The sequence below is a fragment of the Tamandua tetradactyla genome, chromosome 14 (genome assembly GCF_023851605.1).
Source record: "Tamandua tetradactyla isolate mTamTet1 chromosome 14, mTamTet1.pri, whole genome shotgun sequence".
Lineage (NCBI taxonomy): Eukaryota > Metazoa > Chordata > Mammalia > Pilosa > Myrmecophagidae > Tamandua > Tamandua tetradactyla.
In genome coordinates, this window is record NC_135340.1 from 4856837 (window position 1) to 4928925 (window position 72089).

At 37.8% G+C, this 72089-nt stretch overlaps 1 long non-coding RNA gene and 2 pseudogenes across 1 annotated transcript; 1 reads left to right on the forward strand and 2 right to left on the reverse strand.

Annotated features, from left to right (window-relative positions):
• Nucleotides 1-19680: 19680 nt before the first annotated feature.
• LOC143656576 (nucleolar and coiled-body phosphoprotein 1 pseudogene) lies at nt 19681-21699 on the reverse strand (annotated as a pseudogene).
• A 3971-nt stretch (nt 21700-25670) lies between these two features.
• On the reverse strand, nt 25671-38524 carry LOC143654785 (uncharacterized). Its single transcript, XR_013161946.1, has 4 exons — nt 38298-38524; nt 32299-32485; nt 27004-27184; nt 25671-25731 (listed from the first exon to the last, which is right to left on the reverse strand). It is a non-coding gene; the product is annotated as an uncharacterized LOC143654785 (long non-coding RNA).
• LOC143654784 (replication protein A 32 kDa subunit pseudogene) lies at nt 27615-28529 on the forward strand (annotated as a pseudogene).
• Nucleotides 38525-72089: the final 33565 nt, after the last annotated feature.

Genomic DNA, 72089 nt, shown 5'->3' on the forward strand with positions numbered 1-72089 from the left:
ATCAAACTACTCAAAAGTAGTACTTTTGTGAAAAATCATAGAGCAGCAAGAGAAAAAAAAGACACATTACGTACAAAAAATCAAAGATAAACTGACAACAGATTGCTTGCTGGAAACAATGCAAATGAGAAGACGGTGAAGCAACATTTTTAAAGTACTGAAACAAACAACCAAAAATCCCTGTAAACCCAGAATTCTAAATGTAGTGAAAACATCTTTCAAAACCAAAGGTAAAATAAAGACTTCTTCAGACATAAATGCTGAAAGAACTAAACACTAGCCGAAATCTGCTACAAGAAATATTAAATGAAGTGATTCATGTAGAAGGAAAATTATACCAGTAGGACATCTGGATGGACACAAAGAAATGAAGAGCACTCAAAACGGCAACTATATTGCTTAAATATTTTTTCTCATTATTTACAAATCTTTAGAAAGATTTAACAAAAAAATACCATTTTTGTTTGGCAAAAATAGTGATAATATATTGCGGTACATAAACATATAGGAAATTAAAAATGCATAACGAGCAAAAAAAGCTGGGAGAGAAGAAAATCAAATTATATATTTGTAAGGTTTTGTAGCATACATAAAACTGTATAAAATAATTTGAAGGCATACTGTGATAAGTTAAAGATAAAAGGGTAAACCTTAAAGAACTCATTAAAATAACAATAAAATTTATAGCTGAGAAGCCAAAAATAGAGACAGACAGGATTAAAAGTACTCACGTTCAAAAAATGGGGGCATATAATGGGGGAAATAAAGGGCAAATGGAACAACAATAGGAAACAGAAAGCAAGTTGGTAGATTTAAGCCTAATCATACTGATAGTCATATCATATGCACAAACCATCTGAACACACATTTAAAAGGCAGAATGTCAGACTGAATAAAAAGGTAATACCCAACTGCACGTTCTCAATACAAGGACACAGTTAGGGGAAGGGAAACTGCTTGGGGAAAGGCGGTGGGCTCAGCAGTCGGAACTGATGCTCACGGCTCAGCCTCCAAAGCAACTGTCCTGTTTCTAGCAGATGGTAAAATTCTCCTGGAAAATGACATGAAGTCGACCCAGCAGACTTGTGCCAGCTGTGTCCTGGCAGTGCTAGAGGAACTGGACACAAATAAAGTTTCGGTTAATTTGGGCCCCCGCTAATGGACTTGCTATTTGGTTTGGCAAGCGGGCCACAGATCAGACAGTAAAAGGGATCCTCGTTTGCATTATTGCCTTTTGAAACCTCTGTAGGAATCCTGAGGACAGATCAAACTAGACCGTGTTGGTGATCACCACAGAGCCCTGTGCCAACGTCTAAGCGTGATTGCAAACACGTTCTCGCTCAGTCTCTCAAAGCGACAACCAGGGTCTGTGAACCTGCACACAGGGAGCTCACGCCGTAAAGCAGTGTGCCAAATAGTGTCATATCCTGCCGCCTCCTGCTGAAGCTCAGATGTCTCACTAAGTCTGCCCTGCTTTCCAGCAGGAACGGTAGACTCTGCAGTCCACCCTGTAACATATCCCCGGTGAGGAATGTCAAGCACACAGCTGGCAAGCAGATCACAATGGCCCTATATCAATGGTCTTAAATGGACTTAGGTGGATTTGAACATATTCTGAGTTTGACTTAACCAAGCCAGTGCTGATAATACTATAAAGGACTGCGACCAGAAATAATGTACCAGTTTAACTTTCCCAGTTATTTTTTTTTTCCAATCAAGGCAACCACCTTACTGTTTATTCAGTGCAAAATTAGGCCAAGAAATACCACATTCAAAGTGTTTACCATTTTCCTTATCACCCTCAAAGCAAACAAGTTAACAGAAGGTTGGACTGCACAAGTGAAAATTTGTTTTAAAAGTTGGGGTAGGGGTAGCAAAGGATTATAGGGCTCATCTACAAACCTTCAGCATTGTGTTTCACAACCCAACATGACGGGAACTAAAAATGGCTCTCCACTACATAAACTGTTTGGCTTTTGTGGCGGACTTAAGGAAGAGGGACTAGCGTATGACATAGAAACTTGTATAAAAATCCTTCTGACTTCACTGCAACTTACTTTTTCAATGCCTAATGAGATAGTCCCAGGAACCAGTTAGAATAAAGGGTCCCAGAGGTTGGCAATTTACCAAAACATGATTTTTATCTATGAAATCGAGCTTCTAGTATTCTAGACTTACCACAATTGATAAAATAAGGCACGCATGCATTTTTCACTTTCGAACCTAATTATATTAAACACAGTGAAATGATTATTGTCAAGTGAAGAAATATTTATCTATAGAAAAACAGTGACAAAAATCATAACAATGCAATTATCTGCAAATTGCTTGGGTGTATAACACAAAATAGGCATTTAATAAAATGAAAAGAGCATGGACTTTGGAATGGAAAAGCACTGGCTTTGGCCCCTAGTCCATCACTTAGTAGCTCCTCCACCTCATTAGATCATAGTATTTTATTTAGCCAGTTTTATTTTCCATGTAACATCACAATGATGCCTCCCATCCCACATAGTCTCTTACAGTGGGACCTTGCCACATTCCCTTTCAAAAGACAAAGTATACCTCCGCTCCCTTTGACTCCTGCCTGGCCTTGGCGATTTGCTTGCATCATTTATAATGTGGTAGAATTGGTGGCTGCATGTCTCTCGAGTCTCAATCAGAACAAGGCTTACAGATTCCGCCTAAACCTTCTGGAGTACTTGTGCACCAGAAACCCCGCCATTATTCTGTGAGAAGCAGGACCCTCAGGCAGGCACCAGACTGCCGTCTCCAGTTGCATCCCCAAGTAACCCAGGTTCCCAACCGTTCAAGTCCAGGTGCCAGACATTTGAGCGCAGTCCTGACAACTTTGGTCCCCAGCCATTCAGATCACTCCTGCTATTTTTTGAGTCTTCCTGCCAAGTACCCAGACATCTTGGCATGGAAACAAGCCCCAGACTGTGCCCTGTCTGAACTCTTGACCAGAGAATTCGTGAACATAATATAATGCATTTTATTTTGCATCGAGTTTGGGATTGTTTTGAGAAATGAAGTATTAAGGAAGGTAAGGTATGGGAAGATACTTAGTTTATTAAAAAGCCTACTGTCAGCCCTTGCTAAGGGCTAATTTCCATCTTTTATTTCCCCTTACAGCAAGAGGTCAGACAGCTAAGAACTAAGGAAATAAAGTTGGTACTATTCCAAAACTGTGCAAATGCCTAAATAAGAATGATAGCAGCGACATGACAGAATGCATGCCTTTGAATGAAGCACTACACAATTGAAAAAAAAATAGCATCTTAGTAGCTAATAGGTCTGTTATTTAACGTTACATAGAGTGAAAAAACTAAAAATTCTGTTCTGGTTTGCTAGCTGCCAGAATACAATATACCAGAATCAGAGTGGCTTTTAAAAGGGGGAATTTAATAAGTTGTTAGTTTACAGTTTGAAGGCCAAGAAAATGTCCCAATTAAAACAAGTCTATAGAAATGGCCAATCTATGGCATCCAGGGAAAGATACCTTGGTTCAAGAAGGCCGAGGAAGTTCAGGGTTTCTCTCTCAAGTGAGAAGGCACATGGTGAACACAGTCAGGGTTCCTCTCTCATCTGGAAGGGTCATTGGTGAACACAGCATCATCTGCTAGCTTTCTCTCCTAGCTTCCGGTTGCATGAAGCTCCCCAGGAGGCATTTTCCTTCTTCATCTCCAAAGAGCCGGCTGATGGACTCTCTGCTTTGCAGTGCTGCAGCATCCTCTGTTCTCTCTGAATCTCTTTTCCTCCAAAATGTTTTCTTCTTTTATAGGACTTCAGAAACTAATCAAGCTCCACCCAAATGGGTGGAGACACATCTCCCCTAATCCAGTTTAACAACCATTCTTGATTGGGATACATCTCCAGAGAAATTATCTACTTACAGATTCAAGCATACAGTATTGAATAGGGATTATTCTGCCATTACAAAATGGTATTTTGATTAAAACATGGCTTTTCTAGGGTCCATACATCCTTTCAAACCAGCACAAATTCCATTTTATATTATACCCAATTTTGATATTTAGTTTGGTTCTGTTTTTTTTAAGGGAAATCTTTGCTTTCTTTTGAATATTAACACCAAGTCATATGGATGACTTTAGTTACATGGTTAGAAGAATAAGCCTTGATTCATTGAACAGTCACAAGCTAAGATGGGAGCCTGCAGTTTTCTCAGCATGATCCTTGTGTAGTGAACTCTTTGGGAAAACATGCTATTTCATTAAATCACTCCTCTTCTACCCAGTTTAACTAAAACTTCCCCATGCAGCTTTCTATAAAATTGCAATCATTCTGTTACTTCCTATTGTAATACACTTCTAAAAATATAATGTTTTGAGCTTTGCAAATTAGGTAGCCCTGATTTTGTTCCAGATGGAGCGTTAGTTCTAAGACAAGAATGGATTGTTCTTTCAGTAATGCAAGTCACGACAGCCTGCAACTTTACTTATATCCTGAGACCATTATTAAGTTTGCACTTATTGAAAGAATGTTACAAGATCTGATATTTATAGTGATTATCAAACATAAACATCAATACTAATGATGCATGTTGGAAATTTTTTTTAAATCCCAACATGGAGAAAAGAAATAGTAAAATTTAAAATATATACTTAGAAATATAATATATAATGATGATTAATAAACATTCACCTTGGTTCCCCTGACCTACATCATCCTACAGATAAAAACTGGAGCTGAAATTTAAAAAATAAAGTGTATTTCAATGAATTATAGGCATTCCAGCCACCATAAACTCTTCCCAAATGATTCAGAAAAATACCATAGATTCCTGACTACAATGTGCTTTTAAAACTTAATGATATGAGATTCAAGACAATATGATATTGGCATAAGATAGATACATAGATTAAAGGGACAGAGAATAGGGTCCCAAAATTAATCTACATATATAAATTAAATAGATTTTTGGCAAGCAGTCTGAAGCAAGTCAGTGAAGAAAGAAACTCTTCAACAGATATAAGTGCAGGAAAAAATTCAACTCGATCCTGACTTCACACAACAGGCCAAAAAAAAAGTGTATAAAAGCTTCCATTTTCTTATACTTTTGGACTTTTACAGTATACAAAGTTTTCTTAGAAATGACTGAAAGCACTAACCATAAATTGTATGTCATCAAAACAAACTTCTGTTATCAAAAGTCACCATTAATGAATTGGAAAAAAAAAAAAAGCCACATACTGAGAAGAAACCTTTGCAATACACACATCTGACAAAATATTTTTATCCAACATAAATGAGGAACTCCAAAAAATAAGTGAAAAAAAAAGCCAAACAAATTTTGGCTAACAAATTTGAAAAGTTACTACAGAAAAAATACTACAATTGAGAATAAATGCACAAAAATGTGCTGTACAATTTTAAGCAATGAAATGAAATTAAAAACAAATGAGATACCACATTACACCTACCGGAATAGTTAAAATTAAATGTCAGCCTCACCTACTGGCAAGGCGATGGACCAACTTAAACATCCACACATTGCTAGAATGAGAGTAAAACTGCACAGTCCTTTCGGAAAACTGATTATTTCTTATCAATTTAAACAAACATCTACCCTACGTTCCAAGTTCCACACAGACGTGTTTGTCCCTCCAAGATGAAAACACATATAAACTAAAATAATTACATCAAATATACTGGAAGCTTCATTAGTGGTTGCCAAATGCCAATTAACAGGAAAATGAACAAACAAATTCTGGAATATTTAGAGAAAGGAATATTACTTTAAAAAATGATCTGCTGATTCTTGCAACCACAGAGATGAATTGCATTAACATTATTAAGCAGATGACACAAGACATATAAGAAAAGCACAGGTTGAACGACTATATGATTTTTGAGATTTGGTAAAACTAATGTAGGTTAATAGAATCAGAACAGTTACTGTTTATAGAAGCTGAGACTGATTTGAAGAAATAAAAGGATATTTTCAGTGGAGATGGAAATGTCTATATTGCGATAGTTGTCAAATTACATTGAATTTTACTCATTAAGAAATTAGCTTAGCATTCTCTGGAAATTTTACCTACGAAACAAAAGACCAAAAATTCCAAATGTTGGTGAAGATGTAGAGTAGTCAGGTATACATTGCTGATGGAATTATGAAATGATACAGCCACTTTGGCCATCCTTTGTTGGTATCTTCTGAAACTGGACAGTCACCTCTCTATGACAATGTTTCCAATCCTGTTTTTATTCTACCCAAGAAGTATTAATGGATAGCCCCAAAAGAGATGTACAAATGTTCAAACCACTTCTTTCTTAGGTGCCCAAAATAGAAAATAATCCAAATGTCCACCAACAGAAGAGTAGATAAACGTTTCTCAAAAGCGGTAGTATTGATATTTTGGATCAATTAATTATTTGCTGTGGGAATTGCCCTGTGCATTATAGGATGCTTCTCAGTATCCCTGGCATCCACCCTCTCGAGGTCAGTAGCAGCCCCAGAGTCATGACAATTAAAAATATCTCTTGGCATTACAAAGGTACCCTGATGGGGGAATGCACTCCCAGATGAGAAACTCTGGACTAGATAAGTAAATATTCATGTCACGGACTATAACTCAGCGATAAAAAGGGATGGACTATTTCTACACACAAACAGCACGAGTCTACAAGAAAGTAGCCTATAGGTAGATGCTTAATAACACAGTCTCTGGGGAGTCGGAACAGGGCGAATGTGGTATATAAGGTTTGCTTATTTCCATGGTGTAATTACTCCCAAAATGACCAATGTCAAGCCACCCACGTGATGTCACTGAATGAAGGGTCAGTAAGAGATGTGCGTACATGGCCCTTCCATGATCCCTATTCTAAACCAGCTCTCTCTTCTCAACCGTGGAGTAAGGAGAAGCGTTATTCACAAGAGAAACCTATCAAGGGTTGGACACTTTACATGTCTTTATGGGGGTGAGGGACCACATGAATAGACATCCATGTAAAATAATCATTAAGCTGCTCACTTAACACCTGTGCATTTCACTGGATGCAAATTTATCTCAATATAAAGTTAAAAGAGTCCATCAGTTTTTCTCAAAATATAAAAACCAAAAATAATATAAAGAGATGAAAAACAGTGGTTATCTCTGTAGGGAAAGTATTACCATAAGATGGGTAAGGAGTGAAGAGGCTGAGGCAAAGTGTGGTTTATACTTCAGTTCTTTTGTTGGATAATAAGTTTCTGCATGTTCATTTTAGGTATTTTCAATGATGCTTTATGCATATAATAGGTATATTATTTTGCATATTTTGTTTATATTAAATGATTATTTTGAAAAGAAATTAATTGTGGCTTGAAGCACACCTAAAGCGATAGAGTTGGAAACAAATGTAATTGCTCAAAGTAAAGTTTAGAGATTGAAGGAACAGACTTACTGAGAGACTGAATATCATGACTGATGAGATGAGTCACGCTCCCCCAAAAGGCATGTTCAGATCCTGAGCCCAGGTCCTCTGGGCAAGAACCCTCTGTGAGGAGGCCCTCGAAGACATCATTACTGTGGCCCAAACCAATGAGGATGGGCCTTAATGCAATACAGCTGAAGCCTTATAAGCAGAGGGAGCTACAGGGAACAGCTAAAAACTGAAAGTCAAAAGAACCCCAAAGGGAAAAGAAAAGAAATCATCACAAATTACCATGTGTTAGAAAAGTCAAGGAGCCCCAAAGATTGCCTGCTAGACACAAGATACCAACCAATGAGGCAAACCTTGGAGCCTCTGAAACCATGAGCCAACACATTTCTACTGTTAAACCATTGTACGGTATTTGTTTCCGTAGCAGGGAAAATGACACAACAGCCAATGAAAAAGGAAGAAATAAGTTTACTAGAGCAACTTGGTAGATGGTATTACAGTTTATGAAGTTTAGGGAGTGGAATCAAGTGTTTGCATGTACATGCCAAATCTGAGAAACCTGTAAGATAGCCATAGAGAGCTGTCAAGAAGGCAATTAGAAGCAGGCACCTGTAGTTCAGAGGAGAGTTCTGACCTAAAAATACAGACTTGGGACCACCTACTAGAAAGAGTATAGAAATAGAAGAGATGAGGTTCTAGAATCAAGTATGAGGAAAATCAACATTTGGTGGTTTTGTTGAGGAGCCCTGAGTTAGGCTGAGAAGTGCCAAGCCCAGTAAGGAGAAAGTATCCTGTAAGCAAAAAGAAGACAGGGTTTCAAGAAGGAAGTGATCTAGTGGGGAAAATGTTGTCATGGGACCTGATAAAGAAGTCTAATCAAACAAAAGAAAAACAGGCATTCTCAAGCATAAAAATCAAGAAAGATTACGAGAATGCAATCCATAGAAGAAATACAAAAGCAAAGATATGAAAAGATGTTCACTATTGTGACATTTTGAAGTATCTATCAACATTTTAAAATTATAGAAGCCATTTCACAACCAGGAATTAACATTACTCAAATATTTACACAGTTTTGCAAAAATAAACATTTAGATATGTTCATAACAATATTGTTTGTTGTGGTTTAAAAAAAGGAAATTTCCTAAATACCTATCAGATGATTTGTTAAATATGTTATGCTATGGGCAAATAACATATTCTGCATTAAAATGATGAGGCAGATTTATACAAACTGATGAGGAAAAATATAGCCATGATATATTGTTGAGTAAAATAGCAAGTTTTAGATGGTATATACCATATGAATTCTTTAAAAAAAAAGCACATAACCAAATATCTAAATTAATCATTGGAGAAAAATATCTAGAAAGAATATACCCTCAATTACTATTTGTGTGTACTCTGAAAGAGTCTTAACTAAAAGGGAATTTTCACTTTTTACCTTCTATACTACTTCAAATTAAAAATAAAATTTTAGCAGGAAATAATATCATGAGAACGAAATGAATTACATGGTTGAATTTAAACTGAACTCTCTCTAAAAACAAGAGTATCTCCCGTTGAGAAATTTGGGGTCTGAAAAAGGGATAGGAATCATCGAAACATCCTTTTGAAGGATATGTCTTAAAGCCAAAATTTGCCAGTGATACACATATTTATGACAGCCTTTGAAACAGACTCCTTCCACCTTAAGAACACCAGTTAAAGGTTCCTTGTTATGGGTTGCAATGTATCCCCCAAAAGATATGTTCAAGTCCTGTCCCCCAGGTCTAATTAAGAGGAGTCCAATCTGAATTAGAGTACGCCCTAATACAATATGACCGATGTTCTTATAAGGGGAGGAAATTCGGACACAGGGAGACAGAGACAGAAAGGGAGGCAACCATTCGACAGAGACATGGACTAAGCTGTGCCACCACAAATCAAGTAACGCCACTGACTGCCAGCACCCATCTGAGGCAGGGAGAGGCATGGAACTGATTCTCCCTTTTAGGAGGAAGGAAGCATAACCCTGCCAACACCTGGCTTTGGGACTCATGGTCTTCAGAACCACGATACAATAAATTCTTGTTTGTTTAAGCCAACTAGATGAGGTTCTTTGCCATAAAAGCCAGCTAAAATGAGACAGTATTTTAAAAATTCTACATACAACATATCCCCAAGATTCTCTACCAGTAAGGCATTCTAGATGATTATTGCTACAATCCAGAAAGAAGCAACATATTATAAAAATGATTGACTTTGAAAAATATTGCTCTTAAGGAAATAGTCATAATACAACATCTACAGCCATTATCACTCACTGTCCACTGGCCTTTACAGATGTTCTGATGCTCCAGTCATTTCAGAAGTTATTTAGAAAAGCATTAGTTCTTTGTTATAATTTTGTAACGGAAATCTTATATACACACATATATATATTAGCAGTAATAATTTGAATGCTTCTAAATAGCCTACAAAATACTATTTCTTGACAATACTTGTGTTTTACCAATTTAATCATGAACATTCTTTGAGATTATCAAGGAGAAATCTATTCCAAATTGAAATTGTTTACAGTTTCTCTAGTCTTCCAGGTAGGAATTTTCTCTCATTCATTTCAGTGTAGAATCAAAGCACAATCAACATATATTGTCCATCACATCTTAATAACAAGAGTAAAGCTGTGAAAACATTCAAGCCATGCAAAGAAATTTTGGAAGTCAAAAAATTAGTACCACTGGGAACAATTAACAAACAAAAGCAAACAGAAATTTGGCAAAAAGAATAATTGGCAGGGCTTAGAAGTTAGCTATCATATTTGGATTTTAACTGTATACCACATGTGATTTCTTGATATTTAACTTTCCTTTTCCATCATTGTTTAACAATTTTTTTTCTACTGCAAAACCAAGATGGATGCTGATAATAAACTAAGCTTAGCCACTAAAGAATTATTGAGAATTTTTCCGATTTGAAAGGTTCCTGGACTGAGTCAGTAATTAACACAATCATATATTCATGCAGTCACAGAAGTTTCTCACGTTTCTCTGCAAAATGAGGAACACTTTGTTATATCACTCCATATTAATGTCATTCAGTAATTTTGAGGAAAACTATACTCGTTTCATTCATATTACATCATGGGCAATTTCTTAAAAAGCAAAGGAGGGTAAATATTGTGCCCCATCCTTTTTCTTATTTAGCTGGAGAATAGAAATTAAAGTAACATCAGTAAAATAGATTTGAACTTGAGCACCCCTGTTGCATCCTTCAGTAGAGTTTAAAACATTCAATTTCAAAGCATTTCACATAAGATTTTACACTTCAAGGATGGTTTAGGTACTCAGAAGCTCATTTTAATCACTCAGTAACTCTATCCGCTTAGGTATATGTTAATCTTTAAATTCCACTAACTCCTCTTCGGCATCCCCAATTACCATCAACTTCCTGAGAACTAGATCACAATTCAAAATGTTTCTAGAAGGAAGTGAATCAGCATTTGTCTGGAAGCAACACTTGAGGAATACAGTATATTGATATTTAAAGATCAACATTTAGCTACAGCAAAGCTGTTCATTGTGAATTGGAAAGTTGCAAATCCCTTTCAAATAAGGGAAAATAAAGTATTATACTTTGCTATAAATGCAACTATACGCTTTTATTAAATAATGTGCTTTCAGTACCATACTATGGGTCTAGGAAATAGATTGGTTTCTGAAAACCCAGCTAGTGCCAGATGATGAGAAACCTTGTTTCATGTACCTTACTATGAATTTTAAAGATTAATTTATACTTTCACCTTTGTATGCCTTACACAATTATTTGGGATTTCTTAAAGTTTATAAAACTCACAAAGTTAAGTATTTCAAACATGGCCAAAGATACAAAATGCATTGAACGTTCTTGAGATTCAATCGTAAATGCAGTTTGCTTTATTCGAGCTCTTTCTGCCTCAGTTTTGCAGAATATGACCATAATAGCCTATAATTATGAAGTACTTCACACACTCAGCAAGTTTTACAGCCCACTAAAATGCTAATTAATGTTAAGTTCAAAATGCTTCTTCTGCACTGACATTGTGGTGAGTTGTTGGTTTGGCTCAAAGGTAAAGTGCACTTTCCTTTGACCTTATATAACTAAATGCAAGGGTAGCTCATTAAGAGAATTGCAGCATTTTACTGCATGGATATGTTACTAGACTTGGCTTTCTGAAGCCAAAAGTGGAGGGTGGTGGCGTGACAAACCGGCCAAAGTTCAGGCAAGATCAATTCCACAAGCAGTCTAATGCTGCTCTTAGCTTGACTTCGGGCAGGAAGCAGGTCTGTGGAAGTCAGATGTCATAAAGAAATGTGCTTACATGTTCTTCTGGGTGCTAATGGCCCTCATTTTGGGTTTAGAACATTCACTCTGGGGTCATTTAACCTTACTGAGAGTTTGTATGAAGCAATATTCTTCTATCTTCCAAAGAACGTGGATATTTAAGAAGGTATATAAGATCAAGTTCACCTGGTCCCGCCTCCACCAGGCTTAGTTCAGCTTTATATGGATGTACCTACGAGCGTCTGGGCTCATGGCAGTGCCCTCTTGCCCTGGGATGAATGTGTTGCTCAGAAGCCCAGGGAACTAACATCCATGAGCCACCCTCGACCAATGAGGATAACTTCTTCCCCTCTCTGCCCCCGGTAGGAGGTCCTGCCCTGCTTTTCATAAGACCATTCTGGAGGTCCGACAGGAGACTTTCACGGGTTGGCATCAAATGCTACCCTGAAATCGCATCCTTACGTGATTTTCTTATTTCCCTGTTTTATTCCTCAGTTCCGACTCTATGGGATCATTTCCTAAATAAGTACCTATATGTAAAATTTTCCTCAGTCTTGGCTTTCAGGAAATGTAGATCGTAGGATTCATTGAACAATGGACATATTTATAGTCTTTAGCAAATACGATTGACTCATGTCTCATATGTTGACTAATCTGAGAGAGTTTCTAAGGGTTTTTATTTCACAGAGTGAGAACAAAATTTTTTAAAGGTATTAAAATACTAAAGGAGTAAAGTAACATTGACAACTTATTTTTAAAAGGTACAAAGATTTAAAAACAAATTAATTACCTTCTTGCCGTCCTAGATTCTAACATTTCACTTACATCTGAATCTAAGGAACATCCCTTGCTAACTATATGACCTTAGGCAAGTTAATAATACCTCTGAACCTCAATTTCCTTATCTGTGAAGTGAGGATAATAATTACATAAAATAAAGTCATAATCATTAATCACATAATAGATAATAGATAATGAAGGATAGCTGATGGCTCTTGCTGCCCAAGAAACCAATCACAAAATAAGTGGCTTAAGATATCAACCTTTCAGTTTACGCAGGATTCTCAAACTCAGACTGGGCTCAGCAGGGTATGTCTTCTGCTGGTTTCTTCTGGGTTCCTGCCTGAATTTGCAGTCATCTGGACATTTCGCTGGGGGTGAATAGTCCAAGACAATCTAGCTCAGATACCTGGTGGTGTCTGGGTGCTTTGGATCTCTCCATATGGCCATTTCAGAGGGCTGCTGGGTTTTCCTACCTGGAGGCAAACAGTGTGCCAAGGGGGACAGCACAGAACCTATTAAAAACCTCTTAAGGCTGACCCTAGGAAGTAGCAAAATGCTATCTCTGCTGTACGCTGTTAGTTATAGCAAGTCATGAGCTATCTCCAGTAAGAGGAAACAGATAGAAACTCCACATTTTAGTGGGAAAAACAATGAAAAATTTATGTTCATTTTTCAATCCATGTAGCACAAGGGATAATACTTATAAATAGCTAATAACAGTACCTGACATAGTTTGTACTATTAAAAATATTTAGCATTTGTCTATTATTACTATTTTACTACTATTTATAAAAGAAAGGACAATCACTTCTTTCTTAAAAGTGTAAGAAAGGCATTAACTGAAACTAAATACCAATTATTTAAACTTAATAAATTTTCCTTAATTAAAAAAAACGCTTATATTTATTTTTCTTATTTCACACAAAATGTCATATACATAAATATGTACCGACACTAGTCTGAATTGACAAATACTGGTTGAAAGCACCATTTTTCTTTTCAGAATCTAGTCATATGGAGTCCAGTTTGCCTAGTGTGTGAACAGAAAGTTCTTTCCGCAACCTCGATATTCTAGGATTTGCATGTAATTTTTCTGCCCTATTGGATCCATGAGAGCATACTCAAATGTAGGGAGAGGGAGACAGCACCTCTATTGTGCGTGGGAACTGAAACAAAGTACAAGGGTGGAGCTGTATGGTTTGCTGAACCATCAGTGTCCCGAAGCTTCATGAGTGAGTTTAGGGATACACTTGATTCTAGCGATGAGCACGAAACAAAAAAGACGTTTCTGTCTCAGAATCTTCTAGCGAAGTGTCAACCTCCATTCCTGTTCTGATTTTCCATTACTTTCTATAATATAGGAAGACTATTTTCCTTGGGTGGTTGTAAGTATTACATGAAATAATGAAGTTATGTGATATGATCGAGAGCATGTCATTATCCATAAAGTGACTTTATTTATTTAACTCATTTATTGTATAATAATAATAATAATATACTCGATGCCCTGCTGAATGCTCATTCTCTGATGCGAGCCTTTGAATGGGCAGGAACCATTAGGCTACCAGTGCCTTCCATGGGCATTTGATTTCTGCTTCCCTTGGCTGGTTGAATTTCACACCTCCTCTGTGCATGCCTGTCCACAACGACCTGTCAGAGCAGACCCATCTAGGCCTGATCACCAGCCAAAATAATCTGGTTTACCTGCTAGCTTCCAGCCACTTGGAGCAGGCACCCCTTCCTGCCCTGCACAGTTCCACCAGCTGACGTCTCCTATTTGGTGCTGCTTGACACCTAAAGTGAAAAGACTAGAGTGACTGTGACAATCAGAGAAACAGATCTCGCTGCTCTACGACTTCCCTGTGACATCTATTATGAGGATCAGCTGCACAAAGATTGTGTCTAAACAGCAATAAAATTCCACCAGACACTCTAATTCCTATCCTAACATCTGCACACACAAATAGAATTCTCTGGAAACTAAGCACAGGTGACATTTTTCTTCCTCAAATTTAAACCATCTTCTGATCAAAATGAAGTTATATAAGTAGTTCAATGGCTGTTGGACAGAAATGCCAAGGTGGTAAATTGGCTTTTCAGATTTCTGCTGTCCACGGATTTGCATCTGTCCTTTCTGATGTAAGATCATGGACCTAACTATTCACGATATAATTTATTTGCTTTACATTTGCTAGCAATGATTGGAAAATAATAAAAATACATTAAATAATATTCTGTTTTCAATTGCTGGAATACACTTAAGACTTTACTATTGATAATCAAGAATAATTTGGAAGTAGCCAGATTTCTTAAACTTGAGTGTTTAAATCAGTTCAATTGCTAGCTCTTTTATCGCTTCCTTCAGTTGTTACCCATAAAGATACGAGAATAGATATTATTTGATGGCCCAAACATATTTCCTCATTTTTAGAAAAATTTTATCCATATAATTTCTTTGAAATTTGAAAAATACAGAAAGTAGTAACCACTGAAGACTGTAGGAATGCTGAACACTTTCCTGAGAGTCATAATTTTTGAATAATCAAGTCTTGCTGAGTAGTTCTTCAAAATAAAAAGTGTCATACACCTTCAGAAGTAATGTAGCTGATTTGGAGTTAGAGTTATGACCTTTATGGTTTCTTTTGCAAGGACAAAGTACATTTGGCACAAACTATTTGTTGTTTATATGTTAGTAACTTTACATCAATTCTGGAAAGCAGATACAGATAACTCTGGAAAAATTCTGAATCATAGGTAAGGAATAAAATGTTTTCCTTCTAAACATAGAGGTTTTCAAAGGATTCTTTACATGATCACTAGAAACAGAAAATAAAACACCAATGTAGTAAGCAAGGCAATAGCGGAACAGAAAACTGTAGAATGGAAACACAAGGAATCACATGTTGTTAGGAGAAAAAGAAAGTCACATGAAAGAGAGATTATGCAGACAAATAGGAGTAAGGAAAAATAAATGAGCCTGGATGAATGTGTAACACGTGTAAGGAAGCCTTAGAAAGGGTGGCGATAACAGGACAGTGAGGTGTTTGCGGAGGGAGCATTTAAGTCCTGTGAAACAAGCCAAGAGGGAAGACTGAAGGCGATAAATCAACACAGTCCTACGCCACCATTACCCCATTCAGCACTCGGAGGCTAAAATTTAACTCACCCTTGAGTACTTCTGTGATTGGATGTGGAATATTTGCAGTGACGAATAGTCTAGTAGAAATACTGATTGGAAGACTGGTGCAAAATGGAAAGATGCAGGAATGTACAATATGGCCAAAAAAACCTGAGGCTTAAAGTCCAGCTCCAGTTCTTAATAGCACTGTGTCCCTAGGAAAATTATTTCAATTCTATGTGCCTTCATTTTTTATCTGTGAAATGACATTTTAACTGTCTCATCCTGTTGCAAGTGAAATTATTAAATCTAATAAGTCGAAGTAATTGGAAATATCCTAACTGAGTCCTGCTTAGAGGAGACATACCTATTCTTAAGGGACGATAATATTCCTTGAAGACTTTACTTGGGTGTCCCTTACTATAGAACTCCTCTTCTCTTGTTCCTTAAATTTAGTAAAGTTAAAAGATAATTGATGAAGCAGTGCGACAGTGACTCAGTGGCAGAGTTCTCGCCTGCCATGCTGGAGACCGTGGTTTGACTCCCAGTGCCTGCCTATGCAATAAAAAAAAAAACAAAAGAAAAGATAATTACTGGAAGTAACCAAATCTAATATCATTAAATTCTTTAAAGTATTTTAATTTATAAAATGATAATTTAATTGTAAGTTTAAAAGAACTTTTAGGAATGCTAGGTAGGAAGCCACTTAAGTCCTTATTCTTTTTTATAGTTTAGGCTATAATACAGAAATTTTCTATTTTATTTTCTCTCTGCTTTATGTAGAATTCTCAAAAGACAAGTGGGCATTAAAATTCCTATTAAATGAATGCATAATTAATTTTTGAAGGTTATAATCTCACTTTCTTCAGTAAAACTTTTAGAATCATAGTCCCTTAAAGTGTTAGAAAAAGAAGTGTTTGTCCAAATTCATAAACTAGGATGTTAGCCTGAGTTAGCCTGAGTTTTGTAAAGCTTCTCCTTTCTTGTCACCCTTCACATAAATTAAGTAGACAGCTCAGAGATTTTTTTTCCAAGGGAGGGTGATTTCATTCTCTGCATTCATTCCCATACACACTTCCAATTGAGAGAAGCAGACATATAGCTTGAGAACCACTACCGCACTCTGTATTCATTCATATGGAATTTTAGTAATATAAGAGATGGTCATTTGAAGGTTATTAGCTAGGATGTGGTATAACTAGATTTATTTTTGAACTTTAACTGGTGCCTGTCTTTAGGCTAAATTACACTGAGCAAGAATGGGTGAGAGGAAGCCAGAAAGGAGGTGGCTATGATGGACAGGCAGGAAAGAGACTAAGCCACAATATCATTCATACCCTAAACAGTATATCATTCATTCTTACGTTTCCCAGATCACTTTCCACACTCAGTATGCCATTCTCGCACTAATATAATTTGGTCTGAATGAGAATTACTTGAGTGGGATTGGAATGAACCTAGGAGATAAAGAAAGAATGAAAGTTTGCCAGCAACATCTGACAAGTGATTGGATAGAGAGACTCATCATTTAATGAGCTGACTCTGAGTTCCAACATGCAGAACTAGGAAAGTCATGCGAAATAAGAGAACCAAGGTTTAAAAAGGAGGAACAAATTTGGGGATGGAAGAAGAACTATTTCTACTGGTTGAACATGAGACTCTTCTAAGACGTTTGTATGGAAACGTCCAGCAGGCAGGCACGGGAAGTAGGACTCCTGACATACCCTGACAGTGTTAATTTATCTAAAGCTAGGAACTTAGTAAACATGGCTCAGTTCTCTTGAACAATCTCCTTCATCTCTTTGGGATTTATTCCCATATTATCAGGATTAGTTCCAGATTAACAAAAAAGTTAGAAGGAACATGGGACATACACTCAAACAATGTAACACTGTTGGCTTCAACCCATGTAAGTCTCCCTTCCACGGTTTTCTTCTTGGACTAAGTCTGACGGGACTCTGTTTTCCTGTTTAGCACGAGGAAACACCTCACCCAAATATAGAGTGCCTGCGCCTTGTATTGGCCTAGTGAACGGTCTTTTCTTTAATATTGTATCCTTTATAATGTTTAGAGAGCATTCCCGTTATCCCTCTTTATGACCAGCGTTATTGTCATCTCGCATTCATATTTAAAGCCTTCTACCCCCCCTCGCATGATCTTACACTTGGAGATTATAATCAAACGTGCTCCACATTCCATTTAATGATTTTTAGGAACGCCAAAACCCCACTTTTCCCTCTTTTCGTGTCACCTCTATTCCTCAATTATGCCTGGTGGGTAAAAATAAGGGAGTCATGTCCCCGTCATGACTCCTCTACCTCCCAAGGTGGCTCTTCGCACAAGAGCAGGTGGCCTTCACCACTGGGAGCCCCGCGGCCGTGCTGCGCGGGAGGCTCAGGCTGAAGCCACCGCGGGCAAGCCGGACCCTGCACTTCGGACCTGATTCAGGGGGCTCCCCTGCATCGCGGCGTCCCCACGGGGGAGACGTGGAATCGGGGGGCCGGGACTCCCTCTTCCTGACGGTCTCTGTGTCCGTCTGCCAAGGCCGCGACTTCTGTCCGGCGGCGCGGTCCACCCAGCCGCACGCGGCCAGTGCCCCCCTCCGCCCTGCGGACCCCAGCTGCGGGTCAGCCCTCCCCGAAGGTTTTCTGACCTCAGAAAAGTGGCGTGACGTGAGTGCTCTTATCGCGCACAATGCACCCAAGAAAACAGAGGCAAAATAAAAAAAAAAAAAAAATAGAGCATTAAGGTCTCATGTTGGAGCTTAAAAACGGCTAAAACAAAAATCAGATCAACTTAAAACCAGGCCAGCACAGAGAAAAGCTATGTGATTAAATCGAGCATATTAGAGAATGGTGTTAGAAAAAAATCTCTGAATACAAAGTACACGGTTGCTACTTGAAAATATGAAACGCAATAATGGAATTTTAAACATAATATCAAAACTCAATTCTAATCCCATACATATTACTTGTTTTCTATGTACCTGTTTTGAATAAGGAATATCATTTAATTTTAATTGGATTTAATTCGAATAAGATATAATTATCAAGTAATAACGTGTTTATACTACATATTCTGAAAGTTAATAATTAGAAGTATAATTGATTTATTAAGAGTTTTCATTCCCTATGTTGCTTTGTGTTATTTCTTAACAATGGTGTTTTCATGTTTATCCTGGAAGGAAACAACTTGCCAGTTTTGATATGAAGCAATACTGGCTCTTATGAAATGAGACTCTATTCAAAACCATTAGTCATATTTACTTTCAATTTAATACATGTAAATACACATCATTCTAATCCCCTACATATTACTTGTTTTCTTTCTGTTGTGAATAGATTATTTTATGCTTTCTTATTTAAAAAAGACATTTGCTGCAACATTATGTAATAAGGATAAAATTATAGAAAAAAATGTTTGAGTGACCTAAGCATTCACACCACACCAAATTTTGGCCTGTAACAAAATAGTAAATTTTATCCCCAAAAAGTAAGTAGTTCCATGCTGACTGCAAAATCCAGTCCCAGATCCAATGAGTAGAGTACAGAACACAGAAGGCATGCTTGCCAGACACACATGCACACTCACTGTTTCGTAACGTCCCCACACCAGGGCTTTGGGAAGGGGCAGGAGGGATGAAAACTGGACCACATGTGTACTCTCAAAGGCAGAATTCCTCCAAGCAAATTATCACAGTTCACACATGCCACCTTTACTAGGTCTTGGCCAACTAAGATTTTATCTCGAAACCCGCCTCTGGAAATTACAACGAAACTCAACAGGAAGTGGTTTGATATAAACTATACAAATTTCTCAGTATGAAGACTTCCACAGAAAACAAAACTTTCTTAAAATATGACACTCTCTTTAGCTTGCCCTTGCTACACAATACTCAAAAATACATTTGTATGAAATTAGGATCACAGAAAAGAACCAGGGAGGATGTTGCAAAGTCTTAGGATCTTCTCTATACTGCTGCCCTCACCCAGACCTCCCCAAAGAGAATGGACGGTTCTGAGGTCCACTGGGGAAGGGGGCTGCTCTCACCTCACCACCCCTGCTTCACCATGGACGGCCCCGGGTCACTCACTATCAAACCTAGCGGAATTGACCTGGACGGAGATGGAACCTCCCAGTAGTGGCCCCGCTTCTTCTTGGATTTCTCAGGCCAGAAGATCTTGTCCCTGGTGAACTTCAGAGCCTCACTGGCTCACTCCCTGCAGTCTCCTGCTGCACCTCGTTTGGTGTCAAAGGAATTGTCTGCCACTCGCTCATCCACCTCAATTTCTTCTTCCCTGACTTTTGGAATGGAGAGGATGCCCTTTTCTCTCCTTTTCCCTTTTAGGAAATGTACTGGGGGTTCTGGAGCTTCAGGTTTTTGACTTGAGGACTTCATCGCACTTCCTTTTATTTCTGAACCTGGCTTGCAGACAGCCATTGTCACCATTTTTTCTTCCTCCTCCTCCTCGACCTCCTCATTGTTGTCTCTGATTGCTTTCCCATTCTGGTCAGTCGGTGCAGAGGTACCATCGGCCTTGGATGCTCGTGGCTTTGGGGTGCCCTTGCCCGTTGGCGCCTCCTCCTTGCTCCCCCCACTGGAGTCATCAGAGGGAGAACTGCCGTTGCCCTCAGCCTTTACTTTCGTTTTGGAAGCTGACTCGGAAGGGGCTACAGCTCCTGCCAACTTCTGTGGCTTCTTTTTAATTGGGAGTTTAGCTGTCTTTTCTTCCTCCTCCTCTTCCTCACTGCTGGAGCTGGAGGAATCAGAGCTGCTGGCCCCACCACCCTGAGGGGTTGGTTTGGCAGGTCGAGATGCAGCTGCTTTGGCCACCATCTTAGACTTGGGCATGGCCAGTCTTTTCGTTTTCTCCTCCTCCCCCTCCTCCTCATTAGAGCTGCTCTCCCTTCCGACCACTGCTTGGTAGGTGCCATGGGGGTTGCACCTGCTTTAGCTGCAGGCTGTTTGAGAGCAGCCATTGGCTTACCTGAGGGCTTCTTGGTGATGCTGACTGGCTTGGCTGGAGCTTCATCCTGAGCTGTCGAAGGGCTTCCTGCTGCCTTCTTTGCTGGAACTGGTTTAGTGGTTGCTCTCAAGATGACTGCCTTAGCTGGGGGTTTCTTTTCTTCCTCAGAACTTGAATCAGAATCATAGCTGCTCTCCTCCCTGCTTTTCTCTGGCTGTTTCTTCTCTGCAGCTTTCTTGGGGGGCTGGGTCCCCAGGGACTTCTTTGGTGGGAGACACTGAACTCTAAGGACCTGGTTTCCTTCTTCACGGGCTTTTCTCTTCCTCTTCCTGTAACAGAGGGGTCCCCACGGCTAGAGCTCTTCTGCTCAGGGGCGGCAGCTGCTCTCACTGGGGCCTTGGTGGCAACTTGCTTTTTAGGTACAGTCTTCTTAGAAATAGCTGCTGCCTTCTCCTCCTCTGAGTCGCTGCTGCTGCTGCTGCTGCTGCCGCTTTTCCATTTGTTCCTCCAGGTATTACCTGAGCAGGTGTGCCTGGTTTTGCTGGAGCTTTTGCCTGTGCTTTAGCTGCCACAGGTGTGGTCTTTGGCTTCTGATTCTTTGGTGCCTCATCCTCTGAGCTTGAGTCAGAATCAGATTCAGAGTTCTTGACGTTCTTGGGAGGAGTGTTAGCTGCCTTGGCTTGGGGCTTAACTCCTCACAGGCTTTTTCTTTTCATCCTCCTCCTCATCATCATCGTTGGATTCTTCACTGCTGCTGCTACTCTGATGCTTCAGCCACAGCCTTTCCAGGATGCTGAGGCGCTGCAGCCTGCTTAGCAGATAGAGCAGCCTTCTTAGCTGGGGGCCCTTGGGATTTGTCCTCCTCACTGCTGTCACAGAGTGGAGTGTTCTGTCTTCTCAGTCGCCACTCCATTGACCTATAACTTCCCTTTGGGGCTTTAGCAAACTTGCACCAGAAGCTATAGATGTCCAGATGGGATGTGGCATTGCCATCCTGCTGGGTAATGCCTGGTGCCTTGGCAAACTTGCTGGCCCCTCCAAGAGCTACTCATTGTGCAAGACGCCGAGCATAAGGGGATGCAGGTGCAGGGGACTGTGCAGCACAAGCCCATATCCACCATCCTCCAGGATATTCATGTCACTACCATTGGCAGTGTCACCTGAATAGACTCAGTTTAAAGTAATGAAATTTATTTTCAATAATCCTCAAGCATTTAGAGCACAGCAGCCTGGAAGATTCCATGCAGGTCCACTGCCCAGACTGGCCCCTTGCCTCAGGACAGACAGAGCAACCCGAGCACACAACCCAGCATGAGCTCCATGGTGGCTAGGCAGAAATAGCTGCTGTTCTGGTTTGCTAGCTGCCAGAATGTGATACACCACTGGCTTTTAAAAGGGGAATGTAATAAGTTGCTAGTTTAAGGTTCTAAGGCCAAGAAAATGTCTCAAGTAAAACAAGTCTATAAAAATGTCCAAATGAAGGCACCAACAAAAGGTTACCATCACTCAAAAAAGACTGATGACGTTCAGGGTTTCTCTCTCCACTAGAAAGGCATATGGCGGCCATGGTGACGGCAACTAGCTTCCTCTCCAGGTGTTTTGTTCCATGGAGCTTCGTGGGGGATGTTCTTCTTCATCTCCAAAGATCGCTGGCTGGTGGACCCTGGGGTTCTCTCCCCTGCTCTGTTGCTCTCCTGTCATTCTCAGGTTTTCTCCAGAATGCTTCCTCTTCTAAAGGATTTCAGTAAAGTAATCAAGACCCACCTGGAAAGGGTGGAGTCACATCTCCCTGTAATGAAAGGTTAATACCCACAAGTGGGTGAGTCACATCTCCATGGAGATAACATAATCAAGTTTCCAACCTACATGACTGAATAAGGATTAAAAGAAATGGTTGCTCCCACAAGACTGATTCGGATTAAAACATGGCTTTTCTAGGGTGCACGAACCCTTTCAGGCCAACACACCTGCTCTCTACGCCCACCCGGTGTTGTTTTTCCAGGTTTCCATCTGACTTCTCTGTCCTTTGTAGCTAGGCTTTCTTCACAGGTTTTCATTATCTCCTGGACTTTACAGAGTCGGCACCTCATGATGGTAGGAAATCAGTAGGGCAGTGGGGAATGCCTTGCTCTAGTCAAACTTTGGTAAGCTGCTCTGAGCAGAGTAAACCCAAAACTATGTAAACCAGAGGGTAGATAAAAATAGTATTTAGTAATGGTTAATAAGCAAGCGTGTTCTTGGCATCCAGAAGAGTTTGGATTTCTGAAGAAGTCAGTATAGTGCAGGAGATTAAAAATCTGCTTTCGGATATCACTGTTTTTTTTTTTTTTTTTACATGGGCAGGCACCCGGAAATGAGCCCACCCTCACCTTTTCTTATACAATGTACTAACATCGTCCAGCATCTCAATGTTTGTGGAAAATTTGATCTGGTTTCTTTACATTCATAGTAATATGATTTATACAGTTGTTTATTTGTTAATGACTGTTTGTGATGAACTTGGAAATAAATGTAACAAATTAGAATGCTGTTTAACATGGAAAAGAGCATAACACATAAACAAAAATTATGATAAATGCATACTATTGTATCTTTGTTAAATTATTTATTTTTAAGTAGTCATTCATAACAAAATAATATTTAACTCCCCTTTATTATGAAACTAGACCATTAGAATATTCCTTACAATTTTGTAAATATCTAATTTCTTATTCTTAATAAGCATCTTACAATCCCAACTGAATTATTATTCTAATACAATTTAAAAATAAAACATTTAAATAAGTATGAGTTTCTTACATAACAGTTATAATATATTTTATTAACAGTTTTCAAAATTCAATTGCATTATTAGAACAGATAAAAATGGCATGCATCAAAAGGCGGTATATTTTCATGCAGGGTAGTTCCTCATTTGAAATGAAGGATCAAAGGTTTCTACTGACTAAAGCAGACATATTTGCTAAAAAGATAGAAGTGAAAGAAAAATGATTTTGATTATCATTCACAACCTAAATTTATAGAAATTTGAGAGCAAATGGTAGATGGAAGATAGAAATTGTATATAAACACCATAGATTTCAAAGAAAATAATAAAATTATGTTTCCTAAAGAGATTAATATACCTTACAGAAGAATCGACTATTTTCCTCAGAATCTTACACACATGATACAAGCATCTATAGTTAAGGCAGAAATGAAAAATGAAGTGATTCTTAAAGACTGATTAAAAAAAAATTCAAATTTTATTATTTACTATTCTCCAGTAATATATTCCAGGACACTGGACTGTCTATAAAATAATTTTATCTCTACTAAAGTTTACTAAAATTCTTAACAATCAAAAGGGGTATTTCATCATTACATGCAAGAGAGATTGTCAATGTGATATTTTCAGGTGAAAACTTTTTACTTTCCTATATTCTTATATAAAAATCCTGAGAAAACCCATCTATTAATTCTATTTTCTAAAATGTCTTGTATGTGTTGTAGAATATATGGGATCTACAAATTTCACTCTCTAGAAATGAACTAGAAGGAGAAATTAGTATAAGCTTTTATTTTTTAAGTGAAAAAATAATTATAATTAAAAAAAAAGAAAATACAAGGAAAACTAAGAAGTCAAACACATAATTAATTTGACATAAAACCTAACATCAGGCGGGCAATGGTGGCTCAGTGGCAGAGTTCTTGCCTGCCATGCCAGAGAACTGGGTTTGATTCCTGGTGCCTGTCCATACAACAATAACAACAACAAAAAAACAAACAAACAAAAAAACTATGAATGCAAATATGTCACATGCCCTTATTTAAAGAGAAAAGTTCTCAGATTGTTCTAAATACTAAATCTATGCCCATATTATATAAAAATCATACATAATCATCACAGGATTATATCAATATGAAATGGAAATAAACAATATATTGAAGAAAAAGGAATCAGTTGACTTAATTATACCACCAAAAATATATACTCATTAAAATCATATCCTCAAAGAAAGTTTATTATAAGAAAATGCTCAGAATAGGATAAGTAAAAAAGAAATTCTAATGATAGATGAGAGAAAGAGAGGGGAAAGGGGGACGAGAGAGAAAGAAGATTATGTATTTGTACAACAAGGAAAACAACACAGATACACATGAAAATATTAATGGTCATCAACTTTGATTGACGTGATTGGTGGTTGTCTTCTTCCAAATTGTGGTGGTTTTTCACAATACCTCTCTCTGTCTCTCTCACACACACACATACACGCATGCATTTACACCTACAGACCACAAATTTTGTTTTCATAATAGAGTAAAGGGGCAAGGGACATGCAACATAATTTTTTGTTGCTGTTTGTTTGTTTAAGAACAAAATGGCCAATCATTGAAAGAAAGAATTATATGTTTATCTTTTGGACTCAAAATTTAATGTCACTATTTTGTTAAGTACAATAACATTGGCTAATTTTACATCAATTAAAAAGAAACATATTACATGCTGTAATTTTCCCCAAATTTTCATATTTTAATATTTGGGAATGTCATATTCCATAACATAAAAAGCCTTTCTGTTTGTAAGGTTAGATATGTCGTAACATATTACCACCATTTTTAGTCCTTATGTATACATATAATTGATGGATTTTTTGTTTCATTTGACTATTTACAAGATTAATGTTTTGTTATGGCTGGACATAGCATTGCAATCTAAGAAAGTCGAATATTTTTTAGGAGATTAAATTTTACTTGTGACTTTTAAAAAATATCATGTGTTCATTAAAAGGCAATTTTGCGATATGTTATGGTTAACTTATACATTTAGATTTGAGATAAATGGAATTACATCCATTTGTAAATAATACTTTCACAAAGTCTTCTCAACATCTCCACTCCTGACATTTTGGAACGCACGATTCTTTGCTGTGGGGTTGAGGGGCTGAAGGGGTGGGTTGAATTAGAAGGAGACAGAAAGCGACAGAAAGAGACAGAAAGCGTTTCTTACACACAAAAGCTTGTGGAATTAGGATTTCGGAGGCTAGCGATTCACATCACCATTATCCCTGAAAGCTAAACCTTTCAGCAGTTTCAGCATCTCTAGGATTTATAACCATACAGGGTTTTGAATCTTGACTTGAGCACCTGGGTTTGCCTTGAAGATTCCTTCTGACTCCAGACAGAAACCTATAAAAGATCCTAAAGAAACATGATAATAATAATACAGTCATACCAAATGTAGGTAACATTAGATCTTATCCTTCAGAATGGCCTGAAGTGCAAAGACCAGACATGAATAAACACTGTTTGCGGACCTCTACTTTGGAATTTCTAAGGTCTAAGTCTTCCAATCAATGTACTGATGAGTTCTGATTTTACACAATTGTCCAAAAATCTCAGGAAGTTCAGAACATGTGAACATGTGACAGGACCTCAAAACAGACAAGGAAGTGATAACACTGCCAACATCAGCCTTTTCAGTGACGCTTTGCTGTTATGTTGGGGGCTCTTCCAGGATTGAGGGCATAAAACAGCTGATAGCCGATCCATAAATTCTTATTTTCACCTTTTGTTTTTGCTAGGTCAGGCCCCGGGAAACAAACCTGGGTCTCCGACATGGCAGATGAGAACTCTGCCTGCTGAGCTACTGTGGCCCACCCATGATCCGTAATTTTAATTACAGAAAAATCACTCGTGTCTGTGTGAGAGAGCAATCTCTACAACTGGAGAAACAAATGGCGGTGTCAGAGCCTCCTAACAGGTCCTCCTCTCTTCACTCCCTACTTAAAGCTAAGTCTGGCCGAGGGCAGCACCATCAGGAGTAAGGTGAGGCCTGGCTGGTTATTCCAGTTAGAGGGAAATGCGTCTTGAAGATGATTGAATAACTATAGAGCTTTGAAGGTGTGAGCGTGTGACTATGAAAAACCTTATGACTAACACTTTATTCAATGTGTGGACATATGAGTAAGAAAAAAGAGAGGCAAAAATAAATAAATAGTGGGGCAGATAAAGGTGTGGGATATTTCAGGTGTTCTTTTAACTTTTATCCTTTTTTTTAAGTAAGAAAATGTTCAAAAACTAATTATGATGAATGGACAGCTATAGGATGATACTGTGACTGGCTGTTTACTTTGAATAATTATATGGTTTGTGAATATACATCTCAATAAAATTGCCTTAAAATAATAAAAAAAAGAAGAGAATGTAATGTATCCTTAGCATGTAAATTTCTATGAACTCTTTTAATTTCAGAGAATACAGTAGTAAACTGATATGGGCTTTTGGTTCCCTCCCAAGCAAATCCTAAATGCACAATATAAATTAAAAGAGAGTGATGGATCAAAACAATATAAAATTATATAGATTTTTGGCAAGGTAGAAAGCAATTGTTTCTCAGTGTGTGACTATGGGCAGCACAGAAACTGGTTAGGAAATATAGATGGGTAATACTCAGAACACCTTTTAGTGCTGTTCTCTTCTGTTTCCTGTTTGCTGGATCAGTTACTTGAATGAGGGTTCAAGTTCAAGTTTGCAATCAAGCTTTAATGGAATGGAAAGCAGATAAAATGGATAAACCCAGTTGTCTTAGGTATTCCCTCCATGGCGACCTCCACAATGACAGAGCTGAGTGGTTAAAATCCTGGAAAACAGAGAAGAGAAATGTGAGAGATCAGCTGGAAAAGTCCGTGAGACTGGACAGAGTCACCTCGTAGATTGCTGAAAATCAAACTGTTCAATGTCTGATTTTAATGTCCAGAGTCTCATCTCTTGGCATGCACTCCTCATCGCTCATCCTCAAGTCTAGACTCATGTAGAAATGCACCAGCCATTCATAGAACCTTAAAACATCTTTCCTCATTTCTTCAGGGGAATATAATGTAAAAAGAAAAAAAACTAATGGGACCCCTTAAGAATACCTCTAAAGAAGAAATACAACAAACTGAATGAAAATAACAGGCGAAACATAATAAATGAAACAGAATCAAATAAGATATAAATTAAGCAAAATAACTGATATAAAAAAGATTGGGTAGCTTCTGGACCTCCTTTCTGAGGGAGCTGCGAGCAAGATGTGGAATAGTGGATTTGACAGCTATAGCAGCTCCACCTATGGCAGCGCGGGTGGCTACATGCACTCCACTGGGGGCTTCGGATCACCGACACCTTCTCAAACTGAAAAGAAATCAAGAACCCGAGCCCAGCACATCGTTCCTTGTACCATATCCCAGCTACTTTCTGCCACTCTGGTTGATGAAGTGTTCAAAATTGGGAATGTTGAGATTTCACAAGTTACTATTGTGGGCATAATCAGACATGCAGAGAAGGCTCCAACCAACATTGTTTACAAAATAGATGACATGACAGCTGCGCCCATGGATGTTCGCCAGTGGGTTGATACAGATGATGCAAGCCGTGAAAATACTGTGGTTCCTCCAGAAACATATGTGAAAGTGGCTGGCCACCTGAGATCTTTTCAGAACGAAAAAAGCCTGGTAGCCTTTAAGATCATGCCCCTGGAAGATATGAATGAGTTCACCACACATATTCTGGAAGTAGTCAATGCACACATGACGCTGAGCAAATCTCACAACCTGCCGTTGGCAGGGAGAGCACCTATCAGCAATCCAGGAGCGGGTGAAGCAGGGAACTTTGGTGGGAATAACTTCATGCCAGCCAATGGCCTCACTGTGGCCCAAAACCAGGTGCTGAGTTTGATTAAAGCTTGCCCAAGACCTGAAGGATTGAACTTCCATGATCTCAAGAGCCAGCTACCACACATGAATGTAGCCTCAATCAAGCAAGCTGTGGATTTCCTTAGCAATGAGGGACACATCTATTCCACTTTGGATGATGATCATTTTAAATCCACAGATGCAGAATAACTGGAATAACTGGATCTAATTGGGTACCTGAAATATTTTCTAGTTGGATCTAGTTTCACAATCTGTTGTCTCCAATTGTGCATAAGTTTGGCCAGTTGACTTCTAGGAAGTAGATTTTATCTATAAAAGGTCTATGACATCCTTCTGAACTTATTGCACTTCTCTTTGTCTTGTTTTGTTTTAATTTTTTGAAGCTCAGAGGGAAAATGGGCAATTATCAGGGATATAAACCAGGACAGAATTTCTTGAAGAAGATACAAATAAGTTAGTTCACATCAGGATAGATGGAATTGGAAGAGAACCTACCAAGAGAGTTGGACAGTATTACTTAAATAAATGCTCAGGAGCTTCTATTCCTAAAATGTTTCTCGTTAAGGCAAAATGAACAGGACTAGGACCTATTGCCAGAGAGCTAACCAAAGGACTGCTAACCTTTGCCTGTCTTTGTTTCCCACTTTGATTATATGGAGTTACTTTCAGAATTGCACTTTCATTCAGCCTATTGTCTTGACTGCTGCTGAAAAGCGTGTTTATGAGAATATGAGGTTCTGGAGTGGTAGCCTCTGGAGCAGGGCAGAAGAAAGTACCTATTTTTTACTGTTTTGTAAAAATATGTGCATCCATTTGTTTAATAAAACAGTTTCCTCATTGCAAAAAAAAAAAAAAAAAGATTGGGTAAAGACATTCTCCTAGAAAGAATTAGAAACAGATAAAGATAAATAATATAAAAAAAAGTTAAGGACATAAATGATAGAAATAGAAGTAGCAATATCCACATGAGAAGAAAAAAAATGAAAGTAAGTAATTGAAATTGTAAGGACTGCTAATTTGTAAGAATGAAAGAACAATAAAAATTTCAACTCAAAAAGACCCACAAATGCTCTCATACACACACGCACACATACATCTAGAAAATTTACAGTGGAATTTAAGAATATCTAAGTTAATGAGACAATTCTCCAAGCTTTCAAAGTAAAAGTGGATCTGCCTGGAACAGGAAGAAATGAGGAATCATTAATATTGGTAGCAAGAGAAAAATACTGCATCATTCCCAAACTACTGTTACAAAAATAACATAAATATTTTAAGCCAGAACTTTAAGCATGGACAAAATTAAGATATTTTCAACCACATAAGGCCTCAAAAGTTTTATAAAAAAAGAAATTATTTGAAATTATACTCAGAGGATGCCCCCACAGAAATAAATCCAAGAGGATTCAAAGAGGTAAATATAAATTGTACTATTATCTCACAATAAACAGACGAACATTCAAAAGAACACATTTTAAAATTCAGAATACCTAAAGCATAGATGTGGAGGTTGGTATAGAGAGTGTGAAAGCAGGAGATTGATGCATACCAAGCACACTGAGGTGGAAGAGAGTTTTTATGAGTCAAGAAATGATAGAGAAAAGTTCATGTTTATCAGATACCAATTGAAGCAGAAAAATATATTTTTAAATTTCACATATTAGCAGAAGAAAATTGTATTTATCCATTGGTGAAAATAAATGTAAATGAGAGTTAAATTCAGTGAACGAAACAGAAACCTTCAGAATGGATCCATAAAAACAAGATCTAGAATTAGTTAGTAAACATGAAAGACTCTTTGTCGGGGGAACTCCCAGGGAAGGTGACCGTGATGGTTTGAACCTATGTGAACCAAAAAAATTCTGTTCCTAAGGCTAATCTGTTCCTGTGGGTGTGGACCCCGATAAGTAGGATCTTTCGGTGAATAAGATCTTAATTTACTGGGAATCCTTCATAAGAGGATGAAACTCAGAGACCCCAGAGAGAAAGTCACAGAAGCTGAGGAGGAATCCAAGGAAGCCAGAAGCTGGAGGCTGCAAAACCCAGAAGAGAAGGGAGGGAACAGCAGACACTACTTTATGCCTTCCCACGTGAAAGGGGAGTCCAGGACTGCCGGCAGCCAGTCTTCAGGGAGAAAGCATCGCCTGGTAATGCGTTGATTTGGACCTTTTGCTCGGCCTCAGAACTGTAAGCTTCTAAGTGACTAAGTCCCCATGGTAAAAGCAAACCCGTTTCTGGTATATTGCATTTTGGCAGCTTTAGCAAACCAAAGCAGTGCAGAGTAAAGCACTCCAGGGCTCACTTCCCCAAACAGCTGGTGGGCAGGTATGAATGAGCTGAAAGAACTTCTGTGGGGCCCCAGAGGCCACAGGAGTACAATACAGCCTGCCAAGAAGAGTGGAAAGAAGGGGCTGAGAAACTGAAAGAAGTTCTATGAGCAACTCACGCCACAGCGGCTGCCGGCACCCATCCCCCACTAGGGAGGCGGCCACCTCAGTGTCCACTCCCTGGCTGGCTGCTGTGGGTGGAGAAGGGTGTGGAGGTCCTGTTCCCCAAAAATAGGAGGGGGCAGAGCCAAGCGCTAATCACGGCTGTTGATGGGTGAATTCAGATTGCTGGACTGAGCTGCTCTTTCAGCCCACACAGGGATGGCCAGAGCTGTGGTTACAACCTCAACCCAGACAGAGGCGGATGTGGTGGAGGATTAAAGATACAGGAACTCTGATTTCCGGAGCCTGTCCATGACCAAAAAAAGATACAGAAACACTTCGCTGAAGTGCGCCATTTGCTGGGCCCGCCAGGAAAGCACAGTTTTGGAGAGCTATCAAAAAGGCCCTTGATGTCTTCCCTGACCCTCTCCCAGGGCTCCTTCATGCTTCGTGGGTCCCTACCCCTGGTTTAGCTGGGAAATGCTGGCTTTGGAGAGTCCTCTCCAGGATGACCCGCCTCCCAAAATGTGCCCTCCAGGCAAAAGCAGCGAGAGGCAGTGAAAGTAAAGTTAAAAAAAAAAAGAAAGAAAGAAAGAAAATGATAGAGGCAAAGCAAAAACAAACAAGACAGATGGAGAGTCCCAGAAGAGGAAAGGAAGCTTTCCCCCGAGAGTGAAACAATTGCACAAATAGTACAATCTTAAATATTGTACAGTAAGTACGTACAGGGAAAGAATCAGATGAAGAAGAGCTAAAAAAAACTCTGATCAGTTAAGCATGGATAATTCCAAAGGTCTAGAAGAGGTTGAAACACATGCCAAAGAAGAGACGTAACACAGAGGCTCGGTCTCGCGTGGGAGCCTTCACAGGCCGCGTCGGAGAGCCCTGAGCCCTCTTGTCCTCAAGCACCCAGTCCCAGTTCTAGAAAAGGAGCTGATCTTGCACATCGCCAGCCACTTAGGAAAACCCCCGAAAGTGTGTTGTTCCATTTTTCTGAAAGTTTACACCAAAAGGATGTATCTTTGCCCTTTGCAGGACTGGGACAGAAAACAAGGCATGGTCAGCACCTCTGAGGAGGGCAATTGGAGTGGCCTGTTGTGGTTGCTCCAGGGACACCCATTGGCATTTTGATATCTGAACCACAATTTTTGCCACACCTTTTGGAGAAATAAACAGCTTCCCTCCAGAGGGAAAATACAATTCCTACACAGTTTTTGTAAAACTACAAATTCTTTCCAGTTTAAATAATCTTCTTCCGCAAGCTAAATAAAATGTATGGGGGGGAGGGGGAGCTAACAACATTGTTATGAGGGAACCTCTATTTTGGAATTTTAGAAGTTACCAAAATAAAAAGTACAGCTTTGAGCTACTTCCGAATTAAAAAACAAAATGACAACAGCAGCAACAACAAAAAATGGTTTGAACTGGATACAAGTTTGAGTTTCCTGTTTCAATGGAATGAACTTTCATTATTTGAGAGTGACCCAAAATATTATAGAATATGCCTGGTATTTCGCCCAAAACCAGGAGAGAAATTACTGTACAGGGACGTAAGACCAGAAATGAGTAAAATAAATAATGTGCCTTCGCTTGAGTCTTTCTGTGTACAACTTATTCAATAAACCACTTACCTGAGATAATCGACTATTTCAAATTCTTCACTTCTCTGTGGTCTGACCCTAGTAAAACGTGATTGTGGGCAAAGCATGCTTTCCCTCACCTTCACATAGGGCACAGGTCTGGAATTCATTTGGTCGATCGGGTGTTAGTAGAAGCGAAGTGAGCAGAAACTCGCGTAGTGAGGTTGCCTTCTTCACCCTGGCAATTCACCATAAGAAGAAAATGCCCCAGTGAACTACGTCTCCAAACTTGCATCACAGGATCGGATACCTGAAGACAGCCATCTGCTCCGGGTAATTGCTGATCCAGGAGACTGAGCATCATAGCAGCAAAACTGAACCCAATTTGCAGTCTGGAGAGTTGTTTACACTGTGCTTCGTAGACCCACAGACTCAGGCACGAAAGGAATGACTGCTCTATTCCCTACACAGCACAGAGGGCCCCAAAGAGCACAAAAGGAGAACCCATCGTGGCCACCTTCCAGGAAGGCCAACGTGCTCAGTCAGGGTCTGTGGATGGCAACTTCACGTGCCCCACTTGACTTTGGAGAGGAGAGAAAGGTTTGCACTGCCCGAGGTGGGTATTTATCCATCACGGGTGGAGGGGCCTCTGCCCCTGAAAGCTTCCCACCCTGAGGAGCATAAGGGGCTGCTTGTCCCCAGTTTCTGGTTTCCAGGTTTAAGGTCTGGTCAGGCCTTTTCAGGAGATCTAACAATTCATCAAGGCTACAGAGTGGAAACAAACGTTCTAAAACAATAGAAAACGAGGGCCGGGGAGGGCTGGAAGATGGAATGCTGAGTGTGTGTCTGTAACTTAACCAGTATACATGGAGGTATGCTTAGTTTGCTGGGATTAATTTTATCAAAATAAGTTTTCAAATAAAACTCGAATCCATTAAATAAATCATCAAAAATATTTATGAAATAGCAATACATGTAATTTCCCTGTTTATGTTAAATTTCATGTATTACCTCATTTGATCCTGACTACATCTTGAGAAATTCCTAAAAATAAATGCCTCTTTTACAGATAAGAAGGCTGAAGTTAAGTTTCTTACTAAAATGTTTAAAACAAAATTTATTTACTATTTAAAGGAAATATGTTTTTGTATGTTTAATAAATACCATAGAAAAATAGTCAAAAGTTTTAGAACTGATAATATCATTTTCTCCTCTATTTTAAAAGCAGCTATTTCAGTCACTTTTCTAACCATCAGTACCTCACATGTGCAGAGCGGATGATGGGTAAGCTGTGGCCTAAAATTTCCTTTAAAAATTCCTTAGAAAGCCCCTCACAGAAAGAATATAACGCCTCTCCTTTAAAATGAAGACAAAAAAGTAAGCCTGTTAAAAATATTCCCCCTGAAAACACAAGCACCCCTCAATGAAACAGAAGACATATTTTAAGGAAATTAATCGTGCTGACACCTTAACTTCTCTCAATCCATACTAAACCTTATGTTCCAAAGTAAAAAAGAAAATGAAATAAATTTTAAAAGTTACAAGTTTATGAGCAAGTTGCAAAACCTAAGAGTTAGGAAGAGCTAGAGGTAGCAGCGAATGTGGAAAGAATGGTGGGCTATGTGGAGCCGGTGTAAAAGGTACGTTTGCTCTGATAACAACGGGGTCCTTGCATTTGAAAGGTTGACTCATGCTCCAATACCACACTCGGCAGCAGAAGGATTGGAGCCAATATTAACTCAGACAGTCCTGGGGAGTCTCCGTTTAGTGATAGCTGTATGATCTGCACAAACCTAATGTTACAGAACAGGATGGAGAGTGAAGCAACACGTAATCTTTGGACATAGAACTCTGTTTCATGAACGCATCTGTGTTGCTCATTTGAGGGCTGCCAGCAATGGTTTACTAGATTAAAACAAAATGGATAACGTTAAAACTATACAACATGCAACGGTAATAATCTTTCCCCTACATCCTATCCAGGTGTGTAAGTGTGGAGGAACCATCCATTCCAATAGAATTATATTTGTATTTCGCAGTTAGGATTAAAGGCCGGGAGAACAGCAGATCTCACGGGATTCTCAACTCAGCGACTTACTACCAATATGACCTAAGGCAAATATCAGCTTCCTCAGTTATCAAAGGAGAAGTATGGTTGTGCATTCTTCAAAGAGTGCTTTCACATATATTACACCTTAAACACAGTAACTGAACATGCCATGGACTAAATATATTAGCCTTATCATTTTTGTTATAAATATTATCAGTAATTCATTCTTAAGCCTTTTGTGAGTATTTAAAATTTTCCTCACATCAAGTTTTAAACCATTTATTTAGAAGACAGAAGACTTCTGTCTTCTAAATTAAAAGATACACTCATGTATCTAATGTGCTTAGGAAAAATATGAGAGGGGCAGAAATGATGAAGAGAGCAGAGAAAGATCTGAAAGAATCCAATAAAAAGGAAAGGTTAGTGTAATAGCTGGTGAGATTTTGCTGTGTTTAGAGAATTGAGCTGGTATAGCATTACAACAACTCTAGAAATCAATCAGCACAATTTTTCATTAAAACCCAATGAACATAGTTTATTTTTCTCACCATAGGTGGAAGAAAACCATCCATTACAGTATTCATGTATATCATTGATTTAAAACCCTATGACAAATAATTTGTGAAGTTCTCTTTACTACCCAAAAAGCCATTTTAAGAAAACATGACCTAAAATCACACAATATAATGATGTAAAAACCACACACTGTATTGATGCTTCTAAATATAATACCCTAAATGTAGAGATATAAAACGTGTTTTATAGAAATTAATTGGCTATAATAAAAGAGCTAATTTATGAATCGCACCTCCTTATAATGACTAAGTTTGATTTTAAGAGAAAGTGCTTCATATAACAAATGCAGGAAAATGGAAAAACAATGTGTGTGGATGCTAAAATAAAACCCAATGTTAGGATGATTAACAGTTATTCATTGTTATTGCTAATAATAACGTTAATAAATAATATTAGAGAACCAGTGCTCTAGCATAGCCACCATTAGCCCAATGTGACTAATTAATTTCTTCTGCTTTTTACTTTCTATAATGTGGCTACTGGACATTTTAAATTATATATGTGCCTCGCATTGATGGCTCACATCACATTTCCATTGGACAATGCTACAATAGGGGGTAGATCTCTGGGGATAGTAGCAGAGTAAAATTGATTAATAGTAAGACGTCTCCCCAATATTGTTTCAATACATAATTTCTGCACTACAGATTTATTTCTATTTAACAAAATGAATTATATATATGTGTGTGTATTTATATAGACACACATCACTTCAAACAAATGTTGCTAATGAAATTCAATAAGAACTGCATTTCATATGTATTATTAAATTAAAGAAAGTCGGTCTGTGTGTTAAAGGGGATCTCCTGTCTTCTGCTCTGCAGGCACATCGGGGGTGCTTCTGCAGCAGTTATCCTGCTGTCCTAACAACTTTCCAACCAAACATGTGGTTGGAAATTCTACAGCAATTTGCTTCTTTCCATAGAAGAGTATATAAGTCTTAAAATTCTTCAACACCATTCACAATTAGATTGAATAAATTGTGCTTTGATCCCAACTTTGGTTTCAATGCAATTAAATTTTTCTGAAAATGTTGGCTAACATGTTCATCATCTATTTCAACTGAGTTAATTATCCAATCTAGTTTTGTAAATTAACTAAAATTTCTTTTAAAATCTATTAATTCTATGTAGTAAGCATTTGAATGAAAGCAATGCATTTGAATTTGTTAAATTCCACAATGATGAAAGCTGTAAAAAATTTTATAATTTTAGGAGAAAACTAATTTTTTAAAATATGTTTATTGATAAACCATATGACAATTCTATTCACTATAAAATTGATCCTAGTTGATATAAAGGATCTGATTTAATTTTATAAAGCTTATAAAGGATCCCATTTAATTTTTTTTTTTTTTTTTTTTTTTTTTGGCATGGACAGTCACTGGGAATGGAACCAGGGTCTCCAACACGGCAGGTGAGAATTCTGCCATTGAGCCACCATGACAACACCCCCCGTTTAATTTTGCAAGCATAAAAATATATCTGCAAGATGTGTCAATATCTTTTTTGAATATTTGATTTATGTTTAGTTGTTCATTTATTGAATTAAAAACCTTCAATAATTTCAAATAATAAAAAAATTAAAAATAGATTGGAAAATCATCATACTTTGAATTCAAACTCTTTACTAGTTTACTCTTAATTTTATTAATAGCACTGAATACAACATCATTGACTTTGATGTATTTCATTAACATCCTTAATGACTAAGCATTCTCAATAAATAAGGTAGTGAATTACTAAAGCACCTAGAGCTATTAAAGTTGACTCCAGTCCCACTTTGCAGACCCACCACAGAGGTGATAGTTGGAAAGCTAAGGTGTTTGGGAATTGACAATTTTTTTTGCATCCATTTTCAGTAATTTTGGAAATTACATTTCCTCCAAGATTATTTCAATTCTTACGCACTTACATATATATGAGCAGTAATGATTAATTTCCCACTGGATATTTTCGTCTGCTGGATGAAAATTTGCTTGATTGAAATTCATTGGAAACTGATCTTCTATATTTTTCACAATTTCATCAAGCTTTCATGATACAATATCATTGCTCAGGGAAATCGAAGAAACTATTTCATTTAGATTTCTTTCCAACATAAGAATAACAATCTTTCATACTGTTGGAACCATGAATTTTCTTTAATATTTTGGCTTATCATATCTTATAATACATTGTGCTATTCTATAAGAAATAAAGAGACCTTTATCCCTCAGATTAAAATATAATTTAAAATGTCTGATGATGGTAATACAGTTTTCAAACTTTCCGTTTAAATTTTGTAGATATATGCATATATATATATGTATATACCCTTGCTAGTTTAATCAGTGTGCTGTACGATGTACTCTAAATCCCAGTAGTTTTGTTTCATTTAAAAATTTCCTATGCAAATAAGGAGTAGGAGTATTTACTTGTTGAAAAATTATAAAATCAATGTTAAATAATTCGCTAAATACTCGCTCTATATTCTTTCCATTTGAGCATTTTAAGTAAGGAATTTTTTTTAAATGTAATTTGTACGTATATAGAGAATCTCCACAAATGTAATAGTCATTAGTGCAGTTGATGCAGATATGTTGCATTGCTGACTTAAACATCATAAGCAATATTGTCATTTTAACCCAGTTCTCCAAAATGGAGAACAGCTTTTGGCAAAACGTTAATGAAACAATGGACAGTGTGCCCTGTGCCCTGAATTATAGATGAATTCCAGGAATATTATAACCATGAAAAAATATTTTGCTTACACATATAATGGAGTTAGTTTCTAGGTTCAGATTTTAAATTGTGGTGAGGGATATTCAAAAATAGTGGGATCTGGGACTTCTTAAAAATTATATTGCAGGACTTCTCCATGCTTTACAGGATGTTTAGCATTCTTGGTGTCTACCTATTAACGTAGCAGCACTCCTTAATATTTTAATAATTTAAAAGAAGCTTCCGATAAATTCCCAAAAGGACCTGACAGAGAGTGCCTCACCCCCCAACAGGAGAACTAAAGAGAAAAACACTGAAATCTGCTCCCCATGTGTAAAACCATCGCCGGTTCCTATCGCATTAGCGTCCCATCTGCTAATCAGTGTCTTTATATTCAGTAGGTTATCTTCACTGTATCTAAATCCTTTTAATAAAAGCAGGTGTTATTAAAAATTTAACCTTTGAAAAAAAGACTTTCATGTTCATCTTGGGAAAATATTGAGGAAATTCTTAGCAAGTTGATGAGAACGAATGTTTTTTCTTAAATTTTCACATTTGATGAAATTTCTATTTGGAATGTCATATTTTCTTACAAAAACAACCTATATATATATGGGCTCATCTTTACATATCTATTATATAAAAACAATTATTTTTTAGCAAATGTTAGAGTGACTACTATATATTTCAGCATAAAAAAAACAACAACATAGCTTTCCTACCTGATACACATGCAAAAAAGGAATCAAGCGCAGGCAAGTTGTTTCTGTAGCCAGTATTTTTCTCTTTGCTTCAAATAGAGGAAGGTAACTGACAATTATTTTGCACATACTATGAACTAGATATTATAATACTTACTTAATTCTTATAACAAGCCCTGGAATCCATTTAAAAGGAAGAGACAAATCTCAGGATGTTAAATGACTTTATCCAAGTCACAGTTAATGCCTCAGTTTGCCAACCTGCTATGGCAAATGCCTCACAATGGAATAACCTAAACAAAGGGGAAGTATTACCTCATGTTTCTGAGGCTACCGAAGCCCAAAATCAAGGTATCAGCAAGACACTCTTCTTTCCCAAAACCTGTAGCGTTTGGTGTTGGCTGCAGACAATCCCTATGGTTCCTAGCTTGTATACCTTCTTCCCATTTCCTAGGGATGTCCTCTCCTTTCTCTTCACTGTTCCATTAACTTGTGGTTTCCAAGTCCTCCCTTTGGTTTTCTCTTGATTAAGTTGCATCCTCATTCTGTTGGGCCACACCTCAACTGAAAACAACATCTTCAAGAAATTCTGTTTACAATGGGTTCACAACCACAGGAAAGCAGATTAAGTACATGTCTAGATTGGACTACAAAATCAAATCTACTAAAGTGAAAATCAAATTTGGTTATGCTTTCCTGCTCAACTTTGCAGTCACCCATCTTAGTTTGTATGACATAGAGGACTCCAAACTTTCCATTTAAGAAGCCACCTTATTAGGTGGTGCGATGGTGGCTCAGCAGGCAGAGTTCTCACCTGCCATGCCAGAGGCCCAGGCTCGATTCCCGGTGCCTGCCCATGCAAAAAAATAATGAAAAATAGCCACCTTATTACTTAAGGATCAATACCCAAATGATATTGTGCTTCTCTTTTCTTAGAATATAAAAACTAGTTTTGCAAATTATGTTCCTTGCATCCAATCATTATTATTTTAATACTCTTCCCCTTTACTTATTATTACTCTACTCAATTTATTCTCTTTTAAGACTATTTAACTATACGCTCTTCCATACACTGAGTACTAAGGTTATTCTTCAAACTTGTGTATTTCCCCTAAAAAATATATATATATATATATATATATATATATGTACTATCGACTATAGATTAGCAGCATAACGCTTGAAAATAAACAAGCCAGAGTTACTGTGTTTTACATTTACATTGAAATACTAGTTTAACGTTAGCAGATAAATTTAAACGTTTGTAATATGGTGGAAGCATTTTAAGAATTTAAAAGGTGTCATAATTAGAACTGAGAAAAGGTATCATTTCAGAAGGCTCTTCAGAGCTACCACAGTTTCAACTAAATCCATTTACTTCTTTTCAGACTTTTGCTTCTTGGCATTTTATCTTTTTTAGATTCTGTCTATAGTCACCAATTCTTTCAAATACCCTTAAATAATATTTCCACTCACATTACTCCCATTCAAAAGTGGCATTTATGATGAGATAATTTTGGAAAGCTATTTAGCATCTTCTTCTGGTCACTCAGGCTTTTATCCCTCTCTTACTTGCATCCACATTTGTTCTTACCTTTAAAGAGACAATTCCAGCCAGACCATTCATTAGTCTTGGATACAAATTTAGATGATTAAGTGCCTGCTCTTGTGAAGATTTATGCAATTTCTCTTGCAATTTTGTGTTGCTAATTGGTCCAGCTCGTGTTTCTCCACACAGCTATTTCTCCTATCATCTCCTCTTACATTTTCTATCACAGGCTAATATATTCTTCTATGTGATTTCCCTACATTAAGTAGTTACTGCATGGCTCTCTGATGCTGCTGCTCCTTTCCCCGTCCTGGATATCGTCTTTCACATTATTGAATGGGGCAAAATTCTTATCCTTTATAAAAAATATAGACTTAGACTTATTTGGAGGTGGTGGTGGGCAGGCAGTTTGCTGGGAGAAGGTAAAATATTCCTCGTCCGGTCAGTGGAAGGGATAATCAGTACCATATTAAGGGAAGTGAGCTGCATAAAAGTTGTGTCCTTTCCTCATTCAGGATGTTAATATGCTTTATGTTTCTGTTTCTGTATGTGAACATCATGAGGCTGGGAAAGTGCTTTTTGATGATTCTTTATATCCACAAGTTTCACTTACTCAATGGATACTTTCTAAGTGTTTCATTCTCATTAAGAAATTAATTTGTAGAACAGTTACTGGTAATACTTGAAAACCGCTCCCCTTATTTTCCACCTGTAAAATAAATAAATAATTGTATATTGCTTGGTCAATTTTCCACCTTTAAAATAAGTAAATACTTTTGTATTGCTTGGTCAATTTCTCTTTTGGTTTGTGTGACACTCACTGAGATGAAAAAAGGTAGATTATACTTAGAATTTGTAGCAGAGAAAAAGGAGTATCTATAACTATAGAGGCAAGAGATGAAGCTTACTGGAACGAGGATTGATACGCACCCTTTTGAAGGTAATACAAAACAATTACCTTGGTGAAAGGGAAAAAGAAAATCTGACACCTGTTCTTATAAATGAAGTAGAATAGCAAATGCTTTAATAGGAACATACATTGTCTTGCATTTAGAGTATACAGCAGAAAGCGGTTGCATTCAAATGCATGTCTCACCATTTATGGTTGGTAGACCAGTTACTTAGTCTGTAATGTAGCTTTGTTTGTCTGGAAAAGCAAACTCAGATTCATATTTCAATTCTAATATAAGGAAATTATAAGCAAGAATCCAGAAAATAACAAGTTATATTCATTGTATCAGAGAAAGATTATTTTTAAAATGAAAGCGCTTAAGTGTCAGTTCACTTTATATTTGCAAACACATATACTGAGATGTTAGCTTTTCTATAATTAAAAATAGTAACCATGAAAGCAATTTTAAAACATTACATCCTGCAAACAATAAACTCTTTATATAAACAGACACATAGGGAAGCAAATATTCCTGTATACATCCTCTGCAAATATGCCTTTTGCTAAATAATTTCTAACCCTTGCTTTCAGGCTCCCTGCAATTTTCATCGGTTTCTATAGAACAGAGAAACTATACATCTATCTGTTAATTTATTCCTTAATACAATGACATTTTGAGAGTAACAAGCTTGAATAACCAACATGCAAGATATATCCACTAAAAAGCAAATAACAAAATAGAAGAATTTTTTGATATCAGGAAAATGAAACACTTATAGAGAATATCATAAACAAATGCATGCATATTTTAATAAGACAGTACCTTATATAATTAGCAAATTAGAAGAATATATACTATTTAGAGTATTTAAGTGTTTTATTCTACATCTGACTATAAATAATGTTTTTAAAGAATTATGGTACAAAATTGCCATTAAAATTTTTTCAATTTATGTTTATATTATCAGAGTTAAAAATATAATTGATACCAATGGAAGTAATTTTAAGATAGAATGCAGTTAAATGTTAGAAGATTGTTGGTGCTTAAATACATGAAAAGTATTAACGTTGCTAATCAAAAAAATCTTTCCTGAGGAAATTTCCCTAAAAACAGAGAGAAACAAAAGAAGACAAAAACCCTAACATCAAGCAAGGTCACCTTTGACATAAATCCTGTCATGAAGAGGAGAGAAGTGACTTTTTTCCAATCACTTCCACCTGTCCCTGTGACAAACCTAGTAAGCCTTCCTTGTGCATATAGTTAGGCCAGCGAAACTAATTCTGGCCAATGGAATTTGAGCAGAGGTGAAATGTGTCACTTTCAGAATATGTGTGGACAAGAACGTGGGAGTTTTCCACATATGCCTCTTTTCGAGTCCCAGGAACCAAGGAGGCCATGTGTTTCAGGCTATGCACGCCTGTGGAGCAGACCTGCCCGGTGCTCCACAATGGACATGAGCCCTTGGAGACACTTCACTGCTGTGTCAGGACACTGAGATTCTGAGGTTATTTCCTATCATAAATCAGACTTCCAGAAAGAGGAAGTAAGGCTTGAAGTACACATGTACAGACATGTGGTATTTCATGAGCCTCTAAATCCAAAAGCTCCTGAGCTGCCTTTCAAATACATCAATTTCATGAAGGAGACTTAATAAGTTCATTAATATGGCCAAACAGTTACACTTAAGTTAGTGGTAATTTAAGGTATAGACCAAGTCTCAGAAGGAGGGTCTCAAAATATAATAGGTCCTCAGAGAGCCAGAGCCTACGAGTTGCAGACCTTCTCTGAATCTGAAGATGTTCACAATATTGAAGAAAATTATAGCTGAGTGGATAAAAGAGTATATTTTTGGAATCAGAGAAATCGGAATTCAAATGCATGTCTCACCATTTATGGTTGGTAGACAAGTTACTTAAAGTCTATTATTTCACTTTGCTTTTCTGAAAAACAGGGATAGCAAACCTCTTCCCAAAAATCTATTATTTGGATTGAAAGAAATCATGCATGAAAGTGCATACAATAGTCCCTAGAGCATAATAAGAGCTCGCTGTTAGCATGTTTGGCAAGTGCTAAATAATAGAATAAATGATCATTAACTAGCCTTGATTTTTCTCCAGTGATATTGTTCTATAACTCATGTTCATATGTTCTGAAGAGGGCAGACCATGGTGGCTCAGCAGGCAGAGTTCTCACCTGCCATGCCGGAGACCCGGGTTTGATTCCCGGAACCTGCTCATGCAAAAAAAAAAAAGACATATATATGTTGTGAAGAATCATTAATCATTATTCTATGCCTGTCCTTGTCCATTTTCTTCTGCCTGTGAGTGTGACAGAATGGTCCTATTCAATTTTTCATAGAATTCCAATCTATGCTTTCAAACAAATTATGACATATTTGTGATTAAATATTAAATTTGATAAAAATTTCCAAAGAACTAATCATAATTTAAATCACAAACTGAATATAGTGCCTGGTCCATAGTAGGAGTCAGCGTCGTAATTATTGTAACAAATCAATCAATGTTTTACCCAGTATGCAATCTTAGACACATTGACTGGATGAAGAGGCTCAAATCCTGACTCTCGTCATCCAGCATAACCTCAAAATGTTAATAAAGAAAACAGCAGCTCTCTGTACCTCAAGAGGGTACTGGGTAAACCAAGCAGGATTGTTGTTGGAGAAGTGAGAGGCAAGTGTTAAAGATATGTTCACTGCATTCATCATCTGCCAATTCTTTTTCCTGCCCTTCCCAACACACTTCTCTGACTGCTTATCGCGAAGCTGACGCTGGCAAGCACCATGCCTCTTCCGAGTTCTGCCTCGCCATGACCAGAACCTACCCAGCTCAGGTTTGTCCTCCTCATAGGCTATTCCCACTGATGCCTTTGAATTTTAAGGCTCCATAGTATGTACGCTAGATGTGACAAATGACTCCTGTTTTTCCTCCGAAGCGACTTTCATTCTCACTTTACTCTAAATTGTCTTATTTCTCTTCCACAAACTGCTTCTCATATTTTAAATGGGGTCCATGACAGGAGAGAATCACAAACGATGTATTTTTCCCTGGTTTTCTACTATAAAAGTGTGTGGGTTCTAGTCGACAGCATGTCATCTCTTGAAAATCTGCTCTATATTGGAGCTTAAACATCAAATGATTTTGTCAAAGGAATGTGGCACCACCCTTGGGTGTTTGTAGCGAAATATAGCTCTGAAACCTTCTGGAAAAGCAATCACCAGTACATTGTCTAGCCTTAGGAGTCTCTCCTCCACTTGCTTCTCTAGCTCATAGTTCTTACCTGCTGGTTGTCATTTTAAGTAGGGCCTTGATTGCAAGTGGCCATAGCTGCAGGATATTTCCAGGGTTATATTTTGCTGTTTCTATTCTGTTTTCTTCTGGGTTACAGTTGCTTGACTCCTGGGAAGGAAAATGAGTGTGTGTGTGTGTGTGTGTGTGTGTCGATATATTTCTAAGCATTTACCTGTATCTATGTATTGGTATGTGTATTTGTATTTGTTCACATTGAATTTTACTAGGAATTTGATTTATTATATAGTTTTTGATCACTGAGAAAGGGTTTACTTTTTTTTTACAATTTCATAAAACCAAGGTTTTATTTTGATTGACACATATCCACCTGTTATAGCACTTCTCTTTTAATGCATTTAGAAATCACAAAGTTTTCCAAATCCCCCTTAACATTTTTTCAAGTCTTATGTGTGGAAAACTTCCTCAACATTGTAGCATTGCAACTAGGTCAGATAGAAACTCCCTGGAAGAAGTAGGAAACGTATCAATCATTTTCACATGCTCTTTCTTAGAAACCCATGTGAAATCTTATTAGTGGCCAAGCATGGAGATATTTTTAATTCCCTTTCCATTTGCTTAATGACTTATTTACATATTGACTTCTTCCTTGGGATTTTGGAGAAATAACAAACAACAAAGGAGCATTCAATTGAAGAATGAAACAGCCTTCAAAAATGTATTCTTCTTATGAAAATCCTTCTTTTGTTGCATTAACAATTTTGAAATGATCATTGTGTCATGAAATAATCGCTCAATGACATGTGGCGCCTTACCCGGCACTGTTCCCTGCTGGCAGGATCAAATGCATTGCACTTGCAAATGCAGGTTTTGACTTAGGGTGGCTTAATGTAATACATGAAAATCAGTGATGGGACATTTCAAACCGAGGAAACTCAACTTTGATTTTACACGCACGAATAGGACTGACCTGAATGGAATCCATGGCCCCTTTTTCTTATTTTGCATGAGATTTTATATGGAATGAAAGATACATGTTAAGCTTTAAAAAAGAAAAAAAACTGTGTTTAAAGATAATGCTGTCAATGTTGTAGCTAACCTTATTAAATAGTTTTGATCCTAAACTACATAGCTGGTATGATTTGTACAAAGGCATCTCTCTACACCAAATACTACCTCCCAATAGTAGACTACCTCAATGCCCGAGGTTATTACAAATGGAAACATCAATTTTGACTGAGGACATTGTCTCCAGAAAAATCAGACACTTTACCAAGCTAGAGTAAATGTTAGGATAAATGAAAGAGCTATCGTTATAATTCAGTAATCCTGCCTTTTATTCTAATGCATTTTTCATTAATACACTGCAAATTGAAAGAGTCAAATCAACCCATATTAAGAATATATCAAAAATTTCTATAATAAATAAAATCCTCTACTTCCATTATAATCTCTAAGAAAAATACCTTCAGGTAATGAGACAGATTTCGGCTTGCAAGCTCCCTGGTATATGCCAACAATACTGCTGTAGCTGTGAGAAACGAGCTACGTTGCTGTTGGATTTGTTTCAGAACTTCTGTCTGGCAGACTCTGGCCTACCTGTGACTGACAAGTCATAAATCAAGAAGGCCACTGTGTAAGCTTTGCACATCAAATTTAGGGAAAGAAATAAATAATGTAAGGAATCTGTGAACCCAAGACCTTGTACTATCGTGTTTCCTTATTTCTAAAATCTCCCAAACACAGCAGTCCACAAAGATTTATTTTATATCCAGTAGCACTTGTGCATTCAAATCACGGAGTACTGCTCATGTGCCATTTACAAAATCTTTTTATTTTTGTATAAGTGTCTTTCATCTCCATAAATTATACCAAGAGGAAATCTTTACATAGTGGCTTTGGAAATAGTCCCTGATTTGTTTTTTTATTATTTGATCTTTTGGATTTGACTTGACCCACTCACATTTTTAAATGTACCAAATTTAGCAGCATTAAATTATTTTCTTTTCATTATACATATCCAGATCAAATTGTTTAAATCCTTTACCTATGTTTTCCCATGATCATTCTCTCTAATTGAATAAGCTTCAATAAAACAGCTTACATTCCAAATTTCCTTAATTTCACCATTTCCCTTCACTAGTACTTCAATCATGGAATGATTCATTAATTTTTATCATAAATGGATTCTGTTGATTTACTAAAACTTTTATATGTATCTTCTGAGGTCAAATTTTAATTAAACAAGTCACTACTACTGCCTTCTAAAATTATATTTCTGTGCATAGCTTTATATTATTACAATTATGCATTTTCAAACCCAGATACACATTTTCTTTCACTGAATAACTCCATAGAATTTTCCCTTGTTGGTATATAGCAATGGAAAGAAAGACTGGAGTACTCGAAAGTATTAAATTATCAGTTTTTCCCAATTTAATACTAGACTCAAACCCATCCCTATCAAAATCCAACCAAACTTTGTGTACATGTTCTGTTCAGGAAATGGTACTAAAATAGCCGAAACAATTCTACGAAAGAAAAAGTTGAATGGCTTACATTACCAATTTCAAGATTTCTTTTAAAATTTAGTAACTAAAACTGGGTGTTACTGTCAAAAGAATGACACACTGATCAATGTAGCAGAGTAGAGAGCCAAGTAAAAGACACGCACATTTGGCATAGTGATTTTTGATAAAAGTACAAAGGCAAATCACTGAAACAATTGGCCACCCATAAGTAAAACAAATGAATCTGCATATTTACTTCACACCCTACTCAAAAATTAACTCAAACCATAGGACAGAATGAGAAATGCAACACCATAGTTTCTAAAATAAATGTATCTATTTTTAAAAATTAAGGCGTCTAGTTTTATGGCCATATACTGTGGTCTGTCTTGGTGACTGTTTGGTTTGTGTGCACTCGAGAAGGCAACCTGTTCTATTCTTGTTTGGTGTCATATTCTGTACAGGTCAAATAGGTCAAGTTAGATGATAATGTTCAATTCCAATATAGTTGCTAATTTTTGGACTATTTTTTATCAATTATTGATACAGTGGTATTAATCCCCATCAAAATGTCTTCCTTTTTTTTTTGTTATTTGAATTCTATTATCAGGTACATGCACATTTAAGATTGTTACACTGTCCTGATGACATTTTCATCGTTATGAAATACACGACTTTTGTCCTCTGGTAACAATCTTTTTTTGAAGTTTACTGTTCACTGGAATTAGAAATATATAGGCAAAATGAAAGGTTTCCCTATCTATTCTTGATAATGCTGCCCCTTTTCATTCACAGGTGTCACCATGAGTAAATATCTTGAACTTCTAATTCTGTCTTGAGTCCACTTCTTGGAGGAACCAAGTGGCATTTTTCTTTCTTTCTTTTTTTTTAGTATAGAAGTTGTGAAGTTACAGAACTATCATGCACAGAATACAGGATTCCTAAATACAACCTTATTATTAAGACCTTATCTTATAGTAGCATTTATTTTAAATGTAATAATTGAGATGTTTGGGTTTAAGACTCCCACAATGGTATTGGTTTTTATACTTACTTCTCTGCTCTTATTTGCTTTGTTCATACTCTCTTGCCTTCTTTAGAGTGAATTGATATTTTTAATATTCCATTTTACCTCCAATGTTGACTTTTTGAAATGTGGAAACTTTTTTAATTTTTTTTTTGCTTTTTCATTATGTGGTTTAAATTTTTTCATTGCTCTTTTTCTTTCTAGAGTTTTAAACTTTTAATTTATTCATGTTCATCAGACTTTTCTTTTCATAGCTATTTGGTTTCGTGTCTTGCTTCAAAATTTTATGACAATCTAACCCTTTCTTCCTATTTTTTGTATCATCTTTATTTTTTAATTTTGTTAACATTTTGTATTACACATAGCATATGTACAAAAAAGCTATAAATGTCAAAGAACATTTTAACACGTAGTTTTAGGACTAATTTCAAAGTATGGAATGGGCTACAGTACCACCATTACAGATATTTGTGTCTAGTTCTCTAAGACGCTGGAGACTAAGAAGAAATACCAGTATAATGATTCAGTAGTCATACTCATTTGTCAAATCCTATCTTCTCTGTCACAATGCTCCTCCTTTGATCCCCCTCTCACTCTTTAGGGATATTACTACAACGGCTGTTCGGACTTCTTCATGCTGAGAAGAGGTGTCAACATTACGGGGTAGGGAATGCAACTGGTCGATGCTCTTAGAGAGACTGGTACCTCTGGGTTTCAGGGCTAATTTGACCAAGGAACCATCTGGAAGTTATAGGTTTCTGAAAAAATAAATTCAATAAGTGAAACTTTTATAGAGTCTCAGATGAAGACCTGAATTTTCTTTAGGGTTTACAGGAATACTGTTGATTGGGGCTTGGCATTCCTTGACAAAGCAATATCTAGCTGAAGCTTGCATAAGAGTAACCTCCAAAATGGCCTCTCAACACTATTTGAAATCTCTTAGCCACTGATACCTTATTTTGTTTCATTTCTTTTCCCCCTTTTGATCAGGTAAGTATTATCGATCTCATGGTGCCAGGGCCAGGCTCATTCCTGGGAGTCATGTGCTGCATTGCCAGGGAGACTTATACCTCTGGACTCTATGTCTCATGTATGGGGGAGGGTAATAATTTTACTTGCAGAGTTGGGCTTAGAGAGAGTGAGGCCACATCTGAGCAACAAAAGAGGTTCTCTGGCAGTAACTTTTAGGCATTATTATAAGGAGGCTTAGCTTTTCTATTACAGATATGTTTCATTGAAGCAAGCCTCAAGATGAAGGGCTGGGCCCATTAACTTGGGAGTACCTAATTTGAGAGACTATCGGGGATTTCCCAGCTGAGGAAATTTGATAGTTCCATATTTTTAATCCAGACCCTCAAGGGACTTTGCTAATACTTTTTAATTATCTACCCAGCATATTCTGGAATGTATTATGGGTATTACACTAAGCTATACAGAATTGCAAGACCTTTTTCCCAATTCTAGCCTCCAAGTGTTTAGGTTACTTACCTGAACTGACCAGACAGGCTAAGTTAGACTATATGTGAAAAAGTTTACGTATTGGACAAAATAAGCCTCTCTTCTTTTTGTCTCAGAGTAGGTGAAGTTCTAACATACAAACAATATCATCCTTTACCCTGTATTCTGATGCAGTCTCAAACAGATCAGCTTCCTTCTTATCTCAAATTGAAGGTGGATCTCTTTTTTGGCTTCTTTAACGGTAACTGTATGTAGGAATGCTGATTTTGAGAGTTGCAGATCTCCATCTCTGAGTCTTAGTTGTCACACAGGTACCCAAAATTCCAGGAAAATACCAGGCTAAACACATATAGCAAAACATCTCAGAATTTAGAAATAATACTTAATGCTCAGGAATAGATGTGACTATTACAAGAGCTTACAATCTAGGCCCCAATTTTCTTCTAAGTATTTTCTAAAAGAAACCATACAATGTTTGTCCTTCTGTTTCTGGCTTATGTTGCTCAGTATAATGTCCTCAAGGTTCATTCACATTGTCGCATGCCTCATGGCTTCATTCTTTTTCGTAGCCACGCAGTAGTCCATCATATGTATATGCCACAATTCATCCTTCTGCTTCTCAATCAATGCACCCGTTGGCCACCCCAATCCGTTGCGCATCATGAATAATGGCACCATGAACATCAGTGTGCAAATGTCTATTTGAGTCCCTGCTTTCAGCTCTTTTGAGTATATTCCCCATAGTGGGATGGCCTAATCATATGGCTACCCTATATTTAGCCTCCTGTCAATCCAGTCCACTGTTCTCCAGAGGGGCTGCCCCATCCTGCTACTCTACCAACATTGAATAGGTATACCTCTCTATCCGCATGTTCTCTAGCACTTGAATCTTTCTGTTTATTTATTTAGAATCTGAGATATATTCATGTTTTGTTGAGATATATTCATATAGCATATATTCTATCCAAATAAACAATTTTTCACAGTATCCTCATTTAGATGTACAGTCATCATCTCTCCAAATTTTGGACAATTTTCATTGTTCCAAAGAGAAAAATAACAGATACACCCACACCAAAGAGAAAATCCAAAACTCTCTTTAACTCTTGTTCCCTACCCCCAATTATTTACCCCTAGTATTGTTGTGATGCTAGTGATGTATTCCTGTTAAATATAGACCACAGCATGCAATAAGTAGTTTTCTCAGCTATCCCTCTATTAGTCTTTATACAAGTGTGATATTTTTTAGATAATTCATGCAAGAATATATTTATATTTGTAATGCTAATCAGTGAGGTAAACGACTCTTAATAATCCCTTTCAATTATATTCACCTTTAATGTGGTACTATTAATTATAAACCCATTAATGAACTACCGTCACCTCTATCCATTCCGATACTTTTAATAACAATCTTGTTGTTTTGGTTTGCTAATGCTGCCAGAATGCAATAGACCAGAAACAGAATGACTTTTAAAAAGGGAATTGATTGAGTTAAAATGTTACAGTCCTAAGGCCAAATTTAGGCATCCAGGGAAAGATACCTTGACTCAAGAAAGGCTGATGTTTGTCACATGGGAAGGCATGTTGCTGGCATCAGCTGGTCCTTGTTCCTGGATGCATTGCACCCAACTTCTGATGCCAGTTATTTCCTCTCTAAGAGTCTGTGGCCCTTCACTTAACTCCTCTGGGACACAACTCTGGGTTCTGGCTTGCTTAACATCTCATGGGAAGGCACCTGGTGACATCTGCAGGACTGTGCATCTCCAAATGTCCATGTCTAGGTGTGTCTGCTCTCTCTGTCAGCACTCCACATAATCTCCAAATGTCTGCATCTCTTTGGCACTGAAGCAACTTGTGTCTCCTGAGGCTTCTGCATTTCCAAACCTCTGCATCTGCATCTACATCTGAGGTTTCTCCAAAATGTTTCCCCTTTTAAAGGACTTCAGTAAGCTAATCAAGACCCACCTGGAAAAGGCAGAAGCACATCTCCATCTAATCAAAAGGCCATACCCACAATTGGGTATATCACATCTCCATGGGAAAATCCAATCAAGTTTCCACCCCACAATGTTGAGTAAGGATTAAAAGAAACATGGTTGATCCCACAAGATCGGATCAGGAAAAAGGACCTGACTTTTCTGGGGTACATAATAGCTTCAAACTGGCACACTCATTAACTGGTCTGGACATAGCAGATAACACTTCCACCTTATAAAGCTCTAGTCTGTCTCTAGGTCCCTTATAGTCTACAGTTTTTAATATATATTCTACATTTTCAGTTTCTGAATTTACATTTTTGAGGGGGTTCATAGTAATGAAATCATACTGTATCCTTTTGTGTCTGGCTTATTTCTGCTTCAGAACCTCAATTCTTCTTTGTGCTGCATAAAAGTCCATCATATATATATATATATATATATATATATATATACACACACACACCACATTTTGTTTATCCACTTGTCTGTTGATGGGCACTTGGGTTGTTCCCTGTTTTGGCAATTGTGCATAATGACACTGTGAACATCAGTGTGCAAATGTCTGTTCATGACACTGCTTCCACCTCTTCCAGGTGTACACCGAGTAGTGGTATTGCTGGATCATAGAGTAACTTGATATTTAGTTTTCTGAGGAACCCCAAACTGTCTTCCACAATGACTATATCATTATACATTCCCACCAGCACTGCATAAATGTTACATTTTCTCTACATCCTCTCCAAAATTTGTAGTTTTCTGTTTGTTTGATAGCAACCATTCTTGTAGGTATGAGATGATATCTCATGGTGGTTTTATGTGCATTTCTCTTATAGCTAATGAAGATGAACATCATTTCATGTGTTTTTCAGCCATTTGTATTTTCTCTTTGGAAAAATGTCTATTCATATCTTTTGCCTACTTTATAATTAGATTGCTTGTTCTTTGGTTATGGAGTTGTATGATTTCTTTAGATATACTGAATATTAAACTCTTATCAGATAATACGTTTTCTAAATATTCTCTATCATTGATTTGGCTGCCTCTTCACCCTTTTGACAAAATCCTTTGAGGCACAAAAGTATTTGATTTTGAGGCACTCCAATTTATCTATTTTTACTTTTACTGCTTATGCGTTGGGTGTAATGTCTAAGAAGCCACCTCCTATTACTAGGTCTTGAAGATGTTTCCCTATATTTTCTTCTAGGATGTGTTTGTTTGTAAGCTGCTGGAATACAGTATATCAGAAGTGGAATGGCTTTTAAAAGGTGGAATTTAATAAGCCACAAGTCTATAGTTCTAAGGAAGTGAAAGCATTCAAATTAAGGCACCAACAAGAGGTTACCTTCACTCAAGGAAGGCCAATGGGTCAGGAACACCTCTGTCAACTGGGTAGTCATGTGGCTGGCATCTTCTGGTCCCTTGCTTCTAAGCGCCATTGCTTTCAGCCTCTGTCCCTGTGGGATTCCTCGCTTTACTTCTCCAGGGCTGTCTTTCATCTCTTGGCTTCCCTTGGCTCGAGCCAGGTTCTGGCTTGCTTACCATCTCATAGCAATGTCTGCTGGGCTCCAAGCATCTCCAAACATCTGTGTCTCTGTTCTCCATGTGTCCGCATCTGTGTCAGCTCTGCTGTGAAGTTTCTATCAGCTCTGAGGCTACTATCATTTCTGTCATTTCTGTAGGCTCTCTGTGCTCTCTCTCCAAAATGTCTCATCTTTTAATGTATTCCAGTAATCTAATCAAGACCCATTTGGAATGGGTCAGTCACATCTCCATCCAATCAAAAGATTACACCCACAGTAGGAGATAATGCAATTAAATGTTTCCTACCTACAATATTGAATAAGGTTTAAAAGAAATGGCTGCCTCCACAAGATTGGATCCAGATTAAAACATGGCTTTTATGGGGTACATAGTACTTTCAAACCATTACATGGGACTTTTATGGCACTGGCTCTTATATTTAGGTCTTTGATCCACTCTGTGTTAATTCTTATATAGGGTGTGAGGTAGTGGTCTCTTTTATGTTCCTTTGGTTATGAAGATCCAGTTCTCCCAGCTCCATTTATTGAAGAGACTATTTGGTCCCAGTTCTGTAGATTTGGGGGCCTTGTTGAAAATCAACTTACTGTAGATCTGGGGATCTACTTCTGAACCCTCAATTCAATTTCACTGATCAATACATTTGTCTTTGTGCCAATACCTTGCTATATGACCACTATGGATTTATAATAAGCTTTCAAATCAGGAAGTGTAAATCTTTTCACTTTGTTCTTCGTTTTGAGGATGTTTGAGGCATTTTGAGGCTCCCTTTCCCTGCCAAATAAATTTGATAACTAGCTTTTCCAAGGCTGCAAAGTAGGTTGTTGGAATTTTTATTAATATTGCACTGAATCTGCAGATCAATTTGGGTGGCTTGACATCATAATGACATTTAGCTTTCCTATCCAAGAGCACAAAATATCCTTCCACCTATTTAGGTCTCTTTGCTCATTTATATTCAGTTTACCTGTCCTGTAGTTCACTTACTCTTTTTTCTGCCATTCAAATCTGCTTCTGTGGTCTCTAGTATATTTTTAATTTGATCTACAGTATCTTTCATTTCCATGGGATCTGCTATTTTTCTATTTATTCTTTCAAATTCTCCTTTTTGCTCTTCTAATGTCTTTTTGATATCCTTTATGTCTTTAGTCAACCCATTGAACTTATTTATGAACATCTTTGATTAATTATTCAAAATTCCTTGTCTCCTTTGCTGTTTCAATTTGGTTGTTTGGCTGGGCCATATTTTCTTGCAACTTCATGTGCTTTGTGATTTTCTGCTACCTTTGATGCATTTGATTATCTTGATAAGGTTATTTTGAAAGTTTATTTCCCCCACTCATCTCAAAGGTTGTAGTTGCTTGGGTTTGTGTTGAAGGTCTCTCTCTCTCTCTCTTTACAGCTCAAAACTTTAATGTGTAGCGAAAGTACACACTTGAAGAAAGATCTGTGTGGGCACTTTCAAGAAAGATCTGTGTGGGCACTTTCCAAAGGAGAGGAAGCCAAAGGTCTCCTTTTGCACTTTGATTGTCACTAATTCCCCTACAAGCCAAGGCCTGGACCTCATGCAGGGGGGGCAGCTCTAATTCAAGATGAGTTTAAAGCAAGGCAGAATGGAGGCTGGCCAAGCTGCACTTCCTGGGTCTTCTAAGCAGATGGTGCCCTTTGGCTACCTCTTTCCCTCTTTCCCTCAGGCTAACTTTCCCCAATAATGTCAGCTGGCTGTGCTGGTATCCTACTAGACGCAGAGCCAGTCAAGGCCACATGTCTCCATGCACACTGAAAGCTGCCAACCTGAGAACCCACTTATGGTCATGAAGGGTCTGATGGCCCCCAGGCTCCTGCATGGAATGACCTTGGGCTGCGGGATTGAGTTTTTCAACTAATTCTGCCCACAGCCAGTCGGCAGTGCCTGGCGGTGCTGCATGGCTCACTCAGAGGTTCCCACCTTTCTGTCTGTGCACACAGTGAATATTCTGCACTGGAGAAGCAGCAGGACCCAGACAGTCTCTTTCACTGGCCAACTGTCAGCTCAACCCAGCTCAGCCCAGCTCTGTATTCCCTTTTCCCCCAATGGGAAGACCCCCAGTCTCAGCCTAAACCAGGCACCCACGGCAGCCTGCCTCAGGAGTGGGGGGCAGGCACTGTGCTCCATGAGCTCTCATGCATAGGTGAACCAAGTCTACCATTTTCTGGGTTCCCCATAAAGAGCTCCTGGCTGCGGAGATGAAGGAAATTTCTCTCATACTGATACGCGGTGGGGGTGTGGGAGCATGGAGCAACTTTGGCTCTTGCTCCAGCCTATGTGCTGCAGTCCAGCCCAGTGCAAGAAAATTCACCCCATCCTCTCAATCAGAATTTCATGTTTCGTCATCCAGGTCCTCCCGATATAATGTAGAAGACCCTCTCTGGCCACTCGTACCCTCAAACCTCTGTCTGTCTTTTTTGGAGGAGGGGTGGACTCAGCCTTTCCTGCTCTGCCATCTCCCCTCTGTTGACTTTTTAGTTGTATCTCTTTGTGCTACTTATATTGTGATTTTTTTCCATGCAACTTTAGCTTATCACAGCCTCCCTATAAAACTGTCCTACTGCTTGATAAACAGTATAAGAAACCTACAAAAGAATACTTATAATTTTTTTCATGATTGCTTCTCATACATTAAATTCTATATCTGCTATAAAGATCAAAATACATTGTAATTATTTTTCTTTAAATAGTCGATAGTTTCTTACAGAGAGTTAAAGAAATTAATATAGATAAAAGACATGGAAATAGATATAAATATATGAAAATATGATTAAAATATATTATTCATATTTATTTACATATTTTCTTTTTCAAGCACTCTTTATTCCTTCATTTAAAGCTAGGCTTCTATTTGTAATGATATATTTTAGCATAGGTTGCTGGATATGAATTCATTGAACTTTTGCTTTTCAGAATATGCTTTCATTATGTCTTTATTTTGAAAGGACTTTATCATTGAATATAGGAATCCACGTGAACATTGTTTTCCAAAACTGTAAATGTGCCATCCTGTTGTCTTCTGGCTTCATTTACTTCTTGTAAGAAGTCAGCAATTATCTTACTATGGTTCCACTGAGTGGAATGTTTTTTTCCCAAGTGTTTTACTATTTTCTCTTTTCCCTCTGTTTTCAACAGTTTGTCTATGGCATGCCTAGGTGTAGTTTTTGGATCTCCAGATTGATGTCTTATAAATTTTGCAAAAGAAATTTGCCATAGTCACTTTAGTTTTTCTGTTTCATCCTTTCCTTTCCCCTCCTTAGTCTCCAACTTGTGCTGAACCATTTCATGTCATTCCTCAGAACTTTAGATCTCTTTTTTTTTTTTTTTTGGCAGGGGCAGTCCCCAGGAAACAAACCCTAAAGCTCTGCTTTCTTTTATTTTCTCTTTCTACTTTTGGTATTTCAGTTTAGATTATTTCTATTGACCTATATTTAAGGTAATTAATTCTTTTCTTTGCTGTGCCCAGTCTGTTGGGAGGCCAGAAGAAGAATTCTTCACTTCTGTTCAAGTATATTTTGTTCTCAAATTTCTACTTGGCTCTTTTTTTTAGTAATTTCTATCTATCCGCTAATAACACCTGTTCATGCTTTTTATCACCTACCTTTTATATGAGATGCTTATCATATTTATCATAGTTATTTTTAAGTAACTGGCCTTTTCCATGAGACCTTTTAATATTTTTATAAGGTTATTTAAAAATCTCTGCCTGATAATTCCAATGTCTTTTGACTGTTCCTCTTGATTATGAGTCAGATTTTCTTCTTCATTTATCTAATAAATTTTGCTTAAATGCCAGGACCTTTGTAAAGACAGAGACTAGAGTAAATATGTATGCCTAGAAAAGAGCATGTCCCGTCTTCTGAGTTAATCTATTCTGTAGTTGTTCTTCATCTAAGAATTAATAGAGTTACTTAACCATGAACTTCAAATTGTCTGAGGAGGGACCAGAACATTCCCTTTCACCGACTTGAAGTCTGAGATCCAGCAGCATTTCTCTCATTTCAGCTGGTCGCTCACACCACAGCACAATGGATACCTGATGTGCCTCAGGGGTTCGCTCAGTTCTCTTGTCCTCCCCCTAGCCCAGGAAAGGAGATAAGATCCTAGCTCATGGGTTTACTAAGGGCCAGGCCATTAATACAATGTATAATAGTTAAAATTAACAAGCCTGGTTAACTGCTAAGGGAATATTCTGGTTTTCCCACCAGGAGTTAACAGGAAGATGTCACTACATGTAAAATTAGAATAATATTGCTATAGAACTAAGAGCAGTTTCTCAGTTCTGAAGTGTAAGTACCAAAGTACAGGTGAGATTAAGGTAATTATAGGGACATAAAAAGCCATGTTGAATACAAAGATTTGTAGCTTAAAACTAATCCTTTGGATAACAGAAAACTAGTGCAACTCATGGAGACAATAAAGGGTCCATTTCTTAAACCTCATGTAAAATGACGTTTAAAGCTTAAGGACAGCAGTACAGTGTGCTCATCATGACTTCAAAGTAAAATACGATCTTCATTTTGAGATACAATCACCTTGAAAAAGAGCCTGGAAACTTCAGAATAATAGGTACTAACATGCTAATCAATTGTTTTATCATCAAAATACTTACATCATTCTATAAGTACCAAAATGCAGGAAATCATTCCAATGTATTTACAAATTAATATTACTCTAGTTCAGCAATGTATTTCTAGTAAAAACTAAATGCTTTAATGTCCAACTAATCAGCAAATTTCTGAGTTGCAAATTAATAAACAGGTAAGTTAGAAAAGGAGGGAAAAGAGACAAAGTCTTGATTAAATCTGAGTACAGACAGGCAATAAATGTTGCTCAGAAGCCACTTTGGTATTAATATTCCTGATGAAGCTTCGGATTCAATACAAAGGACTGGTTATAACTGAAATATGGATATGCGGGAAGGAGAGGAACAGAACTTCACAATGTGTTTTTTTATGTAGCTGGTGGCTCAAGGGCCAGACCTGGCCTAAATCCAATACTAGTGGACTTTAATTTCAAAACTAGATATGATTGATTTCTGATTCGAAATTTGAGAAAAAAAAGAATGGAGGTGAGGGTGCATGGGTAGTTCAGAGGTTAGAATGCCCGCCTTCCACGTGGGAGACCCTGGTTTGATTCCTGGACCATGCACCCAAAAAAACAAAAAGAGAGAATGGAGGCGAGAGAGTCAGAAGGATATTTAGAGGAGTCCTAACTTCAGAGATAATACGCTTTTTGCGAAACAACAAAAAAGCAGACATCCAAATGGGAGAGCCATCAAACAATAAAATTCTCCCAGGAACATTGTATCAATTCTTGGCCATAGAGAAAGGAAAACAAAATTCTGGCTGCTCTACGCATGGGTATCCAATAGTGAAACAACTTGGGAAGGGATTTTAAATAATGCCAAATCATTGATGGTTATAGCTAGAAGCATCAATCAAAGGAAAGATTAAAATGCCTCATAGTTGAGCCCACGGATTCTATAAAATAAAGTTTGGTTAAAACATACCTAGAGATCAGCAAATAGTGTGACTATCCTCCAGCGATGCCCAAGGCAATGAAAGCATTGGCTGTGTTCAAATACACAGTTCCAAGACATTCAAGCAGTAGGGAGCTGACAAAGACATAGACTGACCCTGAAATATTTAGCAGATGCAAAAAAAGCAGCAACCCTTTCCTTTTCCGAATAATTGTCTTCCTCATGCTACTTATTGATCTCTGGGTGTTCGTTATGAAATTAGTTAAGAATTAATTTTATGTACATTAACTTTGTAAACTCAATCCACTATCCATAATATTCATAGTAATATAGAATACCTCAGAAAAGAATGCTCTACCTTTGGATGCAAGTTATGATCTATGCCACTAAAATGTAGGTGCTTGAATGAGAAAAATAAGGTCATATTGTCTGGGCTATGTCATATAAAAAGGACATTATTGACTGAAAATAGAAATTATAATTAAAATTTGAACTCAAATATACAGGTATATACACGCACTGGTATATGAAGTCAAGCACCAAATCAAATAGAAATTATTTTATAATGTTGAAAAGCTGTAACATAATTTTGGAATATGGAAGTTTCAATGCTGTCCTATAAGGAGGATTATTTTCCTTAAAAGGTCTACCAGTGGTGATCAGCATCATAGACTGCAGGTTTGTTATCAAGAATTATGTTGATTAAATGTATCTCAGAGGAATCAAGTCTAATAAGTTATAGACACAGTTGTTTGCATACAAAACCAGTCATTTCACCTAGAGAACTTGTTAATACAAATTATTATTATTTGTTAATATGAATTTGAAATTTTATTAGAAGCTCTTAAGTAAACATAAGAGAAAATATGTTCTTAGTTCCTAAATCCCAATTTCTGCAGTATTTTAAATCTACATTTCTTACAATGAATTTTGGGGGAAAATCACTATTATTTTCATCTAATAAAATGAAAGGATCAATCCCAAACAAAACAACCAAAAGCTGTAATTTATCAATGGCTTCTCTATATTACAAAGAGGTAAAAGGAAGGATTTGTAGACTTATAACTTGAGAGATAATATACATTATATTTAAAACATTTATCGCAAAAAATGCAATCAGTGTTTTTGCAGAGATATTTTTCTAAAACACCTATCAAGAGTCTTTATTTTCATTTTGTATCTAGGATGACTGAGTAATTCTAAGATCTCAGGATTGTACTTGAGATATGACCTGTTTTTCAACTAGTGAATTTATCCCTGGATAAATTGGAGTTTTGCTATTAAATGATAAAGGGAATAAATTGGAGTTTTAACTATAAAATAACATAGGTTACAGTAATTCCTATTCACATTTTTTTACTTTATGACTTGAAGTATTGAGGAAATTGTGATATAACTAAGTCGTAGGATTGAAAGCGTTTTCTTGTAACAATGTCATGCAATTATTTGGACTCCTTAAAAATTACATGCCTAGAGTGGTGCAATGATAGCTCAGTGGCAGAATTCTCACCTGCCATGCTGGAGACCTGGTTTCAATTCCCAAAGCCTGCCCATGCCAAAAAAAAAAAAAAAAAAATGGCATGCCTAAATAATGTAGTAGTCTATGATAAGAGGCTTATGTGCACATCCCTGGGCAAAAAGAAAGGCTGCTCTAGGACTACCCTTTACTACAAATTTTATGCCATGGATAGCATCTACTTTTCCTTGACTTCTGGAAGGTAGATTATTTTAATTGCAAAGCCATAATCAGGCATAATACCTGTTCCTGAATGAGACTAGATTTTTACGATGTTTTATACTAGATACAGTACTGTCAATGAGAGAAGAATGAGGGTGGTAGTTAAAGAAAAGCTCAGCAAACACATTTGAGGCAATTGGCAAAAAAAGTGTGAGCAGATATTTCAACCAGATGCTCAAATCATTGCATTTTAGGGAGAAAAAGCAGGGGAAAAAAAGGAGAGAGAACACAAAAACCTGATATAGCAAAGCTATGGACATTTCAAATGATTGAAACAAGTCCCTTTCATCAAATTTCACCTGGGTTGTGCAAGGCAGTATTGTTTAACAGAACAGAAGAGAAGTGATTTTTATTATTGATGGCTGTTCAAGCTCTTTCAGATGGAGGCAAAGCTGAGCACTTCTCCAACTGCTGCCTTATCTCTGTGAAGCAGCAGCCCTGAAAACATAGGCATTCCATCTGTGTTATAGTCTCTGATCCTAGCAGCAGGTGATAGACTTCTAACCTCTAGGGAGCTAAAGCAATCAGACAGCAATGAAATAAAAATTCTCGGCACACATGGCTCATTACATCACCAGTTTTTACCTACCTAGACCTTTTTGGAAATTATGCATTATCAGTTTCAAATCATACACCTCAAGATGCCTAATGTTTGAAGCTGTTGTAGCATTTGGTTGGTAGCCTACATTTTAGCTGGTTATGGATTCCAAATATTTTGTGAATATTGTGTCTTGATGCTTGTTTCCCTTCATCATAATAGGCAATGCTTATGGGATTTAACTTTCTGCATTCTGCACAATTTGTTCTGTATGAGTAAGCATGATGCTTGAGTGACCAGCTTGGTAAAGAGTAGAAGGAGGAAATTACAAAGTACTGTGTTTGAAATGATATGGATGATCTTGAAAACAAAAATATTGTAAATATTTTTAATTCACAAAATAGAATATGAACAAATCACAAAAAACACCAAAATACTAGAAACATGACCACCTCAGATAGAATGTAAAAAACATGTTTTTGTAATAAGTGATAACCAGACATTTGTATGAAAAAATGGCTTAGTGCCAGTCCAGGCTGGCACTCCTTATAAAATTCAGTGAAGATACTGCCCGAGTGACTGAGATTGACCCCAATATGACTCACGGCTGCAGTACTTGTGTCATGAAGAGACTTGCTGCTGGTTCTTGGTGAACATCAGGCCGGTACCTCCTGCGGCCAACAGTTTTAGATTCTCCACTGAGGCCACATGGACCTGCCTCCCAAGTTTCCTTGTTACAAAGTATTGACCTACAGCCCAGCAGCTCTTGAGCCTATGGATTTTAAAGACTTTGATATCCTCCGCCATTAAATGGGCTTCCGTTTGCTGAAGCTGCCAGAAAACAATATCCCAGAAATGGGTGGGCTTTTTCAATGGGTATTTAAAAGGCTACAAATTTACAGTTGGAGGCCATGAAAAATGTCTAAATTAAGGCATCAAGAAGAAGATACCTTCTCTGGGGAAAGGCTGCTTATGTCCTGGGTTCCTCTGCCACATGAGAAGACACATGGTGACATCTGCTGCTCCTTCTCTCCAAAATATCTCTAGGCTTCTATGCGTCCTTGCTTGTTTCTTCCCGGGCATTTCTATCTTTTATTTCTCAAAAAGGACCCCATCAGGGGATTAAGACCCACCTTGAATGGGGTGGGTCACATCTCCATGGGAATAACTTAAGCAAAAGGTCCCACCCGTAATAGCTCTGTACTCCAGGGATGAATTAGAAGAAAACAAGCTCAAAACATAACAGACTCAAACCAGCACACGAAGTTATGATGCATTAGACACGTTGGAATCTACAATTAAGTGAGCAAATAAATTGCATTAAGCATTTAAAGTGAAGTCATTTAGAACCTACTTTACTTTCAATTTCAGTCTGCTGCAACAGACAGTTAATGGCACAAAGCATTAAGTTTTTTATTTTTTGCATGGGCAGGTACCAGGAAACAAACCTGGGTCTCCCGCATGTTAGGTGGGAATTCTGCCACCGCACCACCATTGTATCGCCCAGCATTAAGTTTTAAAATTGTACATTATTATTTATTCAGTGGTTATTTTAAATCAGCTGGGTTTGTTTTATTGTCTATAGTTTGTGCTGCCTTACAAAAAAGAGGAGCAAGTGTCTTTACCTCACACTTAAGTAGCTTGAGCAGCTATCAAAGCTGAAACAGGGAAAGGATACAGGATACCTTCAACTGATGAGGGGTCGGATAATTCTCTCAGCTACTCATTTTACTGATGTTTACATGGCATATAAATACAATCAATGCTTTTTAAAGGAATGCAGATTGCTATACTGTGATATAAAAATAATACCTGCTTTCAAAATCATGAAAAATTGATGAGTTAATGAGCGAGAGGGATAAGAAGGAGAAAAAATTGTAATCTATGAGTTTGTGACACTGCGCAAAGGATTTAGAAGAGTAGGTGAAGAACGTGTGATATGTCACATCTTCCCCCCAGCTGAGTACGCATTTTTCACAGGCTTCCTTTGTTTACTAGGTGCATGAACTTGGGCAAACTCTGTAATCTTCACAAATCTTGGTGTCCTCATATGTGAAATATGCAAAAAGGGGATTCATTAGTACTGCAGTGAGGAGCAAATGAGATGATCCATTTTAGGACCGGCACAGGGTTGTGCTTAGAGAATGCTAGTATCACCACCCAAATTCCTTTCACCAAAGTCACCAAGGAAAACATCAACTTACCTAAAATATGAATCCAATCATCCTCATTCTAATTCTTAGGATGAAGTCATTGGAAAATGTCCATTTTGTTCATTAAAATCTATTTGTTGAGCTGTCAGTAAAATTTGCACATAATACCTAGACTCCATGTCCTTCTAGTTCTCAAAATCAGTCATACAAGTTTTAGGGCATACAACACAACCTTCCTGAGGGAGAAAACTCATGCTCAAATTGGGAAACATTTGGCAGATGAAGAGACTCTTGAAGTCTTTTGTAGTATTGGCACACATTGCCTATTTTGGGTTCAATTAAGACTTCAAAAATTTAACTTCCTTAGAAGTAGCCTTCTTAATATTCACATCCAGATATATTATTTTCTCGGGTAAAACTTTTGGCCTTATGGGGAAAGGTTATTACGTATTCTTGTTGAGTTACATTATATTCTCCTGCTGGCTGTATATACAGCTTGAGAAAAAGTAGAACAAAAATTTTAAAGGAAGACCTCTTAGTTTCCAAATCACTTGTTCACTCACTGCTGATATTTGAAATGGACTATTTAGTGTTTATTTTAAACAGCAAAACTTTGACTTCTGTAAAACAGAAACTGTTTCTGTACAGAAGGTTGACTGTCCTCTGATTTGAGCAGTGTATGCCCTAGAAAAAGTGACTACTGCATGATTTCCCTGAAGGTTAGAGATGGAGAAAGGGTAAAGAAACAAGAATAAAATGAGTGTCTGGGAGTGGAAAAGGGGTCTATTGAGGAAGCAAAATAGTATGAAATGAGAATCTGAAGTACTCAAAAATAAAATCTTTGCCTTCTTCATAATTCTCTAGGATCTGCTGTTTGATACAAAAAAGGCTAGAGAGGTTTCCCTGCACTGAATGAGACTACCCCAGAAGGCTCTGCTGGGGAAGGAATGATTTCTAACAAGCTTAGACCATCGTGGTTTAAGGAACTACTCATGTAGGTAGAACAGGGCTAGAAGGGCCCAGTGTGGAGAAGAAGAGAGCTGTTCATCAATATCGTACCAAGCCATGTCAGAACTTGAGACAGAGGAAAAATGTGCCACCCTATACATGCTCATCCAAATATCCTCAGTTGTTTTGAAACAAATGGGAAAAAAGTTAACCAATGGTCTAAATCAAATAAACATTGTTTTGATTTCCTAAATGCTGCTGGAATGCAATATACCAGAAATGGAATATAGTTTATAAAGGGAATTTATGAAGTTACAAGTTCAGTTCTAAGGCCATAAAATTGCCCAAACTAAGGCATCCAGGGAAAAATACCTTGACTCAAGAAAGTTTGATGTCTGTCACATGGGAAGGCACGTGGCTGGTGTCTGCTGGTCCTGATTCCCAGTTCTGCTGCTTGCAGCTTCTGATGCCAGTGCTGTCCCCTCTAAGCACCTGTGGGCCCTCACTTAGCAAACTCTGGAACACAACTCAAGGTTCTGGTTTTCTTAGCATCTCATGGGAAGGCACATGGTGATGTCTGCTGGGCTCCACATCTCCAAATATCTGTGTCTCTGTCGGCTCTCAACAACAGTGTTTTCTCAAAAATGTCCCGCCTTTTAAAGGACTCTAGTAAACTAACCAAAATCCACCTTGAATGGGTGGCATCATAGCTCCATCTAATCAGAAAGCCACACCTGCAATTGGGCACGTCACATCTCCATGGAGTAATCTAATCAAAAGGTCACACCCACAATTGAATGGGTCAATCTCTATGGAAACAGCCTAATAAAAGGTTTCCACTCTGCAATATTGAATCAGGATTGAAGGACATGGCTTTTGTGGGGTACACAACACTTTCAAACCAGCACAAGCATGTATATATATGTGTATATATATGTAAGTCCCACACTGTCCATTCTGTTCATATGCTGTAGGCAACCCTCAAAAACCACCCCCATGGGGGCATTTTAGCCGTGAGGCCCTGTAACCAGAGGCTGATTGGAAATCAGTGTTCCTCTTGTACAATAAAGGAGAGGCATAAAACCAACAATAATGGCCTGTCTTTATTTAAACTTTTCATGTTTTTTTTCCTCCTGGACTTTTGCATTATTTGACTTTTTTAAATATGGTATTAAAATATTATTTATCTCAGTTATCACATTTTTGGTGCCCCTTAAATCTTGGCCTGAAGTGAGGACTTGGTTTGCCTTACCTTGACCACTGCCCAGCTGCTCGTGCACAGGTTTCCAGTTAAACAGAGGTACCTGGAAGAGAACCTGGTGAAGAAATTAGTTAAACAATGACAGTTATATAATGGATAGAGAATTCTATAATATGTGAATCATGATTCCTTCTTCATCAATCCTCATGTATTTTAGTGCTTTTTATTGCCTTTTTGCTCTGATTAGCACCTCCATTTGCTATGTTGATTCTGCATTGTTGCTTATTTGTGGTATCAAAGGAAATGTTTCTAACACTTCACCATTAGGAACCATCATTACTATAGTATTTTGTTAGTTACCTTTTATTGGGTGAAGGGGTTCAATTCTTTTTTACACTAAGGGTTTTTTTCAAGCATAAGTGCCACATTTTATCAATTATTTTTTCTTCAGCTACTGAGATTGAGATTTCTCTTTAAATATCAACATACTTAAAGTACATCAATGTACTAAAAGTACATTAATTGATTTTTAAATTTTCCAATAATTTATTTAGGGTTTTTGTTTTCAATTAGTTTGTAATTTTCAGTTTTCATGCTATTGTGTGGTATTTATATAAATGTTATACAGGCCTCAAAAGCAGTTGGAAGATGTTCTCTCATTTTCTATCTTCTAGATGATTTTACATAAAATTTAAATGAGTTTCTTCTTAGGATTTGGGGAGTTTTCATCATAAAACCATTGAGCCGAGTATTTTCATTCTGAGAAGAAAATCTTTAAACCCTGACCCAAATATTTTAAAACTTTGAAAATCCTCTTTGTAAAGTTTGGAAAGTTATGTTTTCCATTAATTTGTTCCTTATTGTCTGTTTTCAGAATTTTTAGCAACAATTTGGTGTTTCTATTTCTCCTAATGTCTGTTTTGGTAAATTGTGTTCTTTGAGAAATGAATTCATATCATCTAGATTTAAAATCTCATTGGGATGAAGTTTTCCATAATACGTATATATATATATATATTATTTATTTATTTATTTTGGCATGGGCAGGTTCCAGGAATCAAACCCGGGTCTTTAGCACAGCAGGGGAGAATTCTGCCACTGAGCCACTGGTGCCCATCCTCATTTTATTTGTCTACAGTGACATCCCCTTTTTTATTCCTGATTTTGTTAACTTGTGCTTTCTGTATTTGTTGATCTATTTTGCTAGCGATTTGTCAATTAATCATTTAAACACAGAATTTATAGTTTTGTTGATTTTTCACTTTTCTATCTTTGTTTTCAAGTTATTGATGTTGCTCCTGGGAAGGGACTCTGAGGGGAATGATGTGCAGACAGTGATTACGTAGTATTCTTAGAATTAGTTCCTGTAGCGGAAGGGAGAGATGAAGGAATGAAGCAGAGAGAAGTTGAGCTCTTATTCATTTGCAATAAGGGCTTCAGCCAACCCACAGGAATCTTTGCAGCTGGGATGGCCCTTTAGGGTTCTTCTGAGTTGGTGGGAGAGGAGCACCAGGACTTTATACTTCTGCATCCACTAGGATTAGATGGAGGATGCTTTAGGGAAGGGGACAAAACTTCAAGAGACGTAGTTCTTGCCATCAGCATGACTTTATCAGGTGTCAGAATAATAAGGGATTTAGGAGATGGGTGGGGAATCACAGCGTTTACTATAGTCAACTCAGATTGCTTGGATCCACTTCTTCCTATATTTTGGGAATAGCTTCTCCATGATTCTAGTGGACATATTTTTCCTGGTGGAAACTCATGAGAGGAAGGCCCCACAGTTCTTGGCTCCATAGTTATCGTAAGGCTGCAACTGAGATTCGGCATCACCTTCCTGACCTACCTAATCTCATTTTCTTCACCTTTAACAAGCAGCTCTGATGGTTCAGGTAACCTACCTTTCCGATGACCCAGATCTTCACTTATGAGAATTGTGTAGCCTTGGTTGCTAAGCCCTTCTCATGTTACAGATGCTGCAGTAAGACACTAACTCTCAAATTTTGGCAAGATGTACCAAGAGATATCCAAGTCGATCATCTGGTACTTAAACATATTCCTTCTTGCTCTCATTTAGTACAAGAGCTCTACTTTTTTCCTGAAGTTTAGGAACAATTAGTTCTATTCGGATGGTGACACCTCTTCTGGTCCCCTCACAAAACCATTCAGCTGAGTGCTTCCGTTCTGAGAAAATCTTTAAATCCTGACCCAAATATTCTCAGTGGAATATTATGCCACTAAAAACATTACCAAGTGCTGCGCTTCCTTCTTAATGGTGAGCAGGATGATAAGCTGTAATGTGTTCTTTCCTTTGTAGAAGATTTCTCAGCATACCCTAAACCACTAGCTTTCAATCGCTTGGTAGCCCTTATCCTTTACCTCTCACTCTTCGGAACATATTTGTCATAGGTTTGCCTCCAATTAAATTGCTTCTTGTGTCATGCAGTCAGCATGGTGGCATTGATATAATGGACTAGTTTGATATTCAGACAATCTAGATCTCTTTGGATCATTTTATGACAGAGCATAAGAGAGTTAACATAGACTTGGGGCAAGATGATAAATGTGTAGTATTGTCAGTACAGTGTGAATGAGAGCTGCTTCTTGAGCTTCTCCTTGAAAAACCAGAAAAGAACACAATTGTCAGGTTCGGGACGTCATACAATATTTCTGGTTAATCTCCATGAGCAAAAATACCACATCTGACTCAGCAACGACTATCGGTGCTTAATATTACATGATTGAGCTCATGGTAGTTTACTGTTATCTTCTAGTATCAACCTTTCTTTTCCAAGGGTTAGACTAGTAAATTGAATGGAGATATAATGGGGACCTCCAACCTGCATCTTTTATTAAAAACAAACAAACAAACAAACAAAAAAACAGTACTGAACTCTGTCATTGGTGCCTAGGATGTGATATCATTTTTCGTTTACTCGCTCAGATGGGATGGACAGTTTTCCATGCTTCCATCTCACCTTTGCCATCGTAAGAACTCTTACTCACTTCCCAAGGACGCATTGTGTGGCTGTGTGCCCAATGTGCTAAGTACGTTTGTTCAGAAAATCGTGTGATGGCTCTGAGAGCATCTGTGGACATGTGCACTGTAAGCAGTGTCTGAGTCAAGACCACTTATTTCATTGTTTTGAAAGCCTACTCTTACAACGTGGGCATGATGAGATTCAATTCCCCAGGTTTTACTATTTACAGAGAGCAGTTGTCAACAGTCCTCCCAATGTTTACATTCTCCTCTCCTCCCCATGGTAAGAGCACTTGTGTAATTGGCTGTAGGTCCCTTTAGGGAAGGATTGGAGAATCATTACTGTGCACACTTGTTATAGTGTGACAGGGTCCTTTCACTTGGGTTTACAGCTCATCTTGCAGTCAGGAGATTCCAGGCCTGAATCTCGTCTCAGCTGCAGAAACTGAGCAAGGATTCATTATTTGGGGGGATGGGGGGGATGGCCTCTTTATTATGTATCCCAACTTCTTTTGGTTGTGTAGATTGAGCAAAACCCTTGTCATCTGCTCCTTTATCTTATTCCTATAGTTTTCTATTCAACATTTCTACAGTTTTCTGCAAGCCAGGCTTCCCTGGTTGCCACTTCAACTTTGCTGCTCATTATGATAATGATGCCTTGCCAATGAGTGAGAGTTAAGCACCACCACCTGGGTTCGATTAGTTCTGGATCCTTTTATTTTTATTACCCACATGGCTATCATGGGTCCACATATGTAACAAACTCTCTGTGATCGCCCCTATTCTAGAGAGAAGCGCCATCACTGAGCTTCTTGTCAGGCGAGTTGCTATATGACACATCATGGGAACACAGGTTCAGAGCAGCAGAAACTTTCAGCCAATGATGCTTTATTACCTTTAAAGCACAGATGGACCGGAAGAGCAGGGGAAGATATCCCAGCCTGGCCAGTCTCCTGGAAAGGCCAAGCTGCTTGGGTCATGGTTGGTGGATGGCAGCTCTGAGTATCCCACTTCCTGTCAGGGAGAAGAGACAAATCTGTGCTGCCATAGGGTGGGGGATATAAACAACCCAGGGAGAAGGGAGTCTGCCACTGAGAGTTCTCACCCAATAAGCAGTTGAACTGCTTATTTTCTGATTCCAGGTTTAAGTTCACTTGACCTAACATCTTTCCTTGGCGACACATAAAAGAAAAAGAAGCCAGGGTAGATAAGGGCTTGTTGATGGCTTCTAGGTGTGCCCCTGACATCCCCAGATGTCTCAGTGATGCTAGTGTTTCTCACAGGAGCACTTTATTTTTCTTTGCTAAACTGTGTATCCTCCAGGCCCTTCAGTGGGACAAAGTCATTTGCTGAATCTTCGGGAAACTGTACATCTCTCCCGTGTATACATATACCTACTGTAAGTTTGCTTCTTCTCTGAGTCTTTGATTCCTTCTTCTACCTTCTACCAAACAAATCTGGGATTTCTCTTTCTTTTACGTGTGGCTCTCACTTTCATCAAGCTTCCAAAAGCCAACTTCTGGGGATTGAATCATGTCCCTCACGTAAGGCATGTTCAGGTTGCAACCCCTGCTCTGGTGGGTGTGAACCCATCTGTAATAGAAACTGTGAAGATATTATAAGTTAACATGTGCCCAAACTGAGTGGGGACAGGCCTTAATCTAATATGAATGAATTCTTTATAAGCAAAGGAAATTGAACACGGAAAGGAAGTGATGGGACAGCTGGAAAGGGGAAGCCAACAGAACCCAGGAGAGAAAGGAGATGGTACCAGCATGTGCATTGCCTTGTGACAGAAAACACTGCAGCCAGTCCCAGAAAAACAGTCTTTGGGATGAAAGCATCGCCTTGCTGACGCCTTGATTTTGGACTTCCAGCCTCAAGACTATGAGCCAATAAATCACCACTGTTTAAGCCAACCCACTAAATGGTATTTGTTTCAGTACTGCGAAACTGACACTATCCAAGCAATGTGTTAACAATGAGCTCTTAGTTGGGAATTCAATCTTTATTCTGTTCTCACATCAATAAACTCTTTCAAATTTAATTTCTTCTCTTCTTGATCCAGTACTTTCTGAATATATACATTCCTAGTTCCTGCCATATGTGGGCATATGTGTTCATTTCTTTTAGGCAAATATTTCAGAAAAGAATGGCTAGATCACATGGCAAATGCATGCTTAACTTTATAAAAAAATTGCTGAACTGTTTTCGAATATGGCCATAACATCTTCCATACTTATCTACAATATATGTGAGTTCAAGTTTGTCCACATCCTGCAGGCATTTGATATTGTCACTTTGTGGTTGTTGTTTTAAATGCCAGATATAATAGCAGGTAAGAGAGGTAACAAGTGGGGCATAATTTGCATTTACTAATGACTGATGATGTTGAATGTATTTTCAAGCATATGTTGTTCACTAATATAGCTTCTTTTATGAAGTGTGTACTCAAATTATGTGCCTACATTTTTAATAGGATTGTTTGTCTTATTATTAAGTTACAAGCACTCCGTAATATTACGTTTGCAAGTCCTTTGGCAAATACATATATTGCAAATATTTTCCCAGTGTATTGTTTCCCTTTTCATTTTTAATGCTTTATCTAAAAAAATAATAATATTTATAAAGTCCTTGTGCTAGTTTACCAGGAACACTATGAATAAGGGTACACATTTGTTGGCTTAACCAACAAGAATTTATTGGCTTATAGTTTTGAGGCTGGAAGTCACAATCAATGTGTCAATAGGCTAGGCTTCTCCTGGAGTTAGGAGATGCTCCTTCATGAATTATTACAGATTTTATGCTAGTACAAGGTGGTAATGATACGCTTAAGGTAAATAATGGATGGTAGAATTATTTTAATAATCTTTCATCAACTGGAATAAAGGTAACTACTGTCTTAAATGTAGTACAATTTATAAAAAATGTGTTAGCATTGATAGTAACAGATGCTCCATACCATCACAAGGTGTCAGAGGTGGGATGGTGTACAGGAATCCCGTATTTTATGTACAATTGCTTTGCAATCTCACAACTTTTCTGATAAAAATAACACAAGATATTTTCAAAAGCCTGCAGCAATATGGACCAAGGCTCACCCTCATTCAGTCTGGCCACCTAAATGGACTCTCAGGAGATCCTATTCACAAATGAGTGCACACCCAAACTGATAAAATGTCTTCAATGGATCCTATCTACAAATGGGTTCATACCCACAGGAGCGTGGATTAAGATTAGAAATGTCTTTTGTCCGAGTCCATGATTCAATTTATGACAGTCCCGTATTATCTTTGGTGATTTTTTCTTTTGGTATCTATGCACACATACAAATCAGTGTGTTCCTACTTCAAAGTCTTGGAGATTATCTCATACTTTCTTCTACAAATTCTATAATCTTAGCTTTTATATTAATACCTATGATCCAGGTCATGTTAAATTTTGTGTACTATGAGGGGTAACAAAGGTTCATTAATTTTTTTTCAGTATCGATTATCTAGTTATTCACCATCATTCCTTCCCCCTATTAAATTACTTTGGCAACTCTGTAGTCAGGATTTAGCCTCACTCAAGGAGAGGTGTATCCTTTGCCATCAGCTGCTGGGAGGTGACCCCTAAGCCCCATCTGATAGGCGTGTTTCCGTTGCCCGTGGTTTGTGATGGGTGCCTTGGACGGCACAGTGTCAGTCCCAACCTCTGGAGGAACTGATGACTGGTGTGGCCAGGACTCAAGCAAACTCCAGGTCAAGGGCTCAGTGGACTTCCCCAATTGGTCACACGATTTGTGCATCATTGCACGCTGCAGCCAAGAGGAAGTAGCAGAGTAAAACTGTCATCATAAGTATGGTGCTTTCCTGAGTTCTATGGAGCTGTGCAAGTGAATTATTCAAACTGATAGTGGTTATGGGAACCCCCAAATTTGTAGCCAGCTTGTCTGAAGTGAGGGTGGACACTGGACTTGCAGCTGGTGTCTCCGTGAGGGAAGTCTTGGTGGGTGAGGGAAGTCTTGCGGGGATCGTTCCTTCTGGCTCGGCCGTTTGCCAAATTCCTTGCAGTTGATGTCAAGACAAAAAAGGGGCGGCTTTGCTAGAATGACCCTGGCTCCCTGAAACATATGGTCTGGTGGAGACAGGGGATAAGAAACCTTTTGGTTGTGGGGTGGCAGGGGGGACCCATGGTGTGGAATAGCAATTGGACTGCTCTGAGTTACTGGAGGTGAAAGTTAGCTTAGAATTTAGAGATGACAAATCTACCTGCTGGGATGTTGTCTCACTGGCTGCTAAGGAAATGCAGAGTAAGAAGAAACATGCAAAATACACAGAGAGCAAAGAAGGCTAGACTGATTTTCAAGAGAATGAGCAGAAAACAAAGGGGTGGGCCAAGGAAACCCAACCAAGGTGGAAATCCTTAAACAAGTTATTAGGGAATGAGATGAAGAAAGTAAACATTGATGGGGAAAGGGAAAGAAGAGAATCAAGGGATTGTTTGCAGTAGGGTGGAAACCTTTAAAGGGCTATTAAG